This window comes from Pleurodeles waltl, chromosome 12 (genome assembly GCF_031143425.1).
Source record: "Pleurodeles waltl isolate 20211129_DDA chromosome 12, aPleWal1.hap1.20221129, whole genome shotgun sequence".
NCBI classification, from domain to species: domain Eukaryota; kingdom Metazoa; phylum Chordata; class Amphibia; order Caudata; family Salamandridae; genus Pleurodeles; species Pleurodeles waltl.
Window position 1 is genome coordinate 471,293,693 of NC_090451.1, and position 72,089 is coordinate 471,365,781.

Sequence of the window (72,089 nt, forward strand, 5' to 3'; positions counted from 1 at the left end):
TTGACCTTTTTCTGTTGCAGGCCCCTGGCCCACCCATACAAGTGAGGTATCATTTTTATCGGGAGACTTGGGGGAATGCTGAGTGGAAGGAAATTTGTGGCTCCTCTCAGATTCCAGAACTTTCTGTCACCGAAATATGAGGAAAAAGTGTTTTTTTAGCCAAATTTAGAGGTTTGCAAAGGATTCTGGGTAACAGAACCTGGTGAGAGCCCCACAAATCACCCCATCTTGGATTACCCTAGGTCTCTAGTTTTCAAAAATGCACAGGTTTGGTATGTTTCCCTTCGCTGCCGGCTGAGCTAGTGGCCAAAATCCACAGTTGGCACTTTTAAAAAAACACCTCTGTTTTCTGTGGAAAAATGTGATGTATCCACGTGGTGTTTTGGGGCATTTGCTGTTGCGGGCACTAGGCCTACCCACACAAGTGAGGTATAATTTTTATCGGGAGATTCGGGGGAACGCTGGGTGGAAGGAAATTTGTGGCTCCTCTCAGATTCCAGAACTCTCTGTCACCAAAATGTGAGGCAAAAGTGTTTTTTTTAGCCAAATTTAGAGGTTTGCAAAGGATTCTGGGTAACAGAACCTGGAGAGAGCCCCACAAGTCACCCCGTCCTGGATTCCCCTAGGTCTCTAGTTTTAAAAAATGTACAGATTTGGTAGGTTTCCCTAGGTGCCGGCTGAGCAATAGGCCAAAATCCACAGGTAGGCACTTTGCAAAAAACACCTCTGTTTTCTGTGGAAAAATGTGATGTGTCCACATTGTGTTTTGGGGCCTTTCCTGTCGTGTGACTAGGCCTACCCACACAAGTGTGGTATGATTTTTATCGGGAGACTTGTGGGAACACTGGGTGGAAGGAAATTTGTGGCTCCTCTCAGATTCCAGAACTCTCTGTCCCCGAAATGTGAGGAAAAGGTGTTTTTTTTAGCCAAATTTAGAGGTTTGCAAAGGATTCTGGGTAACAAAACCTGGTAAGAGCCACACAAGTTACCCTTTCTTGGATTCCCCTAGGTCTCTAGTTTTAAAAAAATGCACAGGTTTTGTAGGTTTCCCTAGGCGCCAGCTGAGCTAGAGGCCAAAATCCACAGGTAGGCACTTTGCAAAAAACACCTCTGTTTTCTTTGGGAAAATGTGATGTGTCCACGTTGTGTTTTGGGGCCTTTCCTGTTGCAGGCGCCAGGCCTACCCACACAAGTGAGGTATCATTTTTATCGGGTGACTTAATGGAAGATAGAATAGCAAAACAAGCGTTATTGCCCCTTGTCGTTGTCTAAATATTTTCCTTCCAAATATAAAGAGTGTGTAAGAGATGTCTATTTGAGAAATGCCCTGTAATTCACATGATAGTATGGGCACCCCGGAATTCAGAGATGTGCAAATAACCACTGCTCCTCAACACCTTATTTTGTGCCCATTTTGGAAATACAAAGGTTCTCTTGATACCTGTTTTTCACTTTTTACATTTCAGCAAATGAATTACTGTATACACCCGGTGTAGAATGAAAACCCACTGCTAGGTGCAGCTCATTTATTGGCTCTGGGTACCTAGGGTTCTTGATGAACCTACAAGCCCTATATATATCTGCAACCAGAAGAGTCCAGCAGATGTAACGGTATATTGCTTTAAAAATTCTGACATCGCAGTAAAAAGTAACAGAGTAAAACATAGAGAAAAATTGTAGTTTTTTTCATCTCAATTTCAATATTTTTTTATTTAAGTTGTTATTTTCTATATGAAACCCTTGTAGGATCTACATAAATTACCCATTGCTGATTTCCGAATTTTATCTACTTTTCAGAATTGTTTGGGTTTCCGGGATCCAGCATTGGTTTCACACCCATTTCTGTCACTGACTGGAAGGAGGCTGAAAGCACAAAAAATCATAACATTTGGAGTGGGTAGTTTATGTGGACAACAAATTATGAGGGCCTAAGCGCGTCCTGCCCCAAATACCCAAAAAAAGGCCTGGCACCTGAGGGGGAAAAGGCCTGGCAGTGAAGGGGTTAAGAAGAGCAGTTTGTGAACAGAAGTGAGCTCTTGTGTGGGTGGTGTTTATGTCCTCTAAATACCTCCCTTACCCTTAATAAATCCCTCCTTGATCCCCCTAATTCCCTCCCTTTTTTCATAATTATTCTCCATGTTTCAGCCACTCCCCTTTGTCCCACCCACGTTTACTACTAAAACTTATACTTATGAATGCCGAGACTCCTTAGTTGGGGCAGCGGAGATCTCCGCACAGAAAAATATTTCAAAGGAGGTTGCGTAACCTCTGCATGTAAATTTGTGGATAGCATTCTGTAGTGCATTTGTAAGAACTACTACAGTACTGCAAACCGTACTACAAAATGCAGTTCATGAATTGGCCTCTATATCATGTCTGAATTGTCAAAGAAAAACCCTTTTCTATGTCCTGGAAGGATTCTATTACCATGATGTAACTAACCAACTTCTGTTACATTTTTCTCAACCTACTTCCCCTAGTTCAGCAGTATAACCAAATTCAGGATTGTTCCAGATGACTGACAAATTACGTTGAAATAAAATGACTTCAGTTGATAGAATTACAATATAGACTCCTTTTCTTGTTGATAGTAAACTTAGAATATTGTGGCCTTTTTGTTTTGAATATTTGCCTAAAAATTCAATAGAAATCCTAACTATATAGTATTTCACAGACACAACCACAAAATAATTTCCGCAGTAGGTTTGTAAAACATGCTAGATGCCTGTTGAAGCACAAAGCATTACCAGTATCTCTAAATCCAGGAAACCAAATCAAGCTGTTTTTGAAGAAATAAGGGTTGTCTTACTGACCACAATAGTCCTTGGAAGATTTTTTTCAAATTCTCAAAAGTATTTTACATGTTCTACGATCAATGTAATGTTATACACATAAGTAATTTTGTGTAACACCATCATTATAATAAGTTCACATCCTTCCATAAGTCAGCTTTAACAATTTGTGGACTCCTATCTCTCAACTTTCTTAACAAAGGCTATAAATGATATTTTAACATTTTTATCTTTTATCTGCTAAGTTTATTACTAAGATAATATATAATCTGCCTCCAATTTCAGAGGCTTCTTTGTTCCTGTGTAGGAAGGTACCCTCTTTTTGGCATGTTACTCCCAATTTCTGCCTGATGTCCATGTGTTTTTGACTGTGTCGCTGGGAACCTGCTTGTCAGGACCCCAGTGCTTATGGTTTATGGCCTGCTTGTCAGTGTGTTTCACTGTTTTCTAACTTGTCACCGGAGTCCTGCTAATCAGGACACCAGTGCTCATGCTCTCTCTGTTTTCAAATTTGTCACAACATACTGGTAACTCAGTATTTCACTCCAAATTGGCATACTGCCCCCCCTATAAGTCCCTAGTGTATGGTACCTAGGTACCCAGGGCATTGAGGTTCCAGGGGATCCCTATGGACTGCAGCATTTTTTTTGCCACCCATAGGGAGCCAATGCAAAAGCTTCTACAGGACTGCCATTGCAGCCTGTGTGAAATAGTGCATGCATTATTTCACAGCCATTTTCACTGCACCAGGTCACTTATAAGTCACCTATATATCAGGTCTTCCAACCCCTAAGGCTGGGTTCAAAGTACCTGTGTGTGAGGGTACCCCCACACTAGCAGGGGTGCCCCACATCATCCAGGCCCATTGTCTCAGACTTCGTGAGTGCAGGGATGCCATTTTAAGTGTGCACTGGACATAGGTCAATACCTATGTTCTGCTTCACAATAGTAACCCTGAACATAGCCATCTAAGGTGTCTAACAACTGGGAATTATACCCCAATACTGATTCCAGTATTGGTTGCACAATCCCATGCACTCAAGCGGCTCCACAGTGGACCCTAAGTACTGCCATACCAGCCTTCAGAGGTTTTCCAGGCAGCCCCAACTGCTGCCACATCACAGACAGGCTTCTGCCCTCCTGGGGCTTGAGCAGCTCAATCCCAGGAAGGCATAACAAAGCATTTCCTTTGGGGCAGGGGTGTTACACCCTCTGCCTTTGGAAATAGGTGTCACAGGCATGGGAGGGGTATCCTCCCAGAGCCTCTGGAAATGGTTTGAAGCGCACAGATGGTGCCCTCCTTGCATAATCCAGTCTACACCAGTTCAGGGACCTCCAGTCCCTGCACTGGTGCAAAACTGGACAAAGGAAAGGAGAGTGACCACTCCCCTGTCCATCACTACCCCACGGGTGGTGCCCAGAGCTCACCCAGAGTGTCCCTGGGTTTTGCCATTTTGGATTTCAAGGTGGTGGGGCACTCTGGAAGTATCCAAGTGGCCAGTGCCAGCAGGAGATGTCAGAGACCCCTCCTGATAGGTGCTTACCTGGTTAGGTGACCAATCCCCCTCTCAGGGCTATTTAGGGTCTCTTCTCTGGGTGTTTCTTCAGATTCGGACTGCAAGGCTACAGCAGGAATCCTCTGCATCCTTTACTTCATCTTCTACCAATGGAGCAGCTGCTGACCGATCCAGGAACTCTACAAAACTGCAACAAAGAAGCTAAGATGACTTCTACAACATTTTGGGCCTCATTCTGACCCTGGCGGACGGCGGAGGCCGTCCGCCAGGGTACCGCCGCTGAATGACCGCACCACGGTCAAAAGACCGCGGCGGCCATTCAGACATTTCCTCTGGGCCGGCGGGCGCTCTCCAAAAGAGCGCCCGCCGGCCCAGAGGAAATGCCCCTGCAACGAGGACGCCGGCTCAGAATTGAGCCGGCGTAGTTGCAGGGGTGCGACGGGTGCAGTTGCACCTGTCGCGTATTTCAGTGTCTGCTTAGCAGACACGGAAATACTTTTCGGGGCCTCTTACGGGGGCCCCTGCCGTGCCCATGCCATTGGCATGGGCACGGCAGGGGCCCCCAGGGGCCCCGCGGCACCCCCTACCGCCATCCTGTTCCTGGCGGGCGAACCGCCAGGAACAGGATGGCGGTAGGGGGTGTCAGAATCCCCCATGGCGGCGCAGCAAGCTGCGCCGCCATGGGGGATTCTAAGGGCAGCGGTAAACCGGCGGGAGACCGCCGGTTTGCCTCTTCTGACCGCGGCCGAACCGCCGCGGTCAGAATGCCCTGCGGGGCACCGCCGGCCTGTAGGCGGTGCTCCCGCCGACCCTGGCCCCGGCGGTCTTAGACCGCCGGGGTCAGAATGACCCCCTTTATCTTCAGCTCCTGCCAGCAACTGCAACAGCTTCCACATCATGCATCTTCTGAGGACTGCCTGTCTTCAGCCTGCACAAGAAGAACCAAAGGAATCTCCCGTGGAGTGACGGAGTCACTTTTTCTGATTCAGCAGGCACCTCTCTGACACGACGACCGGTGGCTTGGGTCCCCTCTCGAGACGACAGGCCTGGATCAAGCAACACAGGTTGTGGACTAAAGTGACTCTGACAGTTCCAACATCCAGCTGTCCAACTTTGGTGGATGTGAAAGCTTACCTCCCCATGCAAGAGAGTACCCCCATGCAACACATGACTTGCAGTTACCAAGACTTGTGTGCGACCTTCCAAGAAGTTCTTTGTGCACAGCACAGCTTCAGCCCCCAGCACTCCATTCTGTGATGCACACCTTCCTGAGTGGTTCTCTGGCGGCGTGGGAATCTTTTGTGTCATGCTGCATGGGCCTCCATTTGCACTTTCTTTGTCCCCATGCCGTGGGACTCCCGTGTGCACTGCCTGGTCTTCTGAGGGCTCTCTGAGTTGCTGGAAGCCCCTTCTGTCTCCTCCCCCTAGGGAGAGGCCACCACGTCCCTCCTGGTCCCGGGCAGCACCATTTTCCGCTATCCGCAAGCTTTTCGTGTGCCAAGGCTTGTTGGCGTAATCCAGACTCCATTCATCCATCTGGCGTGGGACATCTTCTGCACCAACCACAAATCTTTGATCCAATACTGACTTTGGCCCTCATTCGGACCTTGGCGGGCGGCGGAGGCCGCCCGCCAAAGTCCCGCCGTCAAAATACCGTACCGCGGTCGCAAGACCGCGGCGGGTATTTTGACTTTTCCCCTGGGCTGGCGGGCGGCCGCCGAAAGGCCGCCCGCCAGCCCAGGGGAAAACGACCTTCCCACCATGAAGCCGGCTCGTAATCGAGCCGGCGGAGTGGGAAGGTGCGACGGGTGCTACTGCACCCGTCGCGTATTTCACTGTCTGCTATGCAGACAGTGAAATACTAGCGGGGCCCTCTTACGGGGGCCCCTGCAGTGCCCATGCCATTGGCATGGGCACTGCAGGGGCCCCCAGGGGCCCCCAGGGTCCCCGCGACACCCCCTACCGCCATCCTGTTCCTGGCGGGTGAACCGCCAGGAACAGTATGGCGGTAGGGGGTGTCAGAATCCCCCATGGCGGCGCAGCGAGCTGCGCCGCCATGGGGGATTCAAATGGGCAACGGAAAACCGGCGGGAGACCGCCGGTTTTCCATTTCTGACCGCGGCCAAAGCGCCGCGGTCAGAATGCCCAAGGGAGCACCGCCGGCCTGTCGGCGGTGCTCCCGCCCCCGTTGGCCCTGGCGGTGCAACACCGCCAGGGTCATAATGAGGGCCTTTGTCTTCTCACCGGTGGTTCTTCTTTTGCACCTTCATTCAGGTTAGCAGGTACCCCTGTTCTCCCTGGACTCTTCAGTGCTTCTTGGACTTGGTCCCCTTCTTCCACAGGTCTTCAGGTCCAGGAATCCATCATTGGTGTCTTGCAGTCTCTTCTGGTTCTTGCATAATCTTCTATCACAACTTTTTATGTGTTTTAGGAAACTCACTGCGTTTTACTCTTGATTCCTGTGCTCTGGGGTGGGGTCTATTACTTACCTTTCGTGTTTTCTTACACTCCAAGCGCCCCTCTACACACTAAAGTTGCCTAGGTGGCAAACCGACTTTCACATTTCACTATTTTAGTATATGGTTTGTGTTCTCCCTAGGCCCATGGCAACCTATTGTGATTTTCACTGTTTGCACAGTTTACTGACTATTTACTTACCTGTTTTTGGTTACTAGTGTATATATTGTGTAGTTTACTTACCTCCTAAGGGAGTATAGTCTCCAAAGTTTTTTGGCATTTTGTCACTAAAATAAAGTACCTTTATTTTTGTAACACTGAGTATTGTCTTTCATGTGTGTGAGTACTGTGTGACTACAGTGGTATTGCAGGAGCTTTGCATGTCTCCTAGTTCAGTCTTGGCTGCTCTACCAATAGCTACCTCTAGACAGCTTTGCTTCTAGACACAGACTATATTTCAGTGACTACATTTCACTTTGGTGCCCACTACAAACCAGGCCATCCTCCTGCATCCTGCTAACTTCTTATTATATCTATATGTAATTATATAGGTTATATCTAATTTGCACAATTAATGTTATAGCCTAAGAGTTTCCCAAACTGTGTTTTTGATTTCATTATGTCTGGAACTGATTTTTTTGTGTCAAGAATTAACAGAAGCAAAGGAGGGGTTTTATCTGCAAGCGCTGTTTTTCTTATAGCCAGTCATTGATAATCAACTCCTAAAGACCTGAATCTGTGTGAAATGCTTCCTTATTTGATTACAGCGGAAGTGTCATAAAGAGTGAGGCTGCTATCAATACAGTGTCAAATTTTTTTGCTTCATGTTTTGTTTTGTTCAGAACTTAGTTGTTTTGGATCTAGGTTTTAGATGGAAAACATTAAATATCTCTTCTCTGCAATCTCTGCTTGCTGTCATCATCCACTCACGGAAATCAGGTAAGTTCAGTTCATCATTGCAAAATGTGTGATGTTTGAGGGAACATAGGCACAACCATTGTTTACTTTTTTGGATTACTTTTAATTTTGTTTGTTGCTTGATGTCTTAGATTTTGAAACAAAGGTGCAGGACATGCCCATATGGTGATTAAAGGATAGGAGTACAAGGACATTGAATATTTTGAGATGGTGGAAGCAGGCATTTATACTGTCTCCTCTGCTTTTGTCTTTTTTGTCCAGATTTGCAATTAAGTTGTGGTGTTTTCCTGTTTGGGGCCTAGTGTGCACTAGGCCATTGATTTTTCTTAATGGAATTAAGATGTAAAAGGGGCTACTGAAGTCGGGTGAAGACATCTTGATGGTGAAATATAAGGAAAAGTGATATTGTCAATAATGCCAGTTAACTTGTCAACTGTGATGCAGTATGTGAGGTCAATAGTAGTGTATGGCAGGGTGATAGTTATGGTTAGCTAAGTAAAGTTTATGTCGTGAAATTCAGTGTCTTTTTGGCTTTTAAACATTAGTTCTTGTTCTATTTCAAAACCTAACTATAATGTCATGTTAAACTTTATTTTTACAAGTGAATTTCTAGGGTATTTTTACAGAAGATAAAACCTTTTCACCTTACATAACTATAGCATCACTTTAACCTTTGTTTTTTTAATCACTTTCCAGTTTTTGTTAGTGTAAGGTAAGATTATAATACCATACCTAATGATAACACCATTTTAACCTTTGATTATTTTTTCAATGAACTTCTACACTTTTTTACCTAAAAAAGATCTTATTTCCATGTTTAAATTTACTGTCAATTTAACCGTTGTTGTTTTCAGTAAATTTCAGTTTTTTGTCTTGTATTCAACAAACTGCCCCACTGAGACAGCTTTTGGCAGTGCACAGAGGTGGGTTGGCCACAGGACCTGAAATGGCCTTGTCATCAGTGTTGGTAAAAGGGCCTTGTTGTGCCCAAATCTTGTTCACAGTTTTCTGTCATACAAAGATGGGTTCTGACAAAAGGCCTGGCCTGCAGCCAGTCCCTGTGACCCAGTTTCTGTTGGCAGCCAACACCCTGCCATTCAGGGCTCTTGGCTGTGCATGGTGTTTGTCAAAGGGCCTGGTCTGTGGCAATCCCTTGTGGGTGGCCTTCTCCTATCACACACAGCTGCTGTGCTTGGTGAGGACTGGCCCCAGGGCCTGGCCAGGGGCCACATTCTGTGGCCAAACCTCTACAGACACACAAGAACAAATGTGCATGATCTTTGGCCATGCATGGCAGGGGTGGCTGCAGAGTGTTGTCTGTTGCCAAGCCCTCAACACAACCCTCTGCGAGTGGCCAACCCCTTGTCAGTCCCAGCCATTGGTAGACCCTGGAGACAGCCCCCCACTTATCCCCAACCTCCTTCCATGAACACCGTTCAGCCATGCGTGGTGTGGGGTTAACCACAGTCACCCAACCTGACACCCTGCACACTCTCAGGCACTCAACTCCACACCACACAAGCTGTTTGCCCGTGCATGGCAGGGTGTGGTCACAGTGCCTAGTGTGTGAACACATATGCAAAAGTGTTCTGCCAGAAATTGTTTAGAGCTATGTTTCTGTCAATGGGCCATCCTCAATACATAAAAAAGACATAAAGTAGAAAGAAAAACAAATATCAACATAAATGATGATGGTTGATTTAAATTTCAACAGTCTTACTTACTTTAATACTTTATTCAATCACATAAATATGGATCATAAAAGTCACATCATAAAATACAAAGAATAAATACATAAAAATATAAGAATGTATGATAAAACAATAAATCACCTGTCAAAACTAATTCAGAATCTAGAAACGAATCCCAAACCCCAAGGAAATAGAGCCATAAAATCCAAAATCATTCCTCACAACTAAAACACCTAGTTTAAAAAAAGCATTGATTTGCGCATGCATACAGCTGGCTTTGAAACTACGCTGCACACCAGGGGCCCATCTAGTTGTTGTAAAAATAGCAATGCAGCTCTACATCTCTTAAAATCCATGTTTCGTAGTAGGGGTATTAAATATTGTTTTGTTACCGTAGCATACAATTTGAAAATAAAAACTAAGTGCAAAAGGGATTAGGGGATGCTTCATGAAAAGGGCATAAAAGAATATTTCCAGGGGCAAATTGCCCCACGGTAAAACAGAGCTGCCATCTAACAGAATAGATCAGGAACCGTGTAAGTAATTCCCATTCCCAGGGGTTCTGAACTGTTACCAATTATGGGGCAACAATAATACCTGTTGGGACAAAACAAAAATCCATGATAGTTGGTTTCATTTACTCCACCCCTCTCCCTTTGGTCCCTTCTAAAGATAAAAAAAAATGACCCTTCAATCAGCCCTTATCCTTCTTAGAAATGCTATCTGGATTGTCAAAGATGGGGGGGGGCAACATAAGATGCAAGTCATTGACCATATATATCTGAGCCAAGGGATTTTTTTTCCTTGATCACACAAGAGGCAATCCATGATGATATTCTTCTTAACAACCGCCTCTTTATTAAGCCATATGGAGCATCATAACATTAGCGGAGCAAGGCTCATTAGGTCCTCAACATATTCCAGGCTGAATTCCTGGTGAGTTGTGTAATGCAGAGTAGAAAGGGGAACACCCAACAACTTATGACAAACCCCATTTTTCTCCACTTGGCACTTCATGGTATCTCTGTAGCCCCACACTCCAGCACTCTACAGCGAGGACAAAATACATTTTCTCCTATAGATTTCTAAAATGGGTCCAATGGACTTTCCCCCAAGATTACTTGATAGGGCAAAAATTGACCCCAGAGCATGAGCAAACAATCCTGTTAGCTAAGCACCGGGATCAAGAACTGGTGTCATGAAACACAACCCCCAGTATGGGTACTGTGAAACTCTGGCAATATATCGACAGTTAATACAAATGGGATGTGTTTTAGTACATTTGGGCCAACATTTCATAATATAAGTCTGCAACAAATTGGTCCACAAATCTAAATCCTCCATGAAGTTGACAAAGGACTTAATTAATGATTTCAGGCGGTTGGAACTCCTAGCCAATAACACAGCATCATCTGCATAAAGCAACGCTGGCATTGGCTTCCCACTCACTACAGGAACGTCAGCCCCCACTATAGCTAGAGCAGACTCAAGCTAACTTATATATCACAAACAAAGGATAGGTGCAAACATAAAACCTTGCCGCACACCAGATCTAGTACCAAAGCTGCACTCATTACTACTCCCAAACCTAACAGCAGATTTTGAGTCCCATTGAAGAAGGCATAGGATTGCGACAAGGTCATTCTCTACCCCAACATCTATTTAACATGTCCCATAATTTAGATGAATTCACTCAAACAAAAGCACTAGACAGATCCATGAACACCAACAGAATAGAGGCGTTCTTAGCTACCTTTTATTTTGCAACCAACAAGTGGATATTAAGACACTGTTTCACTGTTTCTAAGCTGTTTTGGAACCCATACTGTACTTGTGAAATAGTATTATTAGATATAGCCAAGTCCAGTAAACAATTCAAAACCACTTGCCCAATTAACTTTGTTACAAAATAGAGGAGTGAAATGGGATGATAGCACGCGGGGTCATCACTCCAGCCTTTCTTAAAAACTGGAACAATCTCTGACTCTTGTCAGAACTCAGAGATGCCAGCCTTACATACAGAGTTAAATACATTAGTAAGTAAGTGGACCAAAATTCTGGTTTGGCCTTAAATAAATAAATGGGGGCTCCGTCTGGCCCAGGAGCCTTATTTGCCAGACTATTATAAATAGCAATAAGAAACTCCTCCTCTAAAAAGGTAATACCCAATGGCAGAGCAACTTAACAAGACACAACCACCTCCTGGCTGGGCCCAGACAAATAGATATTATAAAGTTCTCCAACCAGGACACAAAACTAATATGGAAAGTTACCACATCCGGGGACCTCCCCTTAATGGTAGCTGCCCTAACCTGTTTACAAAACCCTCTGATGTCGTTCAGCCAGAAACCTTCCACCAGGTTGTCCCATTTCTCCCTTGTAGTTCAAGCTTCCTTCTTTTGAGAACAGGTTGGTAATCATTCCTTCAAGCTCTAATAAGCCCTTGATCTCTTGGACTGGCCTTCAAGGCACAATGCAACTTGTCTCTGGCAACTCTACACTCCCTATCAAACCAAGATTTCCTCTTTATCCTTATAACACAAATGGGTTTGGATAGTACCACTTTGACATATTCTGAAAGGGTTTTAAAGTTTTCAAGCACCACAGAAGAGTCCCTGCCCTCAGAACACCCCCACAACACCATTGGCACACTCCCTTAACAGATTAGTCAAAAGATTTCACATACTTACAGACCGTGAGGCCAAGCTCAAACCCCCATCCCTTATGGTCAGTAATAGTTTGCTGCATCTGGCCTCAACCTCCATGCTACCAATATTATTCTTAAGTGGGAGGGGGGTTGTGATCACTATGTAGTGTGGGAACTATCCTACCATCAGAGATCATATGACATACATTCCTGGTGTAAAAGATATAGGGCCTTATGACCACCTTGACGGAGGGGTTTCCTCGTGATAACTCCTGGTAGCTCGGCAACGAGTAACAAGGTTTAAGTTAGGAGACAGAGGTCCTCATTGTAAGATTGGCGATAAATCCCACTTACCGCTACGCTGACTGCTGCCAACATACCGCTGCCACCGCAGATATCTGTTCACCATATTATGACACACACACACACCAATCCGTCACTATTCAGCCACAGACACAAGTCCGCCACTCCAAAGGTCAGTGATAAACTGGCGGTATCAAAACCCACACCGTTACGCCAACAGAACTACGGCCACCACATTATGGCCCACGAATCACCACGACGGACATTCAATGGCGATAAACCATTGGCGGTACATACCGCCACGCTCAAAATGGACACACACAAACATAACAACACTACATTGGACAATTCAAACTACACACTCCTGATACCCATCCACAAACCACACCACTATAAAACACAAGCCTACTTAACCCACAACCCCTTTATGACTACAAACCATTGGCATGAGGCAGACACCATGACCTTAGACAAAACCAGAGCCACATACCACTCTTACCCATACACCACTCACGCACCCGACATCACACACCCCAACACATTACCCTACACACCCTCACCTACACACCTTACACAGCAACCATGGCACCACAAAGACACCCCGATTCTCAGAGGAGGGGCTAAGGGTCATGGTGGAGGAAATCATCGGGGTAGAGCCACAGTTATTTGGTGCACAGGTGCAGCAGATATCCATTGCTAGGAAGATGGAACTATGATGGAGGATCGTGGACAGGGTCAATGCCGTGGGACAGCACCCAAGATCCAGCGATGACATCAGGAAGAGGTGGAACAACCTGCGGGGAAAGGTGCATTCCATTGCAGTAAGACACCAACTCGCTGTACAGAGGACTTTCAGTGGACCCCCACCTCCACCCCCGCAACTAACAACATGGGAGGAGCAAGTCTTGGCAGTCATGCATCTTGAAAGCCTGGCCGGAGTAGCAGGAGGACTGGACTCTGGTAAGTCAACTCTACACTACTACTACCCCCCTAGCTGCATGCCATCACAGACCCCCACCCTCATTGCCATCACTCCACCACCTCACACACCCCACACCATCACATCTCACTCATCCCAATGCCAAGCCCTCCATGCCATACCAATGCATGGACACCACTATCAGACCTGCATGGACACACATACCAACTTACACAAGTTAAAGCTACCAGGGCAAATTCAACCAAACAGAGCAACCCACTGATGCACAATATGTCACACACAGAAACAATAACACTGCATTTACATCCCCACAGGTACCCCAGCCAATGTCAGCGGCAAAGAGGTGCCAGCACTATCCAATCCCCCACAGAAGAGACCCACGGTGATGACAGCAACTCTGGTCGCCTAGATCTGGATGACCAACCTGGCCCATCAGGGACCTCTGGACAGTCGGTTACCCAGGCACAGTCACACAACACCAGAGAGCCTCCCCCTCAGGAAACACCACCACAGCACCCATGCAGAGTACCCATACCTCTGTCCTCAGGACACATCAATCAGCAGTGTGTCCAACTCTACAGGCACCCCAGGCTACACCTCGCACCCAAGACAATCAGGGACCTGGGGTCAGTGGCAGTGGGCACACGGTTCAGGGGACAGAGGCACAGGACAACAGGGACACTGGCAGGACGGCTGTGCACCAGGGGGAGGGCAGGCCCAGGGAACCGACTCTCCAGGAGGCACTAACCAAGATCCTGGAAGCATACCAACATTCCCAGGATACGCTCGGCCAGATCCTGGACAACGTGCAGGAGAACAAGTGTTTGCAGGAGGGACAGTACCAGTGGATCAGGGAGGACTTGCAGGCCATTAACACCACCCTGGTCTCCATTGCAGGGGTGCTGAGAGACATGGCCAACATCATGAGGGAGGCAGTCTTACGGCAGCCGGCCCCTGCCATTAGCCAGACATCTGAATTGCCTTGGACTGGACTTTCCTCCATCATCACCCCAGCCCATTGCACTTGCCCCTCTACTTCTTAGCACTTAAATAAACACACTTTTAAAAAATACAAATATGGAGTATGTTAAACGTATTTTAGTATGTATTGGTTTAACCAGGTTCAAACATTGCAATACAACTGTACAGTAATGTTCAAATAGGAAAGACCTGTAGTTGGCTGCAGTGATCACACCAGGAGCGATAGTGGGTCACCAACATCTGCAAAATGAGTTGCCAAAGGGTACAGTGAGTAGGCATAGAAGTGGGAAATAATAGCATGCCAGTGACAAAGATAAATCGTAAATTGAAAATGAAATATGAAGTAACACTGTCTTACCTGTGTGTCATTGGAAGTATTGATGAATCACTGCAGCTCTGTTGTCCTCATCCTCGTCCTCTGCCTCATCATCCTCACTGTCCACAGGGTCCACTGCTGCCTCACAGCCATCACCAGCCTCCTCCTCCTGCAGAAAAGGCACCTGGCGTCTGAGGGCCAGGTTGTGCAACATGCAGCATTCCACGATTATCTGGCAGACCTTCTTGGGTGAGTAGCACAGGGATCCACCTGTTAGACTGAGGCACCAAAACCTGGCCTTCAGGAGGCCAAATGGATGTTTGCCCATGTGCCTCATTGTAATGTTCTTCTGCCCTTGTCCTGGGATTCTTCACAGGGGTCAGTAGCAATGATTGGTTTGGGTAACCGGAGTCACCTGCAAATATCAAGGGCCAACATTTAGCCACACACTATCCCATATGGCCCACACCATACCCATACACCAACATCTCAACTGGGTGGGAACCAGGGCTCAACTATTAGCCACACCCTGTTCCTCTTTAGTTGGCCCATCACATTTGGGATGCTGCTATTCCTCAGGATATAGGTATCATGCACTGACCGAGTATACTTAGCATTGACATGGGAGATGTACTAGTCCGCCAAGCACACCATCTGGACATTCATTGAGTGAAAACTCTTTCGATTTCTGAATACCTGTTAATTTTGATGGGGGGGGCAAATGCAATATGTGTACTATCAATTGCCCCAATGATGTTGGGGATTTGTCCCATTGCTTAGAAGTCAGATTTCACTGTAGCCAAATCTTCCACCTGGGGGAAATATATGTAGCTGAACATGTGTTTAATCTGGGCTGACAACACTCTTGTGAGCACTATTGAGAACATTGGCTGTGACATTCCTGCTGCCAAGCCCACTGTCACGTGAAAAGAACCAGTTGCCAAGAAATGGAGCACAGATAGGACTTGCACAAGAGGGGGGAGTCCCAGTGGGGTGATAGATAGCAGATATCAAGTCAGGCTCCAGTAGGACACACAGCTCTGCGATTGTGGCCCTGTCAAGTCTGTAGGTGAGGATAATGTGCCTGTCTTCCAGTGTTGCCAAGTCCTCCAGGGGTCTGTACATGGGGGTATGTCTCCATCTCCTATTCATCCACAGCGGTAGCAATCTATGGGGCACAAGAGTGAGGAGCCGGTCACAAACTGAACATCGTAGCCTCAACAGTACAATGCCTGATGTTAAATTTCAATGTATAAGTGGCATTTGCCCTGTATGTCCAAATTTGAACTGTGATGCAGTTATTATCCAGGGCCTGCCCCCTCTACCCTGAAATGGCATCCGCCTGTCCTGAGTGGAGGGACAGGTGGAAGTGAGGTTATTCCAATGACGTTGTGTGCCGTTGCTGGAGGCAGTCGTGAACTGCCATGCAACTCCTCATTGGTTATTATTGGGCCCTAGTGGGTACATTGGCCTATGGTGATGTATGCCTGTGGTGACAGTATGCACCACCGCGAACGTGACCGCCATTTTCTATCTGATCACTCACTTGCTACCTGACCTTCAAAAGGAGAGGACCTACACTGCATGTGCTGCTGTGACCTGTGTCTGGAACATACCATGGCTCGTGTGACTGGAGAAAGGGCCCCTGCCTTCACCTCAACGGAGTTGGAGCGACTGTTGGATGAGGTCCTATCCCAGTACAGACTGCTTTATTGGTCTCCAGACCAACGGGTGAGCACACTACGAGCACGATGCATGGGGCATGAATGCATGGAGTGTTGTATGTGAAGGTCTCATGTGTGGGGGGTGGGTGAATGTCCGCTGGGCGGCATGCAGCATGTATGCTGGGCCCTGTGTGTGAAAAAGGCAATGTGAAGTGTTATGGTGGGCCATAATTGTAACAGACAGGACAGTTGTCTAAATCTATTTTCCTGTGTGTATTTCCTCTGCAGGTCAGCGCCCACCAAAAGAAGGGTATATGGCGTGCCATCACCAAGGAGGTGCGGACCCTGGGGGTCTACGGAAGGAGGAGCACCCACTGTCGGATACAGTGGGAGGACCTGAGACGCTGGCCACGGAAGATGGCAGAGGCCCAGCTGGGGATGTCCTCCAAATGAGGAAGGGGTGCCCATCGAACCCTGACCACCCTGATGGCCCGCATACTGACAGTGACCTATCCGGAGCTGGATGGGTGCTTGAGGGGATCACAGCAGCCACAAGGGGGTGAGTACAGTTCCCATCATTACAACTTATGCATGGTGGGGCGGTACCTGCGTGGGAGATGTGTGTCAGTGTGTGCCCCTAGGGCAGGCCTGACATAGCAGCGTAGGTCCCCTGGTGGGTAGCGTTCTGAAGTGATAATCCTGCTACCTAGCTTGTAGGCATCCACTACTGGTCAGGGCTGTGTGGGTCCCAGGTGTGCTGCAGCTGGCAGTATGTGCCCCAGCTCATGCCCTGGTGGCTTGCATTAACACTGGTAGTGCATTGCTTTATGTGTAGGGCTATTCCCTGTGTGTGACAGTGGTGTGTATGCCAACGGTGGTATTGGAGCAGCCATTGACCAAGTGTATCCTTTGTCTCTCCCCCCTTTTTGTTTTGTCAACATGTGCATTAGCATCATCTGGCAGAGGAGCAGAGGCACCTGTGACGGAGGGAGCTGCATCCCACAGGTCCCAGGAGGCAGAGTCCACTGGCGGTGAGGGCACCAGTGGGACAGAGGACGAGGGGAGCACCACGACGGTGACAGAAGGGGACAGTTCTGACACTATTACCTCCTCTGATGGAAGCTAAGTGGTGGTGGTGGACACTTCGGTGACCACCCCAGCTACAGGTACAGCTTCCACACCTGTACCAGCGCCAACCTCCCAGCAGCCCCTCAGCGAGTTGCCTGTGGCTGCTCACCCAGGAGGGTGGGCATCCCCTTTGCCCCAGGCACCTCAGGCCCTGCCCCAGTTAGCCCTGCTGCCCTGAGTGAGGAAGCTAGTGACCTCCTGAGATCCATCTCTCTGGGGCAATCAACCATTGTGAATGCCATGCAGGGGCTGGCAGCCCAAATGCAACAGAGTAATGCATTTCTGGAGGGCATTCACACTGGCTTGGCGGCCCAACAGAGATCAATCCAGTTTCTGGCCTCCTTTCTGATGGCAGCCATTGCCCTGTTTCTACTGCCCCCGTCCAACTTCCTCTTTTCAAACCCATTCCCCTCAACCCCAACCTATCCCATGCCACAGGCAGACGATCATGCATACAAGACAACACACAAGAGTGGCACAGGCAAACACAAGCACCACACATCATCCCACAGGCACTCACACAAACACCATCCAGATGCAGACATACCAACAACTACTGCCTCCACTGTGTTCCCCTCCTCCACCACCATCATCCCCTACCAGCATCACCACCACACCTAGCAGAACACACACCTCTCTTGCAGGAACCACTTCAACAGCCATCAACACATCTCCTGTGTCCTCTCCCACTGTGTCTGTCACCCCCCTCCCAAGGTACACAAACACAATCACTCAGACACCCAACAGCCATCCACCTCACAACAGCATCAAGCCCATGCACCTGTACCTAAACACAGCAGACAGACAGCTCCTACAACCACTCCCTCTTCCTCCACTCCCAAACCTTTTCCCTCTTACTGCCCCATTATCGCTAAGAAGCTTTTCCTCTCCACCATTGACCTCTTCCCTACCCCTCCCCCATCCTTCACATCTGGCCAGGGTGCCTAAAACCAAGGCAAGCACCTCAGCCACCCAGTCCACGGGACCACTAGTCTCCACACCCACGTGTTGGGGGAAAAGATCCATGGTACTAGCCAGCCTCAAAGTAGGTGTGCCTGCCCCAACTGCTGCCTGGAAGGGCAAGGAGATATTCGCAGGTGCTGCCCGGAGGGCAAGGAGCCAGCCCCAAGTGCTGCCCGGAAGGGAAACGAGCCATCCCCAGCTGCTGCCCGGAAGGGCAAGGAGCCTACCCCAAGTGCTGCCCAGAAGGACAAGGAGCCATCCCCAGCTGCTACTAGGAAGGGCAAGGGCCTGCACCAGGAGGCAGGAAGGACAAGGGGCCTGGTACAGAGACTCAGTCAGAGCCCCCACTACCAACCATGGTTGTGCAGCCATCCGAGGCTGCAGGGGATGGGCTGGAGCTTCCCCCCCACCATCAGCAGCAGCAGCACCGCCACCACCAGCAGTGGGCAGCCATCCGAGGCTGCAGGGGAGCTTCCCCTCACCACCATCAGTAGCAGCTGCCCCCTCCAGAGCAAGTGGGCAAGTCACCCACTTGAGAGACTGTGGCCTTGCACTCACCAGGACCAAGAACAGGGCATGTTGCCCCCTCCAGGACTAGTGGTTTTGTTTTATCTCCCAGCTGAGGTACCCCCCTTCCCCCGTCCCCCTGAGGTGCCTGCGTATTTTCCAAATGATGCCCCTGCAGTGTTCTCTCTGTGTTGTTGCAGGTGGCAAGTGGGGCCTTTGGCCTGTGGCCCTGTTGCCCACGGACAATATGGACTGGGCAGTGTCCCTTGAGCTGTACATATATATACCATTAGATTGATTTTTAATATTTCTACAGTATTTATATTATTACACTCACTTTTCATTAATTCCTGTAGTCCTTGCATTATTCCTGAGGGGTACGGAGTAATTATGTTTTTATTACTGCATCAGATTGTGTGTATGGTGGAGGGGGTGTGGGGGTGTCACTCTTGTTTTCCTCCCTCCTCCCCTGTGTGCTAGATGGCTGTACTCACCGTGGTCATCTTTGCCGTCATTGGTGTTCGTGGTGGAGCAGGACATAGAAGAGCATGGGGAAGATCTGAAGTTCAGGCTCCATGGCGGCTTGGTTGTTCCCTGTGTCTCCCAAGGTGAGTCCTTTCCCTTCTGTACAGTGTTTCTGCCAGGCTTTTGATGATGTCGGTACCGTCCGCAACCGGTGGCGGATAGGGTTGTTATAATATGGTGGGTGGAACATTGACTTTTGTCTGGCTGTAGGCAGCTACAGCCGTGGTGGCTCTTGTTTTCGCCCTGGCGGTTAGTGTGGAAAGTGGTTGTCTATCTGAGTTCACACCACCATGGTCATGATTTGGCGGTAGTTACCGCCAGCCTCTTGGCAGTATTACTGCCACTTTATCACTGACCGCCAGGGTTGCAGTGAGGGCCCAAGTGTGTAAAGCATTCAAATATCACAAAACAGTAATTAAATAAAACACAAAAACAGTTTAAAAATCCAAAACCAATTTGTAAAAGTAGAAACTATTTGGATCTTTAATTTGACACCAAAACAATAAAAATCGGAGAAGGGGAACCGGAGATATGAATGTTTAAAGAATATATGTTTTTTAGCACATAGAAACTAAATGCGCCACTTGGGATATCTGGTCACACCTTGGGGCAAAGTTAAAATTTGAGGCTGACAACAATGAAGCCCTAGTCGGCCACAGCAAGGGGGAGGCCTCAGTCAAAAGTTTACCTTACGACTTAGGCCCTCATTATGATTTTGGTGGTCTGTTTGAAAGACCGCCAAAGCTGTGGGCACCAGAAGACCGCTACTGCTGGCGGTCTTCCTTCCACCATATTACGAGTACTGCAGGATTTTCGACACATTTTGGGTGGAAATCCTGCAGAAGTTGTGCTGGCAGGTGGAGGTGCATGGGCAGTTCCACCACTGGCCCCACCCCACCCCACCAGAAGGACTCCACCAGCTGTATTATGACCTGCAATATGGCCTGGTGCTGTCCTGATGGGGCGCTGCTGGAGGTGGAAGCGCCCATTTCCTGCTGGACGACCTCCTCGCTGGATAAGGTAAGTCAGGTGTCCGACTTGTGGGAGGGAGGGGGTTGTGTGCGCGTGCATGAGTTGGTGAGTGTGTGTGTGTATGTGTGTTTGTCTGCGTGTGTGTATGTGTGTTTGTATGCGTGTTTGTCTGCCTGTGTGTTTTGGTGTTTGTATGGGTATGTGCATGTGTGGTTGAATGCAATGATGAATTTTGAAGTGAATGCATGTATGAATGTTGAAGTGAATGCATATATGAGTGCTGAAGTGAATGCGTGTATGAGTATTGCAATGAATTCCTGTATGATTGTTTCAGTGAATTCGTGTACGGATGAATGTGAGTGAATGCGTATATGTCAGTGTTGGTAAATGAGTGTATGCGGGGTGCGTGTGGGTGTCTGTGTCCATGTGCATGTATGTGGGGAGGGGGTGGTGAATGGGGGAGGTAGACGATGCACCTGAAGTGGGGTGGGGGAGGGCAGCGCTATACCTGAAGGAGGGGTGGGGGGTTCTGGTATGGAGGGGCGGTGCGGGGACATTGTGCTTGCTGGGGGGGCGGGGGAATCATCTGCCCAGGACAGGGAAGAAATTTCCTGTCACCGGTAGCCTTTCCGCCAGGGTTTTCGTGGCGGTGCTACCACGATGAAAACCCTGGGGGAAATCTGGCTCAAAATACAGCTGGCGGTCTTCATTGGACAGCTGGGTCAGAGATGCTCATCTCCGGCCCGGCGTGTCCAACCGCTGTGGCGGGCTGAGCTGGGATGTGACAGGTTGGCAGAGGCCAACCCACCACACTCATAATGTGGCAGTCTTCACAGCCAGCGTATTGCGGTGAGACTGCCACCACCGCCAGGGTCAGATTGAGGGCCTTAGTCTTTTGCCTGAAGATTTTCTTTACCGAGACGAAGTCACAGATTGGATCCGACCTTCCTGTAACCCTCTTCAGATACGATTCAAAGGAGACCTCGGTGAAGAATGCTACCTTTGGGCTTATTCCATTTTTCAGAAGGGAAATCATTGTCCGGCTGGATTTGAAATTGGATCCGACATTCCTGGAGCCCTACTCGGATACACTGCTCTGTAAGCCTCTGTCAACTTTTACATTAGGACTTTTTTTGGAGCTCTTTCTTTCTGACGCCAGATGACCCTCCACAGCAAGCCGAACTTGAGTTGACATCTTCAGATTGCCTTTCCAGGAGCCCCCGGTGAAATTATGGAAGTCTAGGACTCCAGAGATTTTCAGCAGGATGAACCTGCAAGTTAGGCCAGGTCGTGGTTGATGTAAGCCGGCGTGACTCACAATGTCGGGTTGGTCATTTTTATGGAGTCTCCAATTTTCTCCAAACTTCTAGATCTTCTTCCAGAAAGTCTTAGTATGTCCTTTAGGAGTCCACAGCTCACCCCAAGGTTCCAGATTCTCTGAGGTGCTCCTTGAGGGGTAGGATTCCAACTCCCAGAATGCACCTGGCTTGAACTTAAAAATGACCACTGGACAGTGGTCAACTGGTCAGTTTTTTCAGGCTTTGATACAGGGGACTTTGGTTAGCTATTTTCTACCTGTAGCAAACAGGGAGTCTCTTGTTAAAGCAGTTGAAGACAGGCAAAGTCCTTTTAGTGGTGAAGCCCAAGTGTGTGGCTGGTGAAGTCCTTCAGAGCGCAATGTCCAGGTGCAGGCCAGGGGTCCATCAGGACAGTCCTTCTCCTTCTTTGCCTTGTTCCTTGTATGGTCTGATGTGGGGGTGCAGCTCTGCCAGCTTTATCCTTACCCCTGGTCAGGAAAGCAGGGAGGCGGCACACTGTCCAATCACAGGCAGGCAACCACCCTCTTAGATGTCTACTTCCTAGGAAGTGTGGCAAAAATCAACCCCAGGGAGCAACATTCCTCACAAATCCAAAATGGCAGAAATTAAATTTTGGATGTTAGGTCTCGCTGAGTCCACCCACTGGTGTGGCTAAAATTCCTTAACACCCCACTTTCCTGCCCTCTCCTAATTTAATCAAGGCGGCCCATGGTTTGCTGGGTTTGCAGGAAACGGGGGAGGTCCTGGGCTGCTCTAAATGTCCTTCCGTCCTTTGAAGTGTAGTTTGGCTGCTCTCCCCCCTCATCCAGTTTCACCATCTACTAAGGCAGATCTCCTCCCCCAGACACTTCCATTGTCCTCAGCCCAGGCCACTTCACTCACCATCAAGGCAGCCTGGCCAGGCTACCAGAGGCTGGCCAATCAGAGAAGGGCACTACAGAGCTGAAGTTTGCAACTTTCAGGTAGAGTTCTAAAACTCTTTTCTTGAATTAGTTATATTAAATTCAACAATGGCAAGTTGTTGGATTTATTATAACAATAACTTTGATACCAAATTTGAAATAGTTAGCTCATTTTGAGACTTTATAAATTGAAAATAAAATCTCCATTGTTAGCATATTAAGCACATTCGCAACATTAAGGGATAACGAATGTGGCTATGTTTCCCTCGCCGGGATTTATAAAGTATCTTTTATAAGGTCCCTGTTAACAGTTACATAGCACTCAGGCTCTTAGGGCCCACTTTAGGGGTGAGTTACATGTAAAAATAAGGTAGTTTAAGACTGTGGAAGTACCTTTAATTCCGAAGTCAAATTGGAAGGTAACTTTAACATAAAAGCAGCCAGGAAGGCAGGCCTGCTTTTAAAATGAAACTGGGTACCTCAGCAGTGCCCACTACCTATGCGGGGGGTCCATAAACCTATATGCCTTACCATAAACTAGGGACTTATAGGTAGGTTGACATAGCCAATTACAATTATAATTAGCCTAATTTGCATATCCACTTTACACAGAGTACTGTCCCTAGGACTAGTCAGCAGTACCCAGCCAAGAGTCAGAAACCACCAGTATCTGTCTAAAAAGTCCAGGGGCGACCAGGGCAAAAATGAGGACTTTCGTACAGACAATATAAATCATAAACTCAACACATCATCCCTTCATAGTTCTCATTATCATCCAAATCCGGACTCTTCCATCAAGCAAATTATCAGGCTTACAATGAACACTATGCTACTCATCAGACAGGTTTGCGACTACGGTCCCCTTACACTCCTCCTCTTTTATAGCATTACTCTTACTAAGTATACAGACACCATTATCGCAGTTATCACAATTAACCAGTCAGTCAGTATCATCCAGATTTGAAGTGGGGTGAACCTGTTCCCATGAAGATATTGGATTATTTCGGAATCTGATATGCGGGCTGCACTGCTGTACTATCAGTGATAAAAGATATGTTATGCTTGTAAAAAAAAAAAAAAAAAACTTGATGGGACGATCCTTATGTGACCTGTGCCTCGCAAACCAAATGAAGTTTTAAAAAGAATTTTGCCTGCCATGACGGGCCTATGAAAATTTATAAGAATGCACTTTCCATCCATCTTCTGATGCAGAGGGCCAATACTACCTACCTGGGACACAAAAATGATTTAATCATGAAAATGACATACAGGACCCACTTGATTATGAAGCCAATGTACAACCTTATTTTTGAGACCCACAGTATCTTCACGAACACCATCCGCCAACACAGGGACATTACCAAGGATGCATCAGGACAAGAGTCTGCGTGCAATTTTATCAAGTGAAGCATAGATGAAACAGCTCTTGGCCTAGTCAATACTACAGCAACCCTCTTGCTTTCCTTCACCTTGCTTGTTTTAGCCAAGTCCCAGCATCCCAAGTGTACCAGGGATTTCCCAGGGCCAGACAGGGCAGGCGGGTGGTCCCCACCAGTAATCTTAGCAGTCTTTAGGTGCCCACAATCTCCTCTAGGGACTGTTACAACATTGTCCTTAGGATATAACCTTTCATCCAGAGGTATGCTGGTTGGAGCATTTGAGGCAGCAGGAGCATCAGTCAATATTTTCTCCAGCCTATTACAACCAAAGACACTGCTTCAATTGCAGATAGATGCTCAAGTACTGGGCAGAGTTAGCCTCCAATAAATTACTGATCTGAGTGCTAATGCTATCCCAGAACGAGGCAGGTACAAGGGCACCAGAATCCAAAAATGACAGGTTAATGGGACTCCTTGAGGGAAAAACTTTATTGCCAGCATTTCTACTTTTGCCTACATTCTCCCACATTTTGGCTGCTCAGGTGCGTAAAGGGGAGCTCATTCCAAAATATATCATATCTTGGGAGGCTTCCTTCCCCTCATCCCTCTCCCCCTCATTAGATTCTCAATGATTGGAGCCTACCCTGGCATTTAGCAATAGACCAGAGAGATGACTATACCCGAGCCACCTCCAGAGTTTTTCTGAAGCTGATTTGAACCCAGGGAAATGTGTCACAGGGAGCTGGGGCTCAGCACTTCTGCTGACAAAGAGAGCCTATATACCGCCAAATCAATCTCCTTCACTAAGACATCCACAGCCCGTACTAAAAACTATCAATAGTAGTTAGGGTGCAGTACGCTACACTGGGGCCTGCTTTCTGTTTCCCAATTTCGTAGTCAGCTATTCAATTAAATCAATTCAAACTTGCATGTCAGCCAGCTGACTTATAGCCAAAATGAAACCACTGTACCTTAAGTGAATAAAAAATCAAACAATAATCAACCAAATAGCCACAAGGGATAGCCTGGCCTGCTCTGGGTGATGACAGGCAAAGACCGGCCCAGTTTTGACTCAGTCTTCCTCTGGGCAAAGGCCCGGATGTATCCCACACAGCAGGTGCTGGCAGTCCTCATGAAGTGCCTCCTGGAGCAGGCATATGAAATGTGGCCTCTCCTAGCTGCAAACAGAGCTGGGAATTGTAGTTAGCAGCCCCCAGTCACCTATTCCCCTGGGTAACACTCTCCTTCTCCTTTCTGCGTCCCATGCAGAGGGTGCTGGCAGTCCCAAAGAAGCAACTCCTGGTACAGGTGGATGACGTGTGGCCTCTCACGGTCTCAAACAGAGCTGAGAATTGTAGTTAGCCACCGCCTGGTCCCTTGGGTAACACTCTCCTTCTCCTTGCTGTATCAGCAGTCAAAAGCAAGTTTATAAACTGATCATTAAATGCAATCAAAGGTAGGTGCTCCAAATGATGGTGTGGTGGAAGAAGTGAAGTAAAGTGAGTCATACAACTAAACAAAAAGATGTGAAGAATAAGGTTCAAATTTACAAGAAAGTGACACATCGGTGCAGATGCGCCACTTTTCTTGCGTCCCCCTACCGCCACCTAATGACACCATGATTGTGCCGTATTTATAATATGGTGTACCATGGCTGTCGTTAGCACAATAGCATTAACATTTTTGACACTATTGTGGCACTTTGCTGCACTAGTGTAAAAAATATTGACGCTAGAGCAGCAAAGCACAGGCATTAAAAATGATGGAAAAAATGGTGCAGTGAAATGTAAATTTCAATGTGCTATTTTTTCGGGCCTCTCTGCTTCGGAACGCCCCACTTGCATAGGTTATGATTGACACAGGCATAATGTGGCGCAAGGGTTTAAAAGGGGTTTGCAAGGGTTTACAAAGTGGCAGAATGCAAGCATTGTACCCCTTTCTAAACATGGCTTGGGGAAAAGGCCGCCTTTGTGTAAAAAAAATGAAACACGGTGGAGCAAGGGGCTTGTAAATATGCTTCTAAGTATTTAAAATATGTGCACTGGGTCATTACCCATAGGATACATGAATACATCAATGACAAACTCAATGATATGGGCATTTTTGTTTGGAAACCCTTCAATTAAAGAACTGAGAAGACCCATCAAGGGGGGCGCGGCTTATCACAAATGGAGTAAGACGTGAGCCCGGGTGCTCCGGTGAGCCAGGCTTCATAATGACCCTATCCTGCTTCTAACTGGGCCCCCGATCTGTGCAATGAGAGGCCATGAGTTAACTATGAGGGCCTGACTGGGATGACAGACTGCACACTGTGAAAAGATACTGCCCTGGAAACCATTGATGCGGGCCGCGGTGGCCTACTTGTAATGGCGGCCTTATAGTGCCAGTGAAAGTGAGCGTCTGAGAGGATGTGGAGGTAGTGCTCTGGCCGGGGTCCTGGCCACGACCTCACCGGTGCTTCTGGAGGAGAGTCAACTGGTCCTCTGCAAATCCCTGTGAGACCTCCGCGAGGAACAGGGGAGGTGGCTGGGGGGGTGCGCCGACACTGCCGAATGTCTGAGGATGGCCTTCCAGACAGAGGGGGCTTTGAAATGGGACGGCGGATGGCGCTGAAGGCCACGCAAACTGCTTACAGAGGATGGGGCTATTGCTCCTGTGCCTTGGAAGCCCTACACTTTGCCACCACAGCCCGGGAACAGCACTAATCAGGAGCTGGAGCACACAGGACCACGGTGGGCAGTGGCAGAGTGCCTGGCTGGCTGATGGTGAAGACTGAAGCCAGCTCCTCAGAGATGGGGTGTGGTGCAGCTGCACTGGCTGGCTGGGAGCCGGGCCTTACCTTAGTCGGGATATGGCAGCACTGCGGGCGATGGTAGAGAGAGGATTCCCTGATGCTGCAGCATCCTCAGAAATGCTCTTACCCTGGGGGCTCACCAGGGCCTTCTGAGATGGGCCCATAGATTGCCCCTTGTGGAAAGGGGGCACAGGAGACCTGGCGAGGTCTCGCTGACTGACCACTGCTGCTGCTGATTCACAATTGAGCTGCCCTGAGATGACTGTCAAGCGAAAGGAGAATTAAACTTGCTGATTGACTGGTTGACCCATGGATGTCATACCAGAAGGGGTCCTACCCCTATGAATGCCCCCTTAGATTTGCTGTGTCAGGATTAGGGCGATGCATGGTCTAGGGCCCACCCCTACCTCTATTTCACACATCTGCAGTGCTTTTTGAGTGCCTCCAATTGTCCCCTCATGTTCTAAGACACGTCATCGACATTGCCTTCCGTGTGGGAAAGCTCATGTAGCTGCGGGGTCAGGACATTGGTGGACTCATCAATGTTATGTGTCCTAAGAATATGTTGTTTCATGAAAGAACTACAATTTCCAGTATTTCAGGAGCAGAGGCCATCTTGGGGTGTGGCAGGGCCATAAAGACCAGCCACACCCAGACACATGTGCTCACTATTTTGAAGAGTTTAGTTCTGTCTGGGCCTTTGGAGTGTCTCTCCAGAAAAGGAGCTGAATCGTTGCTGTTCGAAGCATCCTGCTTCCATGCAGATACAAAGATAATGAGTAGGTCGTACTCCTAGCGGTAAGGTCAATCGGAGGGCTTTCAGTGTATCAAGACCTGGAACTCTGTCTGCAAAGAAAAGGGTAATTGCAACTGGATACAGTTGCATTCGAGAATTGCGATCAACCAGAGAACATCGCAATAGCGGAGGAATATTGTTGAGAGTTTTGAAACATTGGGCACTGAAGAGGAAAACTTTGTTTATTCTTTTAAAACTTGTAGTAGCAATCGTGTCTGTTATTACTCTCGACACAGCTGAGTGTGAGGTAGACGCACTTCAATTACAAAGAGAGAAAATGTATGTTTGATAAACTCTTTTCTTTTTGGAGTAAACTATATTGTTGGTAGTTTGAAAAAAACAAAGATTATGCACATGAGTGAGACATACGATTGAGGTGGCAGAATCTTGTGCCAGGGTGACGCTCATTAATGGAAAGCACAATTAATACTCGGTAACAATATTGAGTGAACTGTTATTGGTGCAACTATTGTTTTACGTTTTGGTCACTTCTTAGGTAGTGCGATTTCATGTTTGCCTGTACTCAAAAGCATCACACTGAATTCAAAACCTTGCAGTCACGCTCAACTCATAAAGGTCTAGTCTTGCTGTTACAAAGACGCCTTTGTCCAGGAGTATGATAATTGTTGTTTTGACAAAGTTGTAGATATGAATAGATATAAGTATATATTGTTTTAACCACCTTGTTTTCAGGTCTCCTTCCCTGCAGTCCCCTGTCCTAACTTCCCTTCCCCTCACCTGGGGCCCCCAAGACTCAGTGCTATAATAGGCTTCTGAGTTGGTGACGCCGGGAGGTGCGCCTTTTGCTCAGCGGCGTGCAGATCCCGAGGAAAGAGCACTGTGACAGCCGTGGACATCATGGAAGTCGGTGGGGGGCAAATGGGCTAGGGAGGGACTTGATAGCACCCAAATGCTGATAGCCTAGGTGCCTTGCTTGGAGACTGTCTGGACCCAACTATGCAACCCCGCTGACTGCATCCCCCATCCAGGCGTGATAGGGTGGTCCAAGCAATGGCCGCCGCCAACACAAACCAGTCTACAATGGAGTTGCACCTGAAAACTCAAGAGGCCAAGGTCGATGATGCTGAAAACAGATCATACTGGAGTAATATTCGCATTGTGGGTCTCCCCAAGTACCTTGAGGATAATGATATGGTCACCTTTTTGGAAACTTGGCTACGTACGGAGGTGGCTCCAAAGGGGCTCTCTGCACTTTTTGCACTAGAAAGGGCACTTTGGGTGCAGACAAGACCTTTGCCACCAGGTGGCGGCCCACTTGTTGTATTACAAGGACCCCGACCACAACCTGAAACAAGCCAGAGAACTAGGTAATATCACTCTTGAAAACAGTAGGATTATGATATTTCCTGATTTCTCATGCAAGGTCCAGTGCCAGCAGTCAGCTTTTGTACACGTGAAGAAGCAGCTGCGAGAGCTTGGTGTGTCATATTCCATGCAGTTTCTGGCACAACTGAGAGGTCACTCTGGTTGGTGTTAATTTTTTCCAAACCTCCCTGGAGGGCTGGTTGTGAATTGGCCTGCAGCTTCGAGTGCCACAGGGGGTGTGCCTGCCACGGCGGCACCCTCACTCCCACCGGTGTAGACCATAGAAGAAATCACCAGCGCCAATGACAGCAGAAACACAAAGAGAAAGGTGGCATGTAATGGAGTCGGTCGCCACTCTAAGAGGCTTCAGCACTGGCACACCTATGCCATCCCTGCAAATTGAAGAAGATGACTGTGACTCTGATCATGGCTCCTCTGCTGTGTCAGGTGTCAACCTTCCAGTGGTGACTCCCGGGACTGAGAATGAATTACTCTAAATGCAATCCACGTTCCTTTGGGGGGCCCAAGTGTGGGGAGGAGTAGACTTTGATGCTTACCAAAGACCTAGGAGAGGACCCTTGAGCAGTACTGCAGCATTTCCTCCCCCCACCCACCTCCTGCTATCTTTTCCCCCTTTGCTGACATGGGTCAGATGGAGGTTTTGGTGGCTGCTCTTTGGTACTGCTACATCAGTTTTCCCCATAGACATACTTGGTGTACTTTATACAGTTTTCAAGTTTGGATGGGGAGGGTTCTGTTTCTCATCCTTGGGAGTTGGGTGTGAATGATTAACATGATTCTTATGTGTGTTACTATGTTCAATCTTGCACCCCCTGAGTCTGACACTATTATTGTGTATATTGCCTAAAAGAGTCAAAACAGTTGTGAGACTGATTCCAATGCTATCATGGTGACTGAGGCAAGTTACTAAATTATTTTCTCGAATTTCAAGGACATACATTCTATGACAGAGATACAAAATGTTATTTTATTTAAAAATTGGCAGGTGTCCGTATTGCCCTAGCCCAAGAGACACGTTCAATGGTTAAAGAGGCGACAGCCCTTCGATGAAGATGGAGGAAGCAGGTACACCTCTTATTCTGCCTTCGATAGGGGAGTGCTGAAATGGGTTAGCGCTGGAGTGCCGTACCAGCATTGCACCTCCATAGTGGACGCTGAGGTCAGGTATTTAGCCATAGCAGGTAAACCTAATGGAAAAGACATCAACATCAAGCGCGTTGTGCTGAGGAGGCAGGAGGCGGACCTTAGGGGAGGAGCCCTTTAATTTTGGATCACGCTCCCGCTGTCGCGGGAAGCGCGTTGTGCTGAGGAGGCAGGAGGCGGACCTTAGGGCAGGAGCCCTTTAATTTTGGATCGCGCTCCCGCTGTCGCGGGACGCGCGCGCGCGGTGCCTGGGCGAAGCCCGGGCCAAGGGCGGGCCCGTCCTTCGCCCGTCAGTGCCCGGAAGAGGCTGGGCTGGGCCACCCCTCTGAGAATTCACTTGGGACTTCTGGATCAGGCTTATCAGACTCAAGAGGTATTGCTCTTTTTTTTTCTCCTGTGATTGCTTCTTCATAGTTGGTTTTTCACGGCTCAGGAGGCCCTAAGTAATTGATATTTAAGTAAGATCCGCTAAGGGAGCATTTCCATTTATCTATGCCATCTTACTTGAGGCACACGAGATTAGTGCAGCAATAACTAAAATGAAACTAAGGAAAGCCCCTGGCCCTGATGGTATACCGGTTGATCTATTTAAATCTCTACCTGATCTGTGGGTTCCACTAATCACAAACGTTCTGAACAGTGCTATTCAAAGCGCCATTCCCTCTTCATGGTTAACGGCAGTTATCGTTCCAATTTTCAAAAAGGGTAACAGGCTTGACCCCTTCTGTTATAGACCCATTTCTTTAATAGACTCTACTGCAAAGATTCTGGGGAGTGTCATCCTGACCCGGCTTGAGGATTGGGTTGTAAGGTCAAACATTTTATCGCCAACTCAATATGGGTTTAGGCCTGGATTAGGTACAGTGGACCAGGCCTTAAATTTACATCTTATCCTCAGTAAATATGTAATTGCCAAAAGGGAACCTATCCATTTAGCATTCATAGACCTGTCTAGTGCATTTGATATGGTAAATAGAGCAAAATTGTGGGTTATAATGGATAAAATGGGGATTGAGCAAGATTTGCTAATTTTGATCAAACGCTTATACTCTGACCTCCATATTTTAATCCAGTTTGGTCAACACGGTGAAAGGTCCCATCCCCTTGCTTCCACTCGAGGTGTCAGACAGGGATGTTCAGTGGCACCTTTCCTGTTTTTATTGTACATAAATGGCTTGCACAATTGTTTGGTCCAAAATGGTAGGGATTTCCCTAGGATGAGTTTAAGACAATTGCCAATTTTATTATATGCCGATGATGCTGTTTTAATCGCCCGCATGGCCAATGGTCTACAGACTCTCTTGGATCTTTTTTTAACACACACACGAGAGCTGGATTTGAAAGTCAATTTAAAAAAATCACATGTTATGACCTGCGGCCCTAAAAATACTCGTACCAGATGTTTTAGAATGGGGGGGAATACCCTGACAAAGGTAAAAGACTTTTGCTATCTAGGTCTGTATTTAAGTTCCACTCTGTCTTGGAAATTCCATTTGAATTTTAAGCTTCAACAATTGGTAAGAAATGTTGAGGCAATCTTTCGCTTTGCCCGTAGATTAGGGCATAGACCGGTCCATCAGATTCTCACGCTCTACAACTCTAAATGTGCTTCGGCGGCAATCTATGGGGGTGGCCTTTGGGGATATATTAGTCCAAACACTTTGCAGCTTGCAGAGAATAAATTCCTTCATCGGCTACTTATGGTACCTAAGAACATAGCGAACATTTTATGCCATGAGGAATTAGGAATCCGCTATATTACAGATCTGATAGATATTGCCCCACTTTTGCTATGGATAAAAGTATGGTCAAATCCGGCGGCTTCTTTAACACAAGATTGTGTAAAAGATTGTTTCTTATTATCAAACTGTAACAAAATTCCATGGCTAAACTTTGTTCACAATGGCTTCCGAAACTTGGATTTAGAGTTTATGTATTTTAAACTAGAGCTCATGCCAGCTAATGCGAAAGAAATTGTTAAACTTAGACATAAAGAGTATGTCATGAATCTTAGATACCAAATGGCAGAGAAACTGAGCTCTTTTAATTCATATACACAAATTTTATCATCAGACTTGTTAGAACCTTATTTTGTTTGGTTCCCGACCCCTTCTTTATATTCCTTACTCGTATCTTTTAGACTTAATCTGATCCATTTTAGAGTGGCGTTTCCGATAAAATGTGTGTGGGAAAAAACACTACCTCCATGCCCTTGTGATAACTTTTCAAAACAAAGTACTTGCCACTTTATCTTATTTTGTAAACTTTACTCGGTTCCCAGGAAATCCTTTTTATTACCAATTTTGCGTAATTTGCACACTTCTTCCTACAAAGAGGGATTGATTGGCATCCAAAGCCTCTCAACCAAACAAATTTGTATTTCTATTCTTAGTTTTATTAAATCCGCTATCACTATTAGAAATCGATATGAATTGGTAATGTGATCATTTATTAAGAGAAATTAGGCATTGTCCTTTTACTATATTGTCTCATTGTTATATATGTTTTTATAAGTACTTATTTTTTACTGTTTTAGTAAGCTTGGGTGGTAAATTTAGATTTAACAGACTTATTTTTAATGAATGTCATAAGTACTGTATTTTATGATGATCTTTATGTATGCATGTTTACTTTTGTGGCTAACCGCCAAATAAAGTTATTTTGACTGACTGACTGACATCAACATCATCAATATCTATGGGCCTAATGCTGATCAATTCACTTTTCTGACATAGCTGTCGACCCAGCTGGGCCCGTTCCTTATGCATGACTCTGTAGTTGGTGCTGATTTTAACTGTATTGCTGAGCCTTCTCTGGACCGTTCTTACCCACCACTACATGACTCACTCATGCGCCGCACGGGCCAAGCATTTGCTGGCTGGCAGTTGAGCTGGGCCCTTGTAGACTTATGGAGCACCAGAAACTCTCACACTCATGATGATTCTTATTTGTCCCCAATGCATGAGCTACACATACGGCTTGACACCTTTTTATGCTCCATCACCACACGGATGCTAGTACAAAATATTGAATACTTTGCCTGTACATTTTCTGACAACAACCCAATCCTCCTTCATCTGACCTGGTGCAGACCATTAACCAAGATCCCCACTTTGAGACTGCAATCTGAGACAATTTAAGATACCTTATTTGAAGCCACTATTAGGGATAAAATGAACAATTCCTTTGCAGAAAATGCGGCAACAGTGTATACCCCGCAACTGGAATGGACGCCTTTGAAGTGGTGCTCCGGGTATGTTGCTTGTCAGAGTTGAGGGGAACTCAGGCTTCATTACTCCGGGAGCTTCGCGACACAAAGGATAAACTGCGGGACATATAGCAGCCGTGCCCTGACCACCCGTAATTATAGGGGGAGTTATTAGAGGCCAAAGAACATGTGGCGGCACAGGCACGTGAGCGGTTACACTCATTTGACATTCAGGCCTATGTGGAGAAATCCCATGCAGAGAGAGATCGACCAAGATGACTACTAGCCTGGTTGGCTGAAGCTACTAGACAGGGCATACCCATAGTAGAATTGCTCTCACCCAAGGGGGGCCCTCTCTATTCTCAACCAGCCATTAACAGCAGCTTTCTGCAATGGTATCAGGCACTATACACAAGCAGATGCCCTCATGTGGGCACGACCATAAGGGACTTTTTTGCACATTCCAGCAGATAATGCACACACCCTGGGGATGGACATCACAGTGCAAGAAGTCCTTGGAGCAGTCAAAAGACTTGCACAATGCAGAACCCCGCATTCAGACTGATTCTATGTGGAATTATATGCCGCATATTCCACCAAACTGGCCCCTCAAATGGTGGAAATCTTTAAGGCCATCAAACGTTCTGGTGTCCTCCCTCAGACCACCAGGGAAGCACTAGTAGTACCGCTTATGAATCGTGCAGAAGGCCTACAGGCCATTACCCATGCTCATGCTCATTTGACTACAAAATACTGAGCAAAGTACTAGCCAATAGACTTCTCCCACTTATGACACACATCATCCACCCTGATCAGGCCGGCTTTATCCCTGTCACAACACTGCCCAGAACGTGCAGAGGCTGCTGACTTCACTGGAAGCAACCACATATGACAAGGGAAGAGCAGCCATCCTAGCTGTGGGCCTAGAAAAGGCTTTTGACAGTCTTGAGTGGAATTAACTCTATGAGGTCATGCTCCACATGGGATTAGGAAATGATTTTGTTGCCTAGACACAATTATTATATACGAATCCAACGGGCTGTGTCTGTACAAGGCAGATAATATCCAATAGCTACTCTGTGGAGAGGGGCACTCGGCAGGGTTGCCCCCACTCTCTGCTCCTTTTTGCTATAGCTATGGGGCACTGTCATACATGGCCCTAAAAGGAGCTCACTATGAGGGTGTCTGAGTAGGTGCGCCAATGGAAAGAATAACCCTTTATACGCATGACCTTTTACTGTTCCTAGACAACACCCAAAACCCCCTGGCCAGTGCAAGGGCAAGGTTGAGGAACTTTAGCGTCATCTCTGGGCTTGGAGTCAGCTGGCAAAAATGTTGCTTATTACCTACTAGAAATGGCGCACAACCCCCTGCACAACCGTATGAACTTATCTGGGAGCCAAACTGTATTTCCGATTTGGGAGTTAAGGTACAGCATGCCTAATCTGATATATTCAAATGGAACCTGAGGCTGGTGGTAAGAAAAGTAAAGACCCACATAGTCTTCTGGAAGACACTGTCACTAGCTGTGGCAGGGCGTATCGCCCTGCTGAAAATGGTAGCGCTCCCTCACTTTTCAAATATGTTTGGAACGCTGCCCCTGTGGATCCCTGATCCTTTTCATGGCACTTAGGGCCAGATGTAGTGAAATCCGATTTTGTGAATCGGAAATTGCGAGTCGGTGCGAAATTCCAACCAAAGTCAAATCCCGAAATAGCAGTCCAAGTTACTGCATATGTGCTCTTATCGGTGTGTGTACACACCTATCCGTCACTTCGTGAAATATAAAGAAAGGAGTGCCTTTCAGGAGAGGGAATATAACGTCCATGAAATCGTTTCGCTTTCGCTTATTGTGAAGCCCTGATGAAGTCTCTGAGAGCAATCTTCTCACAGGACGAAACACGTGTTGGCTGTTGTTGTAATGGACACTTTAATTCAAGAATAAATTTAACTTTTGCCTATTATCCTGGTCGGATTTATGTTTGATGATCGTGAACAAGACACCAAGACACGAAACACATGGAAGATTGATCTTGCTTTTCACGAGTGCCTTGACATCTGTTTGCCTCTGATCACATGTTTATACACATCATTACACACTGATATGCTGGGCACACTCGATACCCTGCAGACTCAATGGCAGGATGACCTGGGGACACCCATCAGGGAGAGGGCCTGGGAAAGTATTCTTGAGCGAATACCTAAGATCTCCAGAAATGCCTTCTTTAAATGGATTAGTTTTTAAATACTTAATTGGGCCTACCTCACCCTGGAAAAAATCAACAAATATTTTGTAGCTACTGATACCTCCCGCCCTAGATGTGGAGAGGTTGGTGCTAATTTTTTCTATATGTCATGGGATTGCCCCTTCCTAACTGCATACTGGGAGGGAGTTACAGCAATACTGACCAGGCTGGTCAAGAGGACAGTTCCTGCCTCCACTGGCCATTGTCTCTTTCACTTGTTCCCCCACACCTCAAAAACCAGAGTCATTAGTAGATTCCAAGACTTAGCATTGCTGCTAGCCAAGTGCAAAATCATCCGCTACAGGAAAGATCCGATGGGCCTGCACATACTAACATTGAGCAGAGAACTGGAGAGGTGGGCGCATAGTGAAGAAGCACTATTATTACAGAAAGCCCGATAAGGCATTGGTAAGCTGGATAATGCCCCAGCATTGGAGGTGATAGCCGATAGCCTAAAGCACAAAGACCAACACTCCCATACTGGCACCGCTATGGCTTCCCCCTCCCAGGAAGCCCCTGCCGTAAGAGTCCCCTGACTGACCTTAGATCAAAGATCCTCTCCTCTGGCGATTGACATACTGGTTTCACATGACATCAGCTACACACAGAGAGTAGCACTATCCGCATGAGTACTCACTAGGCTTCATTGTTGCAGTTGTGCTTTGTTATTGACCAGCAGAGCTACGCCAAGGGTAGGGAGGGTCGGGTTTGGAAAGCAGGGTGAAAATAAGTTTAACAGCTTCCATGGGTTGATTTCCTGTCACATACTGCAATTATGCCATGTCTTTTACCTTGACTTCCCACTAGTTAGGGATTATTACACCTGAAATTGATTGAAAATTAATAAAATGTGTTTAGAAAAAATGAGAAGTCCCATTGAATGTTGGTGATTTAACCCTCTTACAGAGAATCACCTGGAGTCTTAATTATGACAAAGAACTGGTAGCAACCTACATAGTAGAGTATATGGGCAATTAGTCGTATCCTACAGGAAAAAAGCTAGGTTGAAATTCTCTGAAGACGAAAACTGTCTTACCTAACCAGATCAATCTGGATCTCAGTGACAAAATGAATGTGTGTATCAATGTCTAAATAGAGCTAGAAGAAGACATATACAGTTCAGTACCAAGGATGAAGCAACACTATCTAAACCGACAACAAGGCATGCTGAAAACTGTGATGCTTACTGGAAGTGGGCACAAAGAAAGAGAAGTGGGAGAACCCGGCGTGTTGCTGAATAAAACATACTCATACAAGTGCTTCAAAATAAATCCTTGTGACATGCTGCTGAATCAAACACATCAAACTGGGATGCTAAACCAAGCGGGCAATGTTCTGGTGGTAGTGGTAGATGTGTGTTATATGCTGGCTCGGTCATCTAGCTGTACACTTAAACTTCCATGCACAAGGAACTGTGCATCTAGAAAGAAACCAATGCCCAATGTGCAGCGTGAATCCTCCTGCAGCAATCCACAACAAACTGCTTTGATGCAAGGTGACAATCAATGCAGGTGCACTCAAAAACCAAGGTAAACAGTATATCAAACTACATTGATGATAACGCACTGTGCCCTGAGCTATTGTGAGGAGTAATTTGCCCTACCTGTTTTCCAAACAGCATGAAGAACCAAAAGCTCACTGGAAAGAGAAAGAGAAGAAGCACAGTGTTTGAAACATATGGAACCAAACTTTTTTTGCCAGGTCTCCAAAACACCATGAATCACAGAGAAAACTTGCAAATTTACCAGTAAACGTGCCGGTCACCAAACCTGACAATGCATGGCTCCAATTGTGCTCCCAAACATGCCATTAAAAAGATGCAGAGTAGCGTTATGTCACCACATAATTCACATGCAGAAAACTCACTGGACAGCAACCCTACGAAGTCATAGGACAAGCATCAAACCTTTCCTATAGACCATGTGTGAAGAAGTTCCCATGCTTAAAACAGCTTGGTGGCTTGAGGCTAGCATGGCGCAAGGGGCAAAGCACCACAAATCAGCTGAAAATGCCCCCAGTGTTATATCTGGTTGTGAAAAATTTTAAACGCGTTCGAACAGTGTGGCTTCTTAGCATGAATATAATCAAAACTGTATGAGGGGCTAAAAAGTATGAAGAATGCACCCAAATCAAATCAGTTGGTACTGCTAAACCCACACAACTAAGACACAAGAAGGAAAATATAACAAATATGGTAAAAGTATCAGGTTATTGACATAGAAGAGACACAAGTAACAACAAAGGAAAGCCACCACGCATTCAAATATAGTAACATGATGGATCCACCTGATGTTAATTCAAATGGTAATGCGAACAACCTTATCCATATGACACAAGACCGAAAGTACAACAAATATAGCAAACCAAGTCATCAGGTAATGTTAAAAAAGAGGCACAGATCGTGGCAAATAAAAGTCACAACTCAATGAAATATACTATAACCATACACAAAGCTATGATCAAATGTATAGAGAGTCACCTGTGGTCAACAGGGAGACACATAGGGGGTCATTCTGACCTCGGCGGTAAAAGGCGCTTACCGCTGGTCAGAAGACCGCCATAACACCGCCGCGGCCGCGGTAAACCGCCACGGTCATTCTGACCCGCAACTGCCAAACCGCCGAAAACCCGACATCCTCATTAATCCACCACACCAAAGGTCAGCGAAAAAATGGCGCTGACCAAACCTCCACCGTCACGCCAACAGAAATACGCCCATACCATTCCGACCCACAAATCCACGCGGCGGTCTTTCAAACGCGGTATTCCATTGGCGGTACACACCGCCGCGGTCAAAATACACACACCCATAGAAAACTCAGCCACATTGGTCACTTCGAAATACACACACCTGATACACATACTAACACCACTCCCAAACACCCATTACAATATAAAACACACACCCACATCACCCACAAACCCCTACGACCAAAAATACAGAAAGAAGGCCAGAGAGAGACACCACCAGCAAGTACAACAGCATCCACAGGCACATAACACCATCACCCACACAACTTCCACGAGCCAAACACCACACACCACCCCATGGCACCCCAAAGACACCCCAGGTTCAGTGACGCAGAACTCAGGGTCATGGTGGAGGAAATAGTCCGTGTAGAGCCCCAGCTCTTCGGGGCACAGGTGCAGCACACCACAATTGCCAGGAAAATGGAGCTATGGCAAAGGATAGTGGACAGGGTCAACGCGGTGGGACAGCATCCACGCAATCGGGAGGACATCAGGAAGAGATGGAACGACATACGGGGGAAGGTGCGTTCCATGGTATCAAGGCACAACATAGCGGTGCAGAAGACTGGCGGCGGACCCCCACCTACTCCCCCAGAATTTACAGCGTGGGAGGAGGAAGTCTTGCACATCCTGCATCCTGAGAGCCTCGCAGGAGTAGGCGGAGGAATGGACTCTGGTAAGTCAAATCTTCACTACTGCTTCCCACCCCGACCCCACCTGCATGCCAAATCATACCCCCACCCTCACCCCCTCCCCCATCACACCAACCCCTAACAAAAGCCTCACAATCACAACCCACCCATCCCAACACCAAGCCCTGCATGCGACCCCAAAGCATGGACACCCATCACCAAAGCATGCCCACTGCACACACACATCACCCCCACAAGCCACCCTCACAAAAGCCTCCACAAGGAAATGCCTGCACATGGGTACACGGACACCCACCCATCACACAAAATCCCACACACAGAAGCAATAACCATACCTTTATACCCCTGCAGGCCCCGAACGCCACCACACCGCCACAGAGGGTCCAGAGATGTCCATTCCACCCCCAGAAGAGGCCCCCAGCGATGACAGCAGCTCTGTCTCCCTGGAGCCAGACGACCAGCCCGGCCCATCGGGACCTCTGGACAGTCGGTTCCCCACAGACAGCCACAGGCTACACCAGACCCAACCCCCTCTGGGAACACCAGCACAGCTCCCACCCAGCGGGCCCATGCCTCTGTCTCCAGGGCACGTCAATCAGCGGTGTGTCCACCACTACAGGGCACCCAGGTTGACCCACCACCCCAACAACAACAGGGACCTGGGGGCAGTGGTAGTGGGCACACTGGCCAGGGTACAGAGGCCTAGGGACACAGGGGAACTGGGAGGGCTGCTGTGCGACAGGGGGGGGACAGGCCCGGGGAACCGACTCTCCAAGAGGCCCTCTCCACCATCATGGGAGCATACCACCGCTCCCAGGAGACGATGGTGACGGTACTGGCCCGGTTCCAGGAGATCCAGGAACTGCAGGAGGAACGGTATATGGGGTTCAGGGAGCAACTGAGGAACATCGGTTCCGCAATGGGGACCATCGTCCTGGCCCTTACCCAGACCATCACCACATTGCGGGACCATGTGGCACCCCAAAGGGCCCCTGTCACTAGCCCAGGCCAGGAACAGCCTTCCACCTCCGCCGGCGCCAGTGGACAGGAGGCCCCCACACAACGACAGGCCACCAGAACCCCACCTCCTGCAGAAGAAGAACCACCCTGCAAGCGGAACCTGAGATCTCACAAGAAGACAGAGTAGGATTGCAAGACCCCCGCCAGCCTAAGATACCCCCTGATGTCATCCCACTGTCCCACATTGTCACCCTGTCCAACCTTGAACTGCCCCTGCTCCATCCTTCCACAGGCATATGGACAATGCACCTGTGCGACTGAGAACTGGACTCTGCCATGGACATTACTCCACCCCCACCCATCCCCGCTTCCCAATCATTTACCTATATCTAGCACTTTAAATAAATCACTTATTCCACTTAAATAAACAGGAGTCTGCTTGTATTCTTAACAAATGTATTACACATAACGGTTCAATAATGTCCAGTTACTTTGTGATGACAACATACCAATTTCAATAAGCTTTAGCCAATGGGCAAACAAAGCTGAAGTCAGGCAGTGGGTCATACAGCTCTGAAAAGGGAAGGGAAAGTCACAAATCAGTTAACAGGAACTGGGGGGAAACACAGACAGTGGAGACGCATGAGGCCTCAAGTAAATGTAAATTGGGGTGGCTGTTCCTTACCTGTGTGCTACTGAATGTATTGTTGTATGACTGTATCCCTGTTGTCCGTGTCGTCCCCATCGTCTTCCTCTTCTTCACTCTCCACAGGCTCCACAGCTGCAACAACACCACCATCTGGACCATCCTCCTGCAGAAAAGGCACCTGGCGTCGCAATGCAAGATTGTGAAGCATACAGCAGGCCACGATGATCTGGCACACCTTCTTTGGTGAGTATATGAGGGATCCTCCTGTCATATGCAGGCACCTAAACCTGGCCTTCAGGACCCCGAAGGTCCTTTCTATGATCCTCCTAGTTCGCCCATGGGCCTCATTGTAGCGTTCCTCTGCCCTTGTCCTGGGATTCCTCACTGGGGTCAGTAGCCACGACAGGTTGGGGTAACCAGAGTCACCAATTAGCCACACACGGTGTCTCTGTAGCTGTTCCATCACATAAGGGATGCTGCTATTTCGCATGACATACGCGTCATGCACTGACCCAGGGAACTTGGCATTTACATGGGAGATGTACTGGTCAGCCAAACAGACCACCTGGACATTCATCGAATGATAACTTTTTCTGTTTCGGTACACCTGCTCACTGTCTTTGGGGGGAACCAAAGCCACATGGGTCCCATCAATGGCCCCAATGATGTTGGGGATATGTCCAAGGGCATAGAAATCACCCTTCACTGTAGCCAATTCGCCCACCTCAGGGAAAATAATGTCTCTCCGCATGTATTTCATCAGGGCAGACAACACTCTGGACAAAACCTTTGAAAACATAGGCTGAGACATCCCAGATGATATGGCCACTGTTGTCTGAAACGACCCACTTGCCAAAAAATGGAGTACTGACAGAACCTGCACCAGAGGGGGAATCCCTGTGGGTTGGCGGATGGGGGACATCAGGTCTGGTTCCAGCTGGGCACATAGTTCATGTATAGTTGCTCTGTCAAGCCGGTATGTAAGTATGATGTGTCGTTCTTCCATTGTCGACAGGTCCACCAGCGGTCGGTACACAGGAGGATTCATCCTTCTCCTCGCAAGTCCCAGCGGACGGTGCCTAGGAAGGACAACATGGAGCACAGAGTCAAGGAACCCACAGGTTCGTTCACACAGCTTGCACAGTACACGAATCGCTATGCATGGAACAGCTTGTATGAGTGGCAATGCAAGGCCTAAGCCTGTGTGACGCAGTAGAAATCATGCCATGTGGGCCCTTGAAATGGCGGCTACCTGACCTGTGGAGTGTGACAGTGGGATGTGAGGTCACTGCGCTGGCGTGGCACACCGTGGCGGTAGGCGGTCGAAGACCGCGGCGCAAAGCAGCATTGGTTAACATTGAACCCTATGGCTTTCAGGAGACAATGACGATGTGCGGCGGCGGTCGCGGTACGCACCGCCGCGGTACGCACCGCCGTGGGCGTGACCGCCATTTTCTATCTGATTAATCACTCGAGACCTAATCATCCACAGGAGAGGACCTATACTGCAAGTGCTGCTGTGACCTCGGTCTGGGAGATACAATGGCTGCTGCGACTGGGGAAAGGGCCCCTGCCTTCACTTCCGAAGAATTGGAGAAACTTGTTGATGGGGTCCTCCCCCAGTATGTGCTACTCTACGGTCCTCCAGACCAACAGGTTAGTACACAGGGTGCACGCTGAATGGGCTATGCCTGTGTTGAGTGGGGTGTATGTAAGATGGTGGGGAGGGGAGCGAATGAGGAGTGCAACGCACGACAGATGGGAACATGTGCCACATGGCAAGGTTGGGGAGGGGGGGCCACTCACATCTCCCATGCTGAAAAGTGATGATATTTCCTTTCCCACCCTGTACATGTCAAATAGGTCAGCGCCCATCAGAAGGTCGACATTTGGCGTGCCATCGCCAAGGACGTCCGTGCCCTGGGGGTCCACAACAGACGGGGCACCCACTGCCGAAAGAGGTGGGAGGACATCCGCCGCGGGACCAGAAAGACCGCTGAGTCTCTGCTGGGGATGGCCTCCCAACGTAGGAGGGGTGCCAGCCGCCAATTGACCCCCCTGATGTCCCGGATCCTGGCGGTGGCCTACCCCGATTTGGATGGGCGCGTGAGGACATCACAGCAGACACAAGGGGGTGAGTATCAGCACATTCTGCTATCTTTGCGCGCAGTGGAGGTGTCTGGGTGGGGGAGGAGGGCTGTGGGTAACTCAAGGCCAGGGCGCTTTCTGTAGGCTAGTCCCCTCCGTTAGCCATGGCCCTGTGCCCCCGCCCCCCACCTCTGTAGGGTGCCAAGTACAGCTATCCATGGTCCTGCATCACCCATGTGTGCATTTGTCGTCCATAGACCTGTAGGCCTAGTCACAAGAACTGAGTAGTGCACCCCGAATGCGCAGCGTAGTTCAGGGGGCTTCTGTGTCTGTCCTCTCTGCCAACGGTGTTGCCAATGCGTGCACTCAACCTGTCTTCATTTTCCCCCCCCACCCATTTTCTTTTTCTTCCTGTGCATGTGTGCATTAGCATCATCAGGCGGAGGAGAAGTGGCATCGGCGCACAAGGGAGCTGCATCTCACATGGCCCCGGAGGGCCATGTAACGGACTCCGAGTTCAGCAGTGAGACGGAGGGCGAGGGGAGCTCCACAACGGGGACCCGTGGAGACGTCAGCGACACCGACACGTCCTCGGAAGGGAGCTCCCTTGCGGTGGTGGCAACATCCATGCCCACCGCAACTACAGGTACAGCCGCCACCCAGCGCACCAGCTCCGCCCTCCAAGCAGCCCCTCAGCGTTCGCCCCGTGCCCGCTCGCACACCAAGGCGGGCATCTCCTTCGCCCCAGGCACCTCAGGCCCTGCCCCAGTTACCCCTGCTGCCCTCAGTGAGGAGGTCATTGACCTCCGCCGGACGCTCATTGTTGGGCAGTCTACCCTTTTGAATGCCATCCAGGGGGTGGAAAGGGAGGTGCATCTGAGCAATGCATACCTGGAGGGCATTCATTCGGGTCAGGCTGCCCATCAGCGATCGTTCAACGCTCTGGCCTCAGCACTGACGGCAGCCATTGTCCCTGTCTCCAGCCTCCCTCTTCTAACTCCCTCCACCCAGTCCCAGTCTCCTGTTCCTCAGCCTATCCCATCCACACCATCAGACCAGCCTGCACACACCTCAACACCCAAGGGCAGCTCATCCAGACATAAGCACCACAGATCCCACAAGCATTCACACAAACAACATCCAGATGCAGACATGCCAACAGTCAATACCACCTCTGTGTCCCCCTCCTCCTCGTCTCCCTCCTCCCTCCCTGTGACGTCTCCACTCACACCTGCATGCACTCCACCATCAGCCAGTACTTCCATCACCAGCACACCCTCCATTACAGTCAGCACACGTGCAGTCACCACCCCCACTGCCATTTACATGTCCCCTGTGTCCTCTCCCAGTGTGTCTGTCACCCCCTCTTCCAAACCACACAAACGCAGGCAGCCACCTACCCAACAGCCATCCACCTCACGACAGCCTCCAGCCCAAGCACCTGCACCCACAGACAGCACACTTGACTCTCCTACAACCACATCCTCTTCCTCCACTCCCATACCCACTGCACCTACCATTCCCATTGCTCCTAAAAAACTTTTCCTCTCCAAAATTAACCTCTTTGCATCACCTGACCCACCCCCTCCATCTCACAAGAGTCTAAAGAGCACCTCAGCCACCACCAGCCCTGCATCTAGTATCACCATAGTGCCGGGCTACTGGAGTCCACCAGCTCCTAGGGAAGGAACATCGGCCAGCAGCAAGAGGACAGCCAGCCCACCCCCTGGGAAGAAGACAAGAAAACTTAAGGGCCGGCGCGAAAAGCCTGAGGCGGCTGCCACCACAGAGAGTGGCCATGCCACGTCACCTGCCACATCATCTAAGGGAGGCAAGGGCCCCAGAGCTGCAGCGAAGGAGGGCAAGGACAGCAGGGCGGAGAAGACATGAAGCAGCCGAGCGCACCAGGAGGGCCCCACCAGCCCCATACCGGGTGTGACGGACGACACCCACGGGCACAAGACTCCATCACAGGAGGGCCCCGCTACCGCAAGGTCGGAGGGCGACTAAGCGGGGAGTCTTGGCCAGGTCTGGCTCCCTTGAAAGACAGGACAAGCACCGCTGAAGAGGGCCCCGCCAAGACAGGCACCGCTGAACAGGGCCCCGCCAAGACAGGCACCGCTGAACAGGGCCCCGCCGTGAAGAGCACCGCTGAAGAGGGCCCCGCCAAGACAGGCACCGCTGAACAGGGCCCCGCCGTGAAGAGCACCGCTGAACATGGCCCCGCCAAGACAGGCACCGCTGAACAGGGCCCCGCCGTGAAGAGCACTGCTGAAGAGGGCCCAGCCAAGACAGGCACCGCTGAACAGGGCCCCGCCGTGAAGAGCACCACTGAACAGGGCCCCGCCAAGACAGGCACCGCTGAACAGGGCCCCGCCGTCTCAAGCACCGCTGAACAGGGCCCCGCCGTCTCAAGCACCGCTCCTCTGGGCCCTTCATCTCAAGCACCGCTCCTCTGGGCCCTTCCTGTCAAGCACCGCTCCGCTGGGCCCTTCATCTCAAGCACCGCTCTGCTAGGCCCTTCATCTCAAACACCGCTTCGCTGGGCCCTTCCTGTCAAGCACCGCTCCGCTGGGCCCTTCATCTCAAGCACCGCTCCGCTGTGCCCTTCATCTCAAGCACCGCTCCGCTGGGCCCTTCCTGTCAAGCACCGCTCCGCTGGGCCCTTCATCTCAAACACCGCTCCGCTGGGCCCTTCCTGTCAAGCACCGCTCCGCTGGGCCCATCATCTCAAGCACCGCTCCGCTGGGCCCTTCCTGTCAAGCACCGCTCCGCTGGGCCCTTCATCACAAGCACCGCTCCGCTGGGCCCTTCATCTCAAACACCGTTCCGCTGGGCCCTTCCTGTCAAGCACCTCTCCGCTGGGCCCTTCATCTCAAGCACTGCTCCGCTGGGCCCTTCCTGTCAAGCACCGCTCCGCTGGGCCCTTCATCTCAAGCACCGCTCTGCTGGGCCCTTCATCTCAAGCACCGCTCTGCTGGGCCCTTCATCTCAAGCACCGCTCCGCTGGGCCCTTCCTGTCAAGCACCGCTCCGCTGGGCCCTTCATCTCAAACACCGCTCCGCTGGGCCCTTCCTGTCAAGCACCGCTCCGCTGGGCCCTTCATCTCAAGCACCGCTCCGCTGGGCCCTTCCTGTCAAGCACCGCTCCGCTGGGCCCTTCCTGTCAAGCACCGCTCCGCTGGGACCTTCATCTCAAGCACCGCTCCGCTGGGCCCTTCATCTCAAGCACCGCTCCGCTGGGCCCTTCATCTCAAGCACTGCTCCGCTGGGCCCTTCATCTCAAGCACCGCTCCGCTGGGCCCTTCCTGTCAAGCACCGCTCCGCTGGGCCCTTCATCTCAAACACCGTTCCGCTGGGCCCTTCCTGTCAAGCACCGCTCCGCTGGGCCCTTCATCTCAAGCACCGCTCCGCTGGGCCCTTCCTGTCAAGCACCGCTCCGCTGGGCCCTTCATCTCAAGCACCGCTCCGCTGGGCCCTTCATCTCAAACACCGCTCCGCTGGGCCCTTCCTGTCAAGCACCGCTCCGCTGGGCCCTTCATCTCAAGCACCGCTCCGCTGGGCCCTTCCTGTCAAGCACCGCTCCGCTGGGCCCTTCATCTCAAGCACCGCTCCGCTGGGCCCTTCATCTCAAACACCGCTCCGCTGGGCCCTTCCTGTCAAGCACCGCTCCGCTGGGCCCTTCATCTCAAGCACCGCTCTGCTGGGCCCTTCCTGTCAAGCACCGCTCCGCTGGGCCCTTCATCTCAAGCACCGCTCCGCTGGGCCCTTCATCTCAAACACCGTTCCGCTGGGCCCTTCCTGTCAAGCACCTCTCCGCTGGGCCCTTCATCTCAAGCACCGCTCCGCTGGGCCCTTCCTGTCAAGCACCGCTCCGCTGGGCCCTTCATCTCAAGCACCGCTCCGCTGGGCCCTTCATCTCAAGCACCGCTCTGCTGGGCCCTTCATCTCAAGCACCGCTCCGCTGGGCCCTTCCTGTCAAGCACCGCTCCGCTGGGCCCTTCATCTCAAACACCGCTCCGCTGGGCCCTTCCTGTCAAGCACCGCTCCGCTGGGCCCTTCATCTCAAGCACCACTCAGCTGGGCCCTTCCTGTCAAGCACCGCTCCGCTGGGCCCTTCCTGTCAAGCACCGCTCCGCTGGGCCCTTCATCTCAAGCACCGCTCCGCTGGGCCCTTCATCTCAAGCACCGCTCTGCTGGGCCCTTCATCTCAAGCACCGCTCTGCTGGGCCCTTCATCTCAAGCACCGCTCCGCTGGGCCCTTCCTGTCAAGCACCGCTCCGCTGGGCCCTTCATCTCAAGCACCGCTCCGCTGGGCCCTTCATCTCAAACACCGCTCCGCTGGGCCCTTCCTGTCAAGCACCGCTCCGCTGGGCCCTTCATCTCAAGCACCGCTCCGCTGGGCCCTTCCTGTCAAGCACCGCTCTGCTGGGCCCTTCATCTCAAGCACCGCTCCGCTGGGCCCTTCATCTCAAACACCGCTCCGCTGGGCCCTTCCTGTCAAGCACCGCTCCGCTGGGCCCTTCATCTCAAGCACCGCTCCGCTGGGCCCTTCCTGTCAAGCACCGCTCCGCTGGGCCCTTCATCTCAAGCACCGCTCCGCTGGGCCCTTCATCTCAAACACCGCTCTGCTGGGCCCTTCCTGTCAAACACCGCTCCGCTGGGCCCTTCCTGTCAAGCACCGCTCCGCTGGGCCCTTCATCTCAAGCACCGCTCCGCTGGGCCCTTCATCTCAAGCACCGCTCCGCTGGGCCCTTCATCTCAAGCACCGCTCCACTGGGCCCTTCAACTCAAGCACCGCTCTGCTGGGCCCTTCATCTCAAGCACCGCTCTGCTGGGCCCTTCATCTCAAGCACCGCTCCGCTGGGCCCTTCCTGTCAAGCACCGCTCCGCTGGGCCCTTCCTGTCAAGCATCGCTCCGCTGGGCCCTTCATCTCAAACACCGTTCCACTGGGCCCTTCCTGTCAAGCACCGTTCCGCTGGGCCCTTCATCTCAAGCACCGCTCCGCTGGGCCCTTCCTGTCAAGCACCGCTCCGCTGGGCCCTTCATCTCAAGCACCGTTCCGCTGGGCCCTTCATCTCAAACACCGCTCCGCTGGGCCCTTCTTGTCAAGCACCGCTCCGCTGGGCCCTTCATCTCAAGCACCGCTCCGCTGGGCCCTTCCTGTCAAGCACCGCTCCGATGGGCCCTTCATCTCAAGCACTGCTCCGCTGGGCCCTTCATCTCAAGCACCGCTCCGCTTGGCCCTTCCTCTCAAGCACCGCTCCGCTGGGCCCTTCATCTCAAACACCGCTTCGCTGGGCCCTTCCTGTCAAGCACCGCTCCGCTGGGCCCTTCATCTCAAGCACCGCTCCGCTGGGCCCTTCATCTCAAGCACCGCTCCGCTGGGCCCTTCATCTCAAGCACCGCTCCGCTGGGTCCTTCATCTCAAGCACCGTTCCGCTGGGCCCTTCATCTCAAGCACCGCTCCGCTGGGCCCTTCCTGTCAAGCACCGCTCCGCTGGGCCCTTCATCTCAAACACCGCTCCGCTGGGCCCTTCCTGTCAAGCACCGCTCCGCTGGGCCCTTCATCTCAAGCACCGCTCCGCTGGGCCCTTCATCTCAAGCACCGCTCCGCTGGGCCCTTCATCCCAAACACCGCTCCGCTGGGCCCTTCATCTCAAGCACCGCTCCGCTGGGCCCTTCATCTCAAGCACCCCTCCGCTGGGCCCTTCATCTCAAGCACCGCTCCGCTGGGCCCTTCCTGTCAAGCACCGCTCCGCTGGGCCCTTCATCTCAAACACCGCTCCGCTGGGACCTTCCTGTCAAGCACCGCTCCGCTGGGCCCTTCATCTCAAGCACCGCTCTGCTGGGCCCTTCCTGTCAAGCACCGCTCCGCTGGGCCCTTCATCTCAAGCACTGCTCCGCTGGGCCCTTCATCTCAAGCACTGCTCCGCTGGGCCCTTCCTGTCAAACACCGCTCCGCTGGGCCCTTCCTCTCAAGCACCGCTCCGCTGGGCCCTTCATCTCAAGCACCGCTCTGCTGGGCACCGCCGTCTCAAGCACCGCTGGTCCATTGACAGTGCCGGTTCTGTGTCGAGCAGGTGTTCACGAAGCACTCTGGGCACCATGCCTCCTCCAATACCAGTGGAGTCAGTTATCCATCTGATGGACTGTGGCTTTGCACTCCCCAGGAGGGTACAGTGGGCATGGACGCCCCTCGTGGATCTGGCGTCGTGGACTCATGTGGCTGAGGTGCCCCCCTTTCCCTTCCCCCTGAGGTGCCTGTTGTTTTCTCATCTGATGCCCCAGCAGTGTTCTCTCCAATGGTTTCCGGTCTCCTGTGTGGGCTTTGCCCATGTGTTTGTACACATTGGCCCACGGACTATGGATATTGAACGGACTGTGCAGGACTTATTCAATATGTTTATACTTTGCACTATGTTCATTATTTATTTTGTATATTTCATATGGCATATTTACCATGACTTAAATGAACCTATTTTATACATAAATTTTAAACTTCATTTGAATTATGTCTTTGCATTCTTCCAGGGGGTTTGGGGGGTGTCACTCTGACTTGTTGCTCTGCATTGGTGTGTAGGTATTGGGGGGGTGGGTTGGGGGGGTGGGTGTATGGCGTATGTGTGTGCCCGTAAGCTTTCCTCCTCCCACCTCCCCTGTGTCGTAGGTGCAGTACTCACCGTTGTCATCTGCGCCGGCGTTCGTACTCCTGGTAGATGAGCAGGTAGACAATAGCCGTTAGAATGTGTAATTCGGGCTCCATGCTGTCCTCCTTCCTCGTGGAGTGTGTATAGGTGAGCGTTTTCCCGTTCGTAGTCTGTTTCCGCCGTGTTTTTATCGGCGGGGCTCCCGTCCCGGAAAAGGTGGCGCATTGGTGAGTTGTGATAGGGTGGGCGGTACATTGTCTGCCGCCTGCCTGTTGGCGGTGACCGCCGCACTGTTTGTCGGTCCCGCCATGGCGGTCAGAGTGTTAATGTGGCGGGCTGTGTTGGCGGTTTCCGCAAGGGTCCGAATTGCATTTTGTTTTACCGCCAGCCGGTTGGCGGTTTTGCCACCACTTTAACACCGACAGGGTCAGAATTCCATTTTTTGGACCGCCTGCCTGTTGGTTGGCCGCCGCTTTATCACCGACCGCCAGGGTTAGAATGACCCCCATAGTTGTCAATTATATCGTGTGAGTGACAAAATGTCCTCACTCATCCTAATTGTTGATGCCGTCCACCATGGAATGCACTTTTTCGATCTAACAGCATTCCAGTCCCAACAGTTTATTGATATGGTTTCCACCTCATAGATTTGTCTCAAGACCTCTATAATCTGCCATTAAATTTAAATTTTATCCGCCGCATGGCCTTGCTCCATGTAGTGATCAACCATGGGTGCTATTGGAGTCTTGAAGTTGATTCTGCTTGAAGGTTGAAAGAAGTGAGTTCTGACTTTCTGCAGGATCTGACGAATGTAAATCTTAGAACACCGGCGCTAGACCATGTAGATAGCATTTTGTGTATTGCAGGTGGAGAAAGAGTTTAATTGGTGTGTCATACTATCATGTACAAAGAAAAAACATTGTGCCCAACCCTAAATGAGCTGCCAACACCATTTTGTGTAAGGCCTTTGGCCATGCATAGTGGGAGGTTGTTCACAGAGCCTGGCCTGTGATCAGGCCCTGAGCTCGATGTCCAGCAGGAATCTATTTTCCCTGAAGCACACAATCTTCAGACTTGTATGGTGTGGGGATTCTCACAGGCATCTAAGACATGTCATCCATGCTCTTCAACTGTGCATGGTGTGGGTTTGGCAGCAGGCGCCCAGCACCCTTGGCAAGCATGTCTTACAGTCATGCATGGCATAGGATGGCCAAAAGGAGTGGCTTCTTCACCCAGCCCCTTGTGGGCAGCTAACACCATGCCACACACAGCTTTTGGGTGTGTATGGGTTTGGAGGATGGAAGGCTTGGCCTGCAGCCTGGACCCCCACCCAACCTCCTGCAGGTATCAAACCGCAAGGCACTAAAGGATTTTGGCTATGCACAGCAGGGGGTTTGCAGGGACTGACCTGCAGCCAGACCATGAAACCTCCCTCCATAGACAGCCATCACCCCAGCACTGATGCCTAATTTCACATTAGCAAACAGCAGCTTTTGGCTGTAGACTACACAGCAGGGATTGGCCTAAGACCATGCAAGCTTCTACCACAGTACCGTAAATAATAAAGCTTTGCAGAACATTATGGGGCACTCCAAATGAACAGTTAATAATAAATGAGCCGTTCCTGTGCTCACTTGTCACTCACTTTAAAACTTTAAAAACAAATAAATTACAGTGCCCACCTCTGACACCCATAAATTATTGATATAAAAAAAGGTGGCATGTGGATCTCCTCCCTAAACCTCTAAAAGCCCAAAGGACCCCATTCTGTGGTTCTTTTATAAAAAAAAAAGGAGGTGGTATCACACTCTCTCTGGCAGGGAACCAGTGTCCAGGGGTGGGATCCCCGGGACACTGTTAAGTGTCTCGCTCCAGGAGATGGGGTGCCCTTTTTTAGCCCCTGGGGTTGGGTTTCCCAGAGCCCAACAAGTTTCAGGTAGGGGTGGCACACCTTTTTAATGATTTTGGGCCCAGGGGATGGGCTTTCATTCCCTCTTCAATCAAATGGGCTAAGGTATTCTGAATCAGGCCCGACCCTGCTTATTGCTTCCAAAATCGGGTGCATTTCATGGCTCATAGAATTCCATGGAGATTTTAATCGACACTGCCAATGTGGTGGAACGGACACTTCAGGATTTAGTATGTAAGTTAAAAACTACTCTTATGACGGTTGATAACATCTGGGGCAGTATCAAGGATGGGCAGTGGAGGATCATTGCAGAGCTGGGAACATGTTCTTTTATGAGTGCTAGGAGCCTCATTTGCTACTTCTTGGTGCAGGGCAGTGCAGCAGGGCTTCTTGCTGTGTTGCCCTGTATCAACGTGCAAGGGCAGGAATGCACAGTATTAATGATTTAAAGTGTATTGCTGTCCTTTCTACCTGCCACGGCTCACAAATTGGTGCCCAGCGCCAACCCAGGCACCCTTGCACCAAGGTGCAAGGGTGTCTGCATTATTGGTACAATTGTTTTTGTGCAGGAAAGACACCTTCCTGCACAAAAACAATAAATGGAGACATTTTCCTCTTTCTAAGTGTGCTGCAGAAGGCGGCACACATGGAAAGAGCAAAAAAGGAGGAGAAATAAATATATTTCTCCTCGTTACTCCTATGCTGGGGAGGCACACATTTTTTACTCATTCCTTGGTTTACAGATTCTTGTTAATCTGGAAATGTGTCAAAACCCATGGGTGTTGCATGGAAAACACACTGCAATGCCCATGGAACGCCTCCTTGATGTACAGTAAGAGAATTTGCGTTTTGCACTGCCTTGCCTTACTCCATAGCTATAAGGCTATGCAAAAGCAATTTGTATTGCCTCATAGGATTGAGAGGCCTGTACCATTGAAGCATCACAAAAAATGATGCTCCAACGATGCAGCCCTCTTGCAAAAGAAGCCCTAGGGAGCATATTTACAAGCCCCTAGTGCCACTTTGATGTAACTTTTTTTTACGCTCCAGTGGCGCAGTGTGCCAGTCCATATTTACAAAACCTCACAAAGCCACCTTGCGTGGCTTTTCATCGCCTTGTAAATATGCTCCCGTTTCATGCATTACTCTGTGTGAAAGGATCATTCCATGGGTGTTGCTGTGGGAGTTTCCACGAAACACCCATGGAATTAGATTTGCAAGTCTGGGAATGTGTCACATAACTATGTCACCCAAGGGGCGGTGTAAACGTGGCACAATGAGGAGAAATAGCTTTATTTTTCATCATTTTTCCTCTTTTTATGGGTGCTGCATTCTGCAGCACCCATAGAAGGTGGAAAACACCATTAGTTATTGTTTATATTCAGAAAGGTGTCTCTTCCTGCATATAAACAGCCATCCCTGCAACACAGTCACCCTTGCATAATTGTGCAAGGGTGGCTGCATTGGCGCTAGGCTGCCAGTTGTGCACCAGCGCTAAGGAAAGTACAGGGATGGATCATATTGCTGCAAATATGAAGCATCCCAGCAGTTTCCTAATGGTGCAGCTCGGCGCAGCAATATGGCTTGTGGCGGCGGGCTGCATCATTTCTTTGTAAATATTGCCCCTAGGTGTCTAAAATTCGAAATATGATTTGGAATTTCTTAATGCATGACCTTTAGCCAAAAAAGTCAGAAAGAGAGTGAGGCAATCTCTGCTCACTGTTTCCTAATTGTTCTGTCTAACTGGATTAATTCAGCAAAATCCTGAGTTATATGTGTGAACTTAAGACGCCTCACACGTAAAAACACAAGGAATTGACTCTGCTCTGAGCTATTATGGTGCATAATGACACAGCACTCCAAGACAGATCCATGATCTGGGTTGGGAAAAAGCAAACTGAATTGTGGTGGAGTTGGTTACAAGTGGACAAAACAGGGTTTTCTCCTTGATGTGCTTAAGACAGGAGTAGGAGCTGCTCGTGGCATGTTTAGAGGGTGGGGCGGCATGTGGTAGGGGAGAAAAATTAATTTAATTAAAAAAAACACTTACTTGAATCATCACCACCATAGCGCCGCTCCTCTTGCCTTCACTGCAGATGCAGGAACAGGCTCCCAGCGTGCCCTGCAGCCAATCTGAATGCTACAGTCATGCTGCTGGCAGCATAACAGCAGCATTTGGATTGGTCGGAGCACCAAGCCAGGGCTCTCCAAAGCAGAGTGGGAGTCTCTGCCTGCTCTCTCCAACCTGGCAACATAGTGCCGGTTGGAGAGAGCCTAGTGTGCAAGTGTATTTGGCCGGCCTCAGATGACCGGCCAAACATACATGCTCACTGAGAGGGAGTGCTGTGTACTCCCCCTCCGTGCTCGTCACAGCCCTCCACCCACCAATTTTGCAATAAAGCAATAATAAACCTAGTTTATTATCATTTTATTGTAAAAGTTTGGCAGCTGCTGGCGATCAGAGCCGCGCCTGAACAAGAGTCCTTGTGTGTATGTAAAAGAGATACGGCTGCAAGCAATTCAGATTTGTCTGGGAAAAAAACCTCCCTTTTTGCATTTAAATCAAGAGACAACAATGTCTAATTGTAGAGTGAAATTCTGGTGAAAGGGTTAGAGATGGGGCAGAGGTTTGTACTGCAGGCAAAGCTGTTAGAGGCATCACAGACACAGGCCTTTGGGTATGTAACACTGGCACATGATCAACAGCCATGCCCGTAAGGCAGGATGCAGTACCAGGGAGGAGTGAGAGCCTGTGCCCAAGAGAACAGACACATGCTGTCAGCGTCTTCTGTACTATTGCTACACTGTACACAAGCCTAGCACGATGCATATTAGGACAGGCATGTCCTGTGTATAGATTTATTACAGGGTGAGAAAAAAGTGCACAAACTTCTTTGAGGGGTTAACCAGAGGAAGGACCATGTGCAGGCTCCTTGAAGACTGGGGGTACAGTGTTGAGGAAGCTCAGACCGTAGGCAGAGCACACTGATACCTCACAGACTGTAGGTACTCTTTACATACATTTGACAGGTTAAGGTTGAACAGCATATAGGCACCTTGTATGCTGTGGGAGGGTTGCTTTCTTAGAAAGAGTACAAATCTGTGACCGAACATACATTGCCAATGTCTCAGAACCACACTCTACAGCACTAAGTACTATTATGAAAAATAAGGCCCATATTTACAAGGAGCTTGTATCATCACTGCATCAGGTTTTTAGATGCAGTGATGGTGCAGTTACTACTCCATATTTACAAAGGGACGCATTTCTAGAAATGTGTCACTTTCCTTACCTGTGCATCATTTTTAACATGTGCGGCAACCAGTTGTGTCAGGATAGGTTGATCTTATGCAAGGTAGGCATTCCCTCTTAAAATCCTACGCACAACTGATGCTTCCATATTTATAAGGTTTTACGAAAGTGACACATCCTTGTGAAATGTTCAAAATGCATCAAAATTCCTACACCTGATAATCCCAGGACTAGAAATGATGCAGTGGCTGTGGACGAGGAATCAGATCAGCTAAAGTCATTTACAATGCTGAAATCTGTGAGGAAATCAACCCAAGTGGTCCAGGGAGAGGACGGTATAGGCACACAGCAAGCGCCCTCTTTGATGCATGTCTGACTATAACGGGACACTCCCTCTCCTGGATACCTGAGGCCATTAGCCTCTAGGGATAGGGCCCCCTCCAGGTAGTTCTTTGGTAAGGTAGCCCCCCCCTCTTTTTTGTTTCCTTGACTTAAACTGTTAACTACCGGACAGTGTTTTCTTATACTCCTAGCGTGAGTCTTAGGGATCCTTTGCCCTGATGAATGCCCCGAAACCTTTCTAGGCTCACTACTGAGGGCAGAAACATGTCGGCTTTCACTCTTTAGATAGGTGACCCTGTGAGTCCTTGTTCTCACAGAGGTGTCCCAATCTTCGTTTTTAATCACACCAAACAGACCCTATTATTAAAATACTCAGACAGGTATCTGTTTAGGTTATTCCCTAGTTTAGCTGGATCCCGATCTTTTCCAGACCTAGAATTGATTTACACACTCCCTCCTGTTCTTTTAACAGTGAGCTTGAGTCCTCCCAGGTGGCACTGTCCTACCTGGGTGGGGCTAGGTGGTCATATGATGAAGCATGACACCATATAGTGTGTGAGACCACCTAGTCCGTAAAGGAAATTCCCCCCTGTTCTCCAGACCCACTGCTGTCCCACCTCACACTGATACCCCTCGTCTATTAGAGGACCATGAGGAACCTGTGGCACAACTGGTGCACCAGAGGTCTGCCCCTCGTCGCAATAGAAGAACCCCATACTCCCTTTTGTGTGTTTTCAGTTATATTGGGAGTTGAGTACGGTTGTGTTCCCCTTTAAATCCCTTTCTCCCACATACTCTCTCCATGTGTATTGAGGAAATCACATGACCCTAACAGGTAAGTGCACACTTAAGGTAGGTAACACAGAACATGTTACACTACACTACATCAATGCCTTATGTCACACATATATGGGCATAGTGGTACAATAAGTGCACTATGCCTACTTGTATGCGTTACATACATGACCAATGTAATATAGTGCAAGGTGAGTTTTTCACCTTTTCACACTCTATTACATTAGTTCCCGTACAGTAGGCAGTCAAAATTGATGCATCGCCTCTGTATTTTGACACATTGCTGTAGTTGCGCCAGCTTTTTGACTAACTACAGTAATGTGGCACCTTTGGGCTGGATGCCGTGTAGCATTCTTCTCATGGATGCATCAGAATTTCTGATGCATCCTTTGGTCTATGCACCATGAAGTACGTGTTGTAAATATCGTGCATCCATCGGGTTGTAAACTTTTGCGATACAGCACAAAGAAAACCGACACATCACAGTGATAACGCAGTGATGCATCACTTTTTAAAAATCAACCTGTCAGGGGCATATGTATAAGCAGCTTGTAAGTTATTCATCAGCGGCAGAGGCTGCAGACACATATCTACAAGTCCACCCAAAGCCACTTTGTGTGGCTTTTAATGGCCTTGTAGATAAGGAGTAAGGCAATGCAGTGGAAGATGCTGTGCTGCCTTATTCTGCAACAAAGAGGCACTCCATGAGTGTTGCGGTGTGTGTTCCCATGCAACCCCAATGTATTTTGACGCATTCCCAGATTTACAAGGATTTTTAAATCTGGGAATGATTCAAAAACCTATGCCTCCCCAGGGGAGGCGTAACGAGGAGAAATATCTTTCTTTCTCCTCATCTTTTCCTCTTTCTGTGTGTGCTTCAAAGGTGTTCCTTCCTGCACAAAAACAATCACTCCTACAATGCAGACACCCCAGAACTATGATGCAAGGATGTCTGCGTTGATTAATGTCAGCCAATTGTGCACCAGCACAGTGGAAGAGGACAGCAATGCCCTGTATCTCATAGATACAGCACATTCCTGCCCTTTTCTTTTGATGCAGGGCAGAGCAGCTAGAAACCTTGCAGCGCTGGCCTACACTAAACTATTGTAAACAAGCCCATAATTAACCTTCACATTGCTGCGTCTGGATAAAACTAAATCTGTTTCTAGTTGGGATCAAATTTTGTCCAAGCACTTTTTGAAATAATGATAGCCCTTGTTCCCTCACAGGCACCAAGGCGGACTGTCTGAATCTCAGCGCCGGTACCAACAGATGCCATGCAGCAGAAGAGCCTGAGAAATGCCAGCTTTGAGCAATGTTTGGGTTTTGGAGTCAGGTTTAGGAGTGTGAGGCCCTCTGTTGTACACACTGTAGGAGCCTGTGCCCATCAGAATGAAACAGTGGCTTCATTTGGAGCGTATTTCTGACATTCACTGGGTCACTGTGGTCACTTTGAGAGTGTGAGCGACAGGCCCATGGAACAAAACACAGTTTTAAATCGGACATGCGGCCCAACCTATCTGGGCCCTGCCTGCATCCCACACACCCATGTGAAAAGTAACTCTCCAACCAGCACGATACTACCAGATACGACCATCACTAGACTGTGTGACCTGCCATATTAGTACCCCCTCCCACCCAAGGATACTCCTCGGAGGACTCCGCCCTAATTCTAGTCAAGCGGAAGTAGAGATAGTCCGGCAGAGGGTTCTGATGTTACCATATCTATATGGGAGCCCAACATCCTGCGGTGTACACCAAACGATTAGACAATGTGGTGGTCATTCTGACCCTGGCGGTCTTTGACCGCCAGGGCGGAGGACCGCGGGAGCACCGCCGACAGACCGGCGGTGCTCCAATGGGGATTCCGACCGCGGCGGTAAAGCCGCGGTCGGACCGGCACCACTGGCGGGGTCCCGCCAGTGTACCACGGCCCCATTGAATCCTCCGCGGCGGCGCAGCTTGCTGCACCGCCGCGGGGATTCCGACCCCCCCTACCGCCATCCAGATCCCGGCGGTCGGACCGCCGAGATCCGGATGGCGGTAGGGGGGGTCGCGGGGCCCCTGGGGGCCCCTGCAGTGCCCATGCCACTGGCATGGGCATTGCAGGGGCCCCCGTAAGAGGGCCCCTCCATGTATTTCACTGTCTGCTGCGCAGACAGTGAAATACGCGACGGGTGCAACTGCACCCGTCGCACAGCTTCCACTCCGCCGGCTCGATTCCGAGCCGGCTTCATCGTGGAAGCCTCTTTCCCGCTGGGCTGGCTGGTGGTCTGAAGGCGACCGCCCGCCAGCCCAGCGGGAAAGTCAGAATTACCGCCACGGTCTTTCGACCGCGGAACGGTAACCTGACGGCGGGACTTTGGCGGGCGGCCTCCGCCGCCCGCCAAGGTCAGAATGAGGGCCTGTATCTCTAGGAGGTGTACTGCAGTGGGACTGCCACGTAAAGTGCAAACAGTGTCAATAAGCTCTAGGAAGAACTATGCCACTGGTCCAGGATCAAGAACCTTGATATCCTGTGAGATTTACCCAACATCAAACAAAACGTGCCCTGCTCCACATCTCTTTTGTGCCTGTCTTGATCATTGTCAAAGCTTATAATAGACAAGTAGTACTTATCCCAACCAATGGTTTGGATGGTGGATTTTTAAAGCAAAAACAATCTGAAAGGCTATTGTTGCTACATACGAGCGTGAGTGAATATGAAAATGCTAAGACAAAAAAAGTAAAAAGCAACATCATTGATGTCAGAATTACAGTGAAAATTAGATTTTCCCACACTCACCATAAAAAATACTATGTATGATATGTCAACACCCATCATTGTGGAGAAATTACATGAATCTAGTGCACTTGCAAATTGAATAGTTTAGGGAGCTGAATCATTATTTTCAGCTTCGTAACGATATGTCATTCGAGTAGAATGTGTTATTTGTTTGAGATATGAACAGCATACGCGTTAGCCACACTTCCAAGCTGACACTTAATTCAGTTACCTATGAACAGTCCGTGAATCAAAAAAAATTATGTTGACATAATTCATTAGAGTTAAAGATGGTACATATTTTAATTTGCTGCTAATATTTGAACAAACCAGCTATGTGAAGAGATTTAACTAATTCCGTCGACTTCCTTGGTTTACAAGTCTTTGCACTACCAATATTTTCATTTGCTTTGGAAAAGCATAAGTTTGGTATCACCCGTAGGCGTTAGAGAAATCATATAAACATGCAATCGACATCATATATATTGTGTGCCTCAGCATTGTTAATGTAAACTGAGGCACCAAAACGAATTATTGAAGGTGCATTCACTGTAGAAGCCTGCAGATTCACATATGTGTGAGTTCTAATGTTTAAATTTAACATGCAAATTTGTAGTTCTCATTCATATTTACACATATGCATGTGACTTGTATTGCTTTATTGAAGTTTCCATACATACTAATTTTTCATTTACAATTGTATTTATTCTGTAATTGTAAAACTCACTTATAATCATATATTCTGAATGTAAATTGATTGTTTTATTAAGTTAGCATGACCAAAGGCCTTAAGCATTTGGGGACATATTTATGAGCCCCTTGTGCTGCAGTTGCATCACTTTTTGTGAAGCAATGGTGCACAAACCCCCAAATCATATGTATGAAGTCACTCAAAGCCACTTTGCATGACTTTGAATGGCCTCATAAATATGGAGTAAGGCAAGGCAGCACAAATCTAGGTAAGCGTTCCATGGGCGTTGTGGGGGGTGCTCCCACGTAAAACCCATGTATTTTGACATATCCCCAGATTTACAAGGACTTATAAACCTGGGAATGCTCCAAAAGCTTACACCTCCCAAGGGGAGGCCTAAGGAGAAGAAATATGACTATTTCTCCTTGTTGTTTCCTCTTTCTAGGTGTGCTGCATTCTCCAGCACAAATAGAAAGAGGGAAAAAGCCTCCCATTTTTTTTTGTGCAGGAAGGTGGCCCTGGTGCAAGGGTGCCTGCGTTGGCGCTACGCAGCCAAAAGGGTGGCAGCTCAGGAGGAAAGCACAGGAATGTGCTGTATTTCTCTAACAGACTAAGAAGAAAAGACTCAAGTTCATGTATCAGGAACAGGGAGACACTCAAGGTTATCCTGATGTTTAAACTGTGGGAGGGGAGACTCAAGGGGAGTTGAAAATTTCAACTATGAGTAGAAGAAAAACTATTGGTGTTGGTGACGTGAATTCATCAAAGGTTGTGTGAGCTTAATTGGTATTTACACATTCCCTTTAGACTCTGAGGGGTGCAGACCTCTCTACCCTTATTCTCTTTGTGTGGCTTTATGCTATTCAGCTTCTCTCTTACATAACTTCTACAGAGGTTTCCTCTTTCCTGACTTCAGTTTAGTTTAGGCTTATATTTAGATTATTTTTGATGTATTCATGCTTAAACAGGAGGAGTGAAACTTGTACACTCGTCATTATATTCTATTTCTAATCGTCCTGAAACAGAGGGGGAGGCATGGAAATTAAGGCCCTCATTACAACCCTGGCGGTCGGTGATAAAGCGGCAGTAATACTGCCAACAGGCCGGCGGTAAAACAAATGGAATTAAGACCACGGCAGAAAGCGCCAACACAGGCAGCCACTTTAACACTCTGACCGCCACGGCAGTAGCAACAAGCACCATGGTGCCAACAGCCAGGCGGAAGACAATGTACCACCCACAGCATTACAAAAGGCCTATCAGCCAGCTTTTCCGGGGCGGCACCAACGCCATCAAAAGCACGCAGAAACAGTACACTGAAGGGAAACGACTCACCTCTTGATACTCAAGGAAGAACCACGACGCCATGGAGCCCGAGCTACACATTTTCCCAATGCTGTCGTACCTCCTCATACACCACAAGCACAAACGCCGGCGAAGATTACCACAGTGACCTGCACCTAGCACACAAGGGAAGGGGGAGGAAAAAGAGAGTGACACACACATGCAACACCCCCACCCCCACCCTCACCCCCAACAACATACACACAAACAGATGCAACAACATTACATATACACCCCGTAACCCTCAGGAATAACGCAAGGACAAAAGGAATTGAGTAAAGTGAGTGCAATAGTACAATTTAAGATAAATACGACCATAAATCAATAAACAGTATGAATGATACATACAAAAGGAGGGACAATGCCCACTCCAAAATGTCTGTGGCCCACGGGGCCATAACACATAGGCCAAGGCCACACTTGACACCTGCCTCAATACGGAGAGAACATTGTAGGGGCATCAGGTCTCAAAAACACAGGCACCTCAGGGGGACAGGGAATGGGGGGGGCACCTCAGCCAGAAGATGGTACAATGCCACTGTCCTGGAGGGGGCTACATGCCCACTGCTTGGTCCTGGGGAGTGCAAAGCCACAGTCTCTCTAGTGGGTGGTTTGCCCACTGCTTGGTCCTGGGGAGTGCAAAGCCACAGTCGCTGGAGTGGATGGCTTCTCCACTGGTTCTGGAGGGGGCTTTGTGCCCAGTGTGCTTCATCCTGCCAAGGAGGGGGTGAGTGAATGCCTTCTTCCACTGGTTCTGGATGAGACATTGTGCCCAGTGTGCTTCATCCTGGATGGTGCAAGGTCACAGTCTAGTGACAGTCGACAGGTGTTGCAGGGGCCAGGACACACTGCAGCCCATGTAGTCACGACTACACACTGCTCGCCGGCGGTGATGGCTGCTCAGTGGAAGGCAGTTGCGCTGCAGGTGGTGGTGCTGCCAGTGGTGGTGGGAGGCTCCAGCCCTCCCCCTGCAGCCTCAGATGGCTGCCCACTGGGGCTGCTGCTGCTGGCAGTGGTGCTGCTCATGGTGCAGGTGGTGGTGCCAGCGGCAGTGCAGGTGGCGGTGCTGGCCACGGTGCAGGTGGCGGTGCTGTCAGTGGTGGTGGGGGGCTCCAGCCCTTCCCCTACAGCCCCGGACGGCTGCCCACTGGGGCTGCTGCTGCTGGCAGTGGTGCTCCTGGTGGTGCTGGCGGCGGGGCCGGTGGCAGTGCTGGTCGAGGGGCAGGTGACGGTGCTGTCAGTGTTGGGGGAAGGCTTCAGCCCTTCCCCTGCAGCCTCGGACGACTGCCACTGGGGCTGCTGCTGCTGGCAGTGGTGCTGCTGGCGGTAAAGATGGAGGTGCTAGTGGCAGGGCAGGTGGCAGTGCTGGCCGTGGTGCAGGTGGTGGTGCTGTCAGTGGTGGGGGGAGCTCCAGCCTCGGATGGCTGCAGTGCCAAGGCTGGTGTTGTGTGTCCCTTCGTGCTGGTGTTCCTTTCCCGCACTTGCTGGCTGGTGGTGCCTCCTTCCCCTTGCTGGCTGGTGGTGCCTCCTTCCCCTTGCTGGCTGGTGTCCCCTTCTTGCCCTTGCTAGGTGTCGGCCCCTCCTTGGCCTTGGCAGTTGGTGCTGGCACACTGGTTGTGTTGACGGTGCCTCCTTGGAGCCCCTCAAATCTGCAGTAGCTGCAGAAACCAGAGTGGCCGTGGACTGGGAGGCTGAGGTGCTGGGCTGGGTTCCGGCCACCCTGGCCCAAAGTGAAGGACAGGGGGGTAGGGGTAGGGAATAGGTCAATGTTGGCGAAGAAAAGCTTCTTAGGGACACTGGGGTGGGAAGAGGGTGAAGGTTTGGGAGTGGAGGAAGAGGGAGTGGTTGTAGGAGGTGTCTGTCTGCTGTGTTTCGGTGCAGGTGCATGGACTGGATGCTGTTGTGAGGTGAATGGCTGTTGGGTGTCTAAGTGCTTGTGTTTGTGTACTTTGGGAGGAGGGGTCACAGATACAGTGGGAGAGGACACAGGGGACGTGTACATGGATGTGGGGGTGGTGACTGCCAGTGAGGGGCGTGTAGTGATAGGTGTGCTGGTGATGGAGGTAGTGGATGAGGATGGGGATGTAGTGCATGCAGGTGTGAGTGGAGACGCTACTGAGAGGGAGATGGACAAGGAGGGGGAGGGGGACATAGTGGAGGCAGTGGATGTTGGTGTGTCAGCATCTGGATGGTGCTTGTGTGAGTGCCTGTGGAATGAAGTGTGGTGCTTGTTTTTGCCTGACTCTAGGAGGCTGGCCTGGCTTATAGTGGGTACTTTGTGGTACTTACACCTTGTGCCAGGTCCAGTTATCCCTTAATAGTAGATTAGAGGTGTTCTAGCAGCTTAGGCTGATAGAGGTAGCTATAGCAGAGCAGCTTAGGCTGAACTAGGAGACATGCAAAGCTCCTACTATAGCACTTATATCACTTAGCACTATATCATAAGAAAACACAATACTCAGTTTTACTAAAAATAAAGGAACTTTATTTTAGTGACAATATGCCAAAAGTATCTCAGAGGATATACTCCCTTAGGAGATAAGTAATATACACAAAATATACACACACACCAAAATCAGGTAAGTAAACAGTTAGAAAAGTAGTACAAATACTGTAGAACACAATAGAATGCAATAGGAGAAAATAGGCCTAGGGACAACACAAACAATATTCTCCAAAAGTGGAATGCGAACCACAAATGGAGCCCAGGCCTAGTGTAGTGTGTAGAGGGTTGATGGGAGTGTAAGAAAACACTAAGGGTGTCCAAGATACCCCACCCCAAGACCTTGAAAAGTAGGAGTAAAGTTACCCTACTACCCCAGAAAGACAGTAAAGTTGAGATAGGGGATTCTGCAAGAACAACAACTAACTGCAAAGCACTGAAGATGGATTCCTGGACCTGAGGACCTGCAAAGGAAGGGGACCAAGTCCAAGAGTCACGCAAGTGTTCAGGGGGGCAGGAGCCCACTAAACCCCGGATGAAGGTGTAAAAGGGCTGCCTCCGAGTGGAAGAAGCCAAAGATTCTGCAACAACGGAAAGTGCCAGGAACTTCTCCTTTGGTCAGAAGATGTCCCACAGCGTGCTGGAGGATGCAGAGTTGTTTCCACACAGAAAGACCGCAAACAAGCCTTGCTAGCTGCAAGAGTCACGGTTGAAGGTTTTGGGTGCTGCCAGGGCCCAGGAAGGACCAGGAGGTCGCTCCTTGGAGGAGGAGACAGAAGGGGGATTCAGCAACACGGAGAGCCCACGCAGAAGCAAGCAGCACCCGCAAAAGTACTTGAACAGGCATTTAGAAGATCTGAGCACAATGGTTGACTCAGCACAACAAAAAGGAGTCCCACGAAGTCGGAGTCCAACTCAGCGAGTTGGGCAATACAGGACGGAGTGCTGGGGACCTGGACTAGGCTGTGCACAAAGGAAGTCTTGCAAAAGTGCACAGAAGCCCTGGCAGCTGCAGTTCACGCACTACACAGGATTGTCTAGCGTGGGGAGGCAAGGACTTACCTCCACCAAATTTGGACAGAAGGGCCACTGGACCGTCAGGGACACTGGGATTCAGCTCCTGTGTACCAGGGACCACGCTTGTCAGGATAAGAGGGGACCCAGTGGACCGGTGATGCAGAAGTTTGGTGCCTGCGTTTGCAGGGGGAAGATTCCGTTGACCCAGGGGAGATTTCTTCTTGGCTTCCAGTGCAGAGTGAAGGCAGACAGTCCTCAGAGCATGCACCACCAGGAAACAGACGAGAAAGCCGGCAGGATGAGGCACGACAATGTTGCTGGTAGTCTTCTTGCTACTTTGTTGCGGTTTTGCAGGCGTCCTGGAGCAGTCAGCGGTCGATCCTGAAGTGCAGAGGAACTCTGGTGAGCTCTTGCATTCGTTATCTGATGAGATACCCACAGGAGACACCCTAAATAGGCCACAGAGGAGGATTGGCTACAGAGAAAGGTAAGCACTTATCAGGAGGGGTTTCTGACATCACCTGCTGGCACTGGCCACTCAGAGGTGTCCATTGTGCTCTCACACCTCTGCATCCAAGATGGTAGAGGTCTGGAACAAACTGGAGGAGCTCTGAGCACCTCCCCTGGGAGGTGCTGGTCAGGGGAGTGGTCACTTCCCTTTCCTTTGTCCAGTTTCGTGCCAGGGCAGGGCTGGGGTGGATCCCTGAACCTGTGTAGACTGGCTTATGCAAGGAGGGCACCATCTGTGCCCTTCAAAGCATTTCCAGAGGCCAGGAGAGGCTACTCCTCTCAGGCCTTCACACCTATTTCCAAAGGGAGAGGGTGTAACACCCTCTCTCAGAGGAAATCCTTTGTTCTGCCTTCCTGGGACTGGGCTGCCCAAGCCCGGGGGGGCAGAAACCTGTCTGAGGGTTGGCAGCAGCGGTAGCTGCAGAGGAAACCCCGGAAAGTTGGTTTGGCAGTACCCGGACTCTATGCTGGAGACCCGAGGATGCATGGAATTGTCCCCTCAATACCAGAATGGTATTGGGGTGACAATTCCATGATCCTAGACATGTTACATGGCCATGTTCTGAGTTACCATGGTGACGCTACATATAGGTATTGACCTATATGTAGTGCACATGTGTAATGGTGTCCCTGCACTCAAAAAGTCTGGGGAAATTTCCCTGAACAATGTGGGGGCACCTTGGCTAGTGCCAGGGTGCCCTCACACTAAGTAACTTTGCACCTAACCTTCACTAAGTGAAGGTTAGACATATATGTGACTTATAAGTTACTTAAGTGCAGTGTAAAATGTCTGTGAAATAACGTGGAAGTAATTTCACTCAGGCTGCAGTGGCATTCCTGTGTAAGAATTGTCTGAGTTCCCTATAAGTGGCAAAAGAAATGCTGCAGCCCACATGGATCTCCTGGAACCCCAATACGCTGGGTGCCTAGGTACCATATACTAGGGAATTATAAGGGTGTTCCAGTGTGCCAATCAGAATTGGTCAAATTAGTCACTACCCTGCAGTGACAATTTTAAAAGCAGAGAGAGCATAAACACTGAGGTTCTGGTTAGCAGAGCCTCAGTGATACAGTTAGGCACCACACAGGGAACACATACAGGGCACACTTTATGAGCACTGGGGTCCTGGCAAGCAGGATCCCAGTGACACAGGCAAAAACAATCACATATACAGCAAACATGGGGGTAACAGGCCAGGCAAGATGGTACTTTCCTACACTGACCCACTTCTGTGTGTTGATTCGGGTGAATGCAGGTCTGAAGGTGTGCTTGGGATAGGCTGGGTTTGATGGGATTGGGACTGGGTAGAGGAAGTAGGAGGGGGGAGGCTGGAGAGAGGGACAATGGCTGCCATCAGTGAGTTGGCCAGAGCCTGGAATGCTCTCTGTTGGGCTGCCACGCCAGAGTGAATGCCCTCCAGGTATGCATTTGTTTGTTACAAATGCCCTGCTAGACCCTGGATAGCATTCAGTATGGTTGACTGCCCAACAAAGAGGGATCTCAGGAGGTCAATATCCTCCTCACTGACGGCAGTAGGGCTGACTGAGGTAGGGCCTGAGGTGCCTGGGGCGAAGGCGATGCCCTCCTGGGTGAGCAGACACAGGAAATGCGCTAAGGGGCTGCTGGGAGGGCGGTGCTGGTACGGAGGAGTCGCTGTTCGTACTGTCCGTCATGGTGCCCCCCTCGCCCTCCATCCCACTGGTGCCCTCACCATCGGTGGATTCGGCCTCCAGGCCCATGTGGGATGCTGCTCCCTCCGTCGCTGGTGCCTTTGCTCCTCCACCAGATGATGCTGATGCACACAAGAACAGGGTGACAAAACAAAAAGGGGGGAAAGGGACAGAGGATACACTTGGTCAATGCCAGCAACAACACTGCAGTTGGCGTACACAACTCACAGGGAACAGCCCTATGCACTAAGCCATGCACTACCAGTTACAATGCTAGTCACCAGCCCTGGGGTACAATGCCTAATGCCATTAGCTGCACATCTGAAACCCATAGGACCCTGCCAGTAGTAGATGCCCACCAACATTATTGTGGTTGGAGTGCATCTGAGCTCGCCCATCATGGAACCTACCCTGCCATGTTCTCCCTCGCCTAGGGGCACCCACAGCCCACGTCCCCCACCCAGGTAACACCTTAACGCGTGCAAAGTCATAAATCTGAATCTGTGCTCACCCCCTTGTGGCTGCTGTGATGCCTTCAAGGGCCCATCCAACTCCGGATTGACCACCGGCAGGATGCAGAACATCAGGGGGGTCTGGGTATGATGGGCACCCCTTCCTCATTGGGAGGCCAGCCCCAGCTGGGCCTCCGCCATCTTCCTTGCCCAGCGACTTGGTCCTCCCACCGTTTGGGTTAACACATGCTTTATTCGATCAGTCGATCATCAAAGCAAATATACAATAAATAGTAAAATCAAGAAATATAAAATTCAGTTCAGTTGAAAAAACATTAAAACAATCAATCAATCAATCAATCACAGTATTTATAGAGCGTACTACGTACCCGTTAGGGTTTCAAGGCGCTGAGGGGGGGCTGCTGCTATTGGTCGAAGAGCCAGGTCTTGAGGAGTCTCCTGAAGGTGAGAAGGTCCTGGGTCTGTCGCAGGGAGGTCGGGAGGGCGTTCCAGGTCTTGTCGGCGTGATAGGAGAAGGATCTGCCGCCGGCGGTCTTGCGTTGGAAGCGGGGTACGATGGCGATTGCGAGGTTGGTGGAGCGGAGTTGGCAGGAGGGGACGTAGAAGTTGAGTCTGTTGTTCAGGTATGAACACAATGTAACTGCAAACCCCCCTCTACAATCTTTAAGAAGGTTATCCACTCATAATTAAGACACATTTCTGATAGCAGAGTTGCGTGTACGCCATGCTGCTAGCAAATACTTGCTAACAGCATGTATTAGAATCGTGGAGTGGTGACTTTTTAAAATCCTCAAAGCAGAAGCACAATCTCTTATTCCCATTTCACGGCAAATGTTACAAATCCACTTAGACCTAGGAAGAGAGTAAGCGGGGCAGAAAAACATAAAATGTTCGACTGTTTCAGGTGTCGCACCACAAGCAGGACATGGATCAGTATCTGATTTTGTACCCCATCTACACACCAAGGACTTCAACGGCAACGACCCGAAGCGGAATCTGGCATATAAGCTTTTACCTAAAATGTCGGAAATTATGTCTAAATATGGTTCAAATTGCGGATACCACTTAAAATCTGTGAAGTGATTTGTTAAACAACCGTGAGCTCTGTGAGTAATGTAACCATTGCATACATAGGACCAGTATACACGCTTCAGCACTTTGGAGTCGGCTTTCTCGAGTTTGTGGGTTTTTTCCCCAAAATCTCAGAGTCCCAGGTTATTAAACCATCTAGATACATGTTGGACCCAGGGAGTAGAGGTTGAGTTGGGGCACTTTAACAGATCTAAAAGTGAGGTCTTATAAACATCCAGTTCTGGTACGGTCCATAGCCTTACCCAATATAGAAGCAGTCCTAAAATGATTAGGTCAGCTATGCGTCTCAGGCCCAGATCTAAAAACAATGGTGTCAGTGGAGTGCTTGGAGGACAAGCACATAGAGACCTTGCAAAGCTTTTCTCTCCGATGGTTAACGTTTGCAGTCAGAAAAGCCCCAGACCTCCACACCGTAAGCAGCAGCACCCTGTGCTCTAGCAATATAGATCTTAATTGGCGGTGAGACAGTTTTTGCTGTCGTGCCCCTATAAAAATGCAGGTTAGATGCTGCACTGTGCTACAAAAGGCCAGTGCTTTTATTGACCTGTTCTGCCCAGTGCAAATTATCAGTGAGCCTTACACCCAAACAGTCAATGGAGCAGACCTTGTCCAGGAGATTGCCTTCTAAGCGAATGGTACATTTCTTCCGCACTCCAAAACGGAGTGCCATTAGCTTGGTTTTCTTGTGGTTCAGCTCTAGACCATAATCTCAACAGAAAGAATTGAATCTATTAATAAGAATTTGTAGGCCCATAGGAGATTTAGAGATAAGAAGGGAGTCGTCAGCAAAAAGGAGAATCAGAATTTTTTGGGCGCACAGGGTGGGAGCGTCGTTCTGGCATGCCATTAAAACCTGTACCACCTCATTGATAAAAATAGAAAATAAAAATGGTGCCAGCACACAGCCCTGGCGAACATCCCTGTTTATGGGGATTTTGTCCGTTAGTTCGCCTAGGTTGCCCCATCTCACTTGCGCATATGTATCTTCATGCAGAAGCTTCAAGAGTTGAATTATGTTAGCTGGAGTTCCTATTCTATATAGCACCTCCCACAACTTCTCCCTTGGAACTATGTCAAAGGCTGATCTCGAATCAACAAAGCAATATATAAGGGTTGTTTTGCAAGAGCAGTATATTTCAATACAGCACGGCCAGTCTAAAGACCTGGTCCACTGTATTGATCCTAGATCGAAACCCAGCTTGAAGGGAAGAGAGGATCTGGTGATCTGTGGCCCAATTAGTTAATATACCTAGAAGTTGCTTGGTGAATATTTTTGGAAGATTATCTATCAGACTAATTGGCCTGTAGTTTGTCGGGAGGTTTACATTACCCTTTTTGTGAATGGGAAAGATTTCAGCCCCCTTCCATGTCATGGGGATCTGCCCCCCTTCAGTAATTTTGTTAGAAAGTGCATTGATGTACCAGGTCCAGATTGCCGGCTCAGATAAATAGAGATCCCCCGGAATTTTGTCTGGGCCTGGGGCTTTTCCGGATTTTTGCGAGCGAATAGCCTCAGCAGTTTCTTTAATAGAAAAACAAATGTGGCCCTTAGAGGTCTGTGGGCCCCCTTCTTGGGGGGCTAGGCCAAGAGGCACATCCGGAGTGGAGGGAGGATCTTGACCCGCTTCCCGGGTAGTGGAGATCATGGGAATGTCAGTTTTATTGTAAAGGCTTGAGAAATGCTCAACCCATCTTTCTGGCTGTATATGATTACTTGGGCTAGTCCTACCCTCTTTCTCTCGCTTGCACAACAATTCCCAGAACAGTTTATTATTGTTGGATTGTGTAGCATTCAACAACTCGTGCCAAATAGTTTCTTCCCAGGTTTTGTTTGCTCGAGTAATGGATTCCTTATAGGTGCGTCTGGCTAGTTGAATTTCCCCAGAGATCCCTTCCGTAATAGAATTTTTTAATCCTGTCTTAGCCCTATAGCAGGATTCATCAAACCATGAGTTGCTGGCCGAAGTCCCTCCTTGCTGTCTTGCTCCAACCTTCTTATAAAAAATAATCTGGCAATCTAGTGTCAAAGCCCAGCTCACCTGAGTCCTTGTTCAGTTCTGATGGAGGTTGAAGACAATCCGACCCCACCCTGAAACTGCTTGTTCCAGCACACTAGTTTTTTAAAACAGTGCACTAAGAACAGAAGCTCAAGGGAAGGGGGGAAGTGGATAAAATAAAATAAAGAGACAACACCGTTCTTGCGTTTCCACTGTTGAAGTGCTGCACAAATCTGCGGCCCTCTCTGACTTCTGTAGAAACTGGTGGCTAATGAAACATAAACAAAGAACAGATAAGTGCAACCTATTCCTAACTGGGTTCCTGACTATCCCTTTATTTATTAGAAATTTTCTTCTAAAAGTACCTCTTGGATCCTGGTCTCTAGTTTCCAGGTTTGGAATGTGTTACTGCTCTGGGATGTGCTTTCTATTACTCTAAAGCTTCTAAAACATTAAACAAATACCGTTATCAGAATTACTAATATCAAACATTCATCTTAATATAACTAAAGCCTAAATTCCCAATAGCAGACTCACTTTTCCCATATTTCCAGAATCTTTTATAAAACAAATACTGTACTTTTACGTCAAAATACAGCATGTAATTTGTGCAAGTCCTTGATTTACTGTTTGCCTTGCTGTTAATGGTTTCCACGGTTCGATTCTTAAAAGTTCCATAAAAAATGTTTGCTTCACAAAGTTCCGCAAAGTATTCTTGTAACAAAGAGTTTGAATCACAATGTTCGTGGAAGGTATCTTGTTTCCAGAAATTGTTGTCAAAGTTCTTTCAGGTAATAAAAGTTTTGCACTTACTTGTTGCTGGCAAGAGATACTGATCAGTCTAACCTTGTCTTCTTTCTCTTTTGCAGGTTGCTTGTAGGAGAGAGGCTGAGGCAAGGAGGAACCGGAAACCGGAAGAAGGAAGAACCAGCAGCTGCGCCCATTGAAGCCAATGAAAATCTGTAGAGAGCAGGAGTGCCAGCGCCGAGGGATCTGTCCTCAGGTAAGCGGGAGGTAGACGAGCACAAGCACTGGGTGAGGCTCGGGGGCTGCCTTTTATAGACAGGGCTGGGTGTGGTCCTCACATGCTGCACATGTTCTTGAAAGGTGTGCAGAGCTGGGTGTGGTTTGAAGAGCTGGGTGTGGTCCTCACATGCTGCACATGTTCTTGAAAGGTGTGCAGAGTTTCAGTTATTATGCAAATGAGTTAAAATAACACATGGCTTAGAGAGGAGTGTTTTAAAGAAGCCTTGGTAAAAGCAAGGCCCAATGTGTAAACAAAACAGCACATTAAACAACATACACAGAAGCCTGGGGGGGGGAAGGTGAGATAACAAGAAAGGCTTTCAATAGTAAGTTTAAAAGGGAGCTATTACAGAACCCACTAGTGCAGTGAGAGGGGACATGCTCTTTGCTGTGCAGAAACCCTAACATCTAGTGACCATATTTTCATGTATAGATAAGAGAGGGATATCGTTAAAGTCACAGTTGTGGTATGGGGCCAGATTATCAATAAAAGCCAGGCAAATCTCACGTAACAGATAAGGGTTCGACTGCACCTTTGGCCACCTGACCTTCATGGACAAGTTGTTCAAGGTGGAAGTGGGGACCATAGTAACTTGGTTATTTGAGGTTCTACCAAAGACGTCCCCTGATATGGAAAGTAACAGGGTATAGTGATCACTTTCACATCCAACATCCACCTTCATATCTATCAGCAAGGACCACAATCTCACATCCACTAAAAAATAGTCAATTACACTTGTGGATGAGCCTCATTTGAAAGTGGGTGTGGTATCCAGGTCGGAGGGCATGCGACCATTACAGGCCCTAAGGCCATGCTTCAAACAGAGAGATGCCATTTGAGTAGCTACACAAGAATTAGGACAAAAGCGATCGCTGGTCAGCTGTGCAATCCCCCATGTTTGGTCTTCTTCCTCTGTGAGACCAGTTAATATCACAGAGGGTTCAAAGGTGCAGTTTACATCCCCAGCTATTATGAGATAGGAAGTTGGTTGTAGAGTGTCTAAAAAATCAAGTAACTGTTTTAAAATCTGAGACTCTACCCCACAAGGTATGGATCGGGCATAAACATTGATAAGGATTATATTAAAACTCTGTTGAAACGTGATTTGTAACCCCATCAGATCTGGACAATCCAATTTTAAAATCTTATATACACACTTCACATTTTTGTTTAATAACATCAAGAGACCCCCTTTAGCTCGACCTGTCAACTTTGCAGATTGTTGGGCAACCAAATTAAATGAAAGAAACCCATCTATAGTAATACTCTCCTCAGCCCATGTTTCTTGGAAAAGGCATATATCTTGGGTATTTATGTATGAACACCAGTCAATATCATCTAATTTTTTCCCAAGGCCGGCTAGATTCCATGTCATAATTGATAAGCCTTTCCTCTCAGAAACAGACTTGGGGCCATATTTATACTTTTTGACGCAAAACAGCGCTAATGCAGTTTTGCGTCAAAAAAATTAGCTCCGGCTAACGCCATTCTGAAGCGCCATGCGGGCGCCGTATTTATTCAATGACGTTAGCCGGCGTTAGCCGCCGGCGCTGCC